Genomic DNA, 72,089 nt, shown 5'->3' with positions numbered 1-72,089 from the left:
GAGTCTTCATTATCTTTTCAATATTTTTTCCACTAAAAGCCAATTGTTGTCGTGGTATAACTAGAGAAAAGGTGGCCTCCATCCTGATTCACAATTGCCACCCATCCTTATAAATGAAAGCCAAACCAACATTCACAAGATTGAATACCAATTCAACCCCTTTCTCATCAATTAAATGCCACTATCTGCCATAAATGGCTTTCTGAAATGGCAGCAATCCACCTCACCTCACCTCAAGCTCCAAATTATGAAAATATTTGAACGCACCTTCTGTACCATCATCAAAACTCACTTCCCATTTGGACAGTCTATCCACCACCTCATTCCCATCTCTCCCCATGTGCCCAATTTCGTAAGCTTCAAAGGTTGCTAAAATTTGTTGGCAATGATAATACTTTTTTTAATTCCATGCATTAATATCTCCTTTCTTTAATGCATTTATTATTATCCAAGGTCCCTTCTAGGTATATTTTTTAAAAGCCCAATTTTTTCCCCATTTTCAAAGCTTTAATCGCCATCAAGGGCTCAAATTTGTTAGTTGTGCCCTTGGAAGCTTCAATGCTCCAAAGGCAATAATATTACCCTCCCAATCTTTCGTCACAAATCCTACCCCTAACGGTTTGGGATTGCCTTTTGAAACCCCATCAAAATTTAGTTTATGCCATCCCTCCTTTTATTTAGACCATTCTAGTGCCTTTGCCTGATCACAATCCGAATTAACCCAAATAAGCCCATTAACAGACAAGATATTATTATTTAAATATGTTAAAGTCTTACAATTAATTGTTTGTTTGGGAGCCTTGAGAAATCGCAAAGGGGGGGGCGGCTATTATTCTAGAAGCTTTTGCACGTCATGAATGAAATATTAACCATATGAAAGAGTATTACTTTGGGCGCTAAGGAAATAATACTTTATATGACTTCTACAGGAATCAATTTAATTGATTCATGTGGAAAATGTTCTAATATTTGAGCCCAACTTTTTAGAGAGAAGTTGAACTAATATGGTGAACGATTTATAGCTAATATTTGGAGTCATTGGAATAAACGTACTTCTTTTCCTAAGCCACACCATACATACTAGAGGTCATGAAAAAAATTATTCTAGTTGGGCGTGATTTTTTTATTTTCCTCCAGTGGCAAACTCTACCAATATGGATAGCTAAGGTCATGGCGTGAAGTACTCTTGGTGACAAAGCTCTTTGTATGGCGTGCTTTCTAGATTGCGTGGAGTAAAGTTTTTATTGTGGTGTGGATTCCCTGCATGGCAAGACTCATTGTTGGAATGTATTCAAATTCGATTGGTATGTGGGTGCAAGTTTTTAGCGTGAGATTTTCTTCTTGGTGTGGGTCCTATTTTCAATGGTTTGAGCTTGTGCTCCTAATGCATGAGGCTCTATCTTGCCTGAGAATAATGTCTAGCATGAAGCATAAAAGGGAATTATGATATCATATAGATAGGGATAAAAGTCGGTTAATGATATTAAGGTGCACAATTTTTATATATTTAGTATGCAATAATGTTACTCATTGTAATTTCCTGAACTACATGTAATAAGTGAAAGCAGTTGCATATCAAATTAGCTCTTAACATTTCTATTTCAGATCTAATAGGACTGAGTTCAAGGTATAAATACTACAACACAAGAAAATCACTATGGCTCAAAACTCTAGTTTGTATCCCTAAGATTTCTTGCTAACATTGGTTCCATTGCAAGGACCTAGTTAGGTTTTATTGAGGTTTATCGAGATTTTTTTCAAATTCAAAATCTTACACTGAATGAAAGGAGAAAGAAGATGGAGAAACTATGAAAATTTGTAAAATTCTCCTCTTGACACCTACCTTGTGAGAGGGGGTTAGGCCCGAAGGGGATGGGAATTTGAAAGGGGGAAGAGGTCTAAAAGAAACCCATGAAGGGATGTGACCAATAAGAAAAGTTGTCGGATAATACCATGGGAGATCTTGTGGAAGGCATGTTTCTTGGTTGATCCTTTGAAGTATGCACAAGTTCACTATGGGTTCTTTATTATTCAAACATGGTATCAGAGCTATGGCCTTATAAAGCCCCTTCTCGTATTGGTGAATTGAGTTGTTGCTAGAATAGAGATTTTTGTTTTTGCCTTTTGAAGTAGGGTGCTCACATCAATGACCAAGGTTTAATCCCCCTAGATTTAAAGTTCCCCCACTCTTTTTTAATTCGCCTCCATATAGGCGACTTTTTCCACAAAGTATATCTTGGGCATTACAAAGTTAGAATTTTTAAATCCATATATTGTTGGAAAGTTGGTTTCCTCAACTTCGTAGTGGTGTAGGCTAATCCATCCAATTTCTTTGTTTATCAATATTTATTATAGCTTGAAGTCAACCATTTTATTTAGAATCCTTAACTCAGAAATTTTTGCCACAATCCCAAATTTTGTCATTCTCGCAGTGTTAGAAAGGTATTGAGGAGCTTTATCATTTTGTCCATGCACTTTTTCCAAATTCAACCCTAGGTACTATCTATTGAGTTTTTTCAATTTGTGGCATTTGCTTGATAGCTTGGTCACCTTGATATTTGAAGAGGTATTATTTGTGAGGGGGTTTCATGTTTTGCCAATAAAGTGTAATTCAATGCATTGCAGAAATAATAGACATGACAGAATATAAAGAAACTCAGATCTTCATTGATTCATAATAATGTCAGTACAATGACAATGACCATACTAACTCCGTCCCCATGACCAAGGACTCGCTAATATATAAAGGTGACCGGTCAGTTACCCGGTGTCAACTGTTGACAACCGACAGGTTAACTGCCGTCATTAACTCTAATTACATTAAATGTCTTATTGCTTAATTACCCAACAACATCATCCCCCCCAAAAAGAAATGTCGTCTCCGGACGACAGACAACAAAATGGGAATGATATGCCTACAACGAACCCCACAAAATAACAACTACACACAGACTACTGAGGGGGTAAGGGAGGCGTCCCTGATGGTGGAGGGGCTGGGGCTACTATTGCCAACTGCTCCCAAAGTTGTACCGCCTGGTCGGTCCGGTATTGGAGGTCCTGCTCTGCAACTGCCGCTCCTAGGAACTCCTCACTCGAAACACTGCCTCCATCAATTCCTGATGCTTCACCTCCAACTCGGCTGTCAGGGTAGCAACTCTCGATTCTGCTGAGGCTCTCTCATTTGACTACACTGCCAACTCTGCCCTCACGACACTCAATTCTCCTCTCACGGTGGCAAGGATCTCATATGTACTCCTAGCATGGGTGTGTTGCTGCTCTAACTCTGTCTCCAATGCAGGGATGCGAGTGGCGAACTCCTTCTGAGCCCTATCCACCCTGAGCTGAGTCTCTCGAAGCTCGAGATACCTATCTCGTACAACCTGCTCAATCTGTCTAACCATAGACTGTGTCTGACTCCCTCCGGCCACCTCCTGGCTTTGCCACTCTACTCGCATCTCTGGAAGATCAAGCGTCGGCCATCCATGCTGCTCAAAACAATGTTGAAATGCCATTGCTACTCAAGATGTAGCAAACGCAAGGAGCCTCCGCAAAGTGAGTTGTCCGATAGACTCCTCTACTGTCGAGGCAACCAGTAACTAAACTTCCTCCTCCATCCTAGCTAAGAACTGCACCATGGCAGTAGGTCTCCCCTCTCCAATCCGTCCAACCTGATGTTGTTGTTGCTGCGGTGATACCGCCCCCTCCTCCACCAACGGTGTCTTTCTATCGCCTTGCTTTCTAGTGCCACTGTCCAAGTCGATAACACCTGGAGGTGAAGGAATACAAGGGTAGGAAGGTGTGGGTGGTGCCTGCCTGCGTGGGGATGAAGGTAGAGCCGCATATCTGTCTAGCCATGAATCGACATCGTCCCCGGCCAACCTCTCCTCGACTGTCCTCTAGGCCTCCTTTGTCCTAGGTTCCGTCAGGATGACGGGCATGCGTACTGGTGCACTCGATGGTGTCGTCATCTTGGCTGTGACTGGCGATGGCTGGACTGGTGGAGGCCGAGGATGCATCTGACCAAACCCAAGTATGGGGATGGTAGAGATGGTACCCACTGTGACTCCAGATGATGCCAATGGTCCTCCCTCTCCTCTGACGGTCAGGAATGTTGGAGTAAATACCACCTGGCCGGTCCTACCAACTCCCCCTCCAGGCATTCCACGATGCCCCCTCGATACACTTGCCAACGATACTGTCTGAGTGGTGGGGGTCTCCTGCGGCGGTACTGGTTGCTCGGTCTGTGAAAGCCTGAAGGTGCTATCTTCCTCTGAATCATCCAACCCCTCACTTTCCTCCTCACTAGTGCTATGTCATCCTAAATCTGTGTCACTGGCCGACACCACTACGTGGACCGGTCTCCTCTTCCTGCTAGTCTGTCCCTCGGCGGTAGTCAAAATATCCAGCTCTGACCAATAAAATATAGCTAGCTTAAGGGAGTCGATGCTATCCCGTGGCTGCCATCCTCTACGGTGTGGTGGCACCTGTACCCGCACGGAATCTAAAAATAATCCAATAGCATGATGTGACATATAAAATACTTTATGTTTCAACATCATACAGTCGTGGGCTCTGTCTGTCAGTAGACTGGCCCAATCATACACCGTGCCCTTTCTGAGTCTTGTCATCAATGCGATCATAGGTACTGCCGCGTCCGACGCTCTGCTGGCGCCAGTCAGCCTGCTTTGTACTACGTCAAGTAAACATTGCCAGATGCCAGATTTTAAAAATGTCTTCCTCAGACCTCTTCCCTTCAGATCCAGGATGCGACTCCATTCTTCTGTAGTCAAGTTGTCCCTACACATTTCTTTTAATAGTTGGGTTCTTCTTTCCTCGGACAACTTTGTTACCTTTTTGTCAATCTTTTTACCCTTGTCAGGAATGCCAAATACTCTCTCAAAATCATCAAAGTTAAATGAAACAATGATGTCAGTGTGCTGGAAATTGAATGACAATGTGCGAAGTTCAAGATCGTATGTTTTAATCATTTGTCGTAGGCAGAGTTCGAATTCCTTAATATTAAAAATGGGCATCTGAATAGCATCATGGACCTTAGCTTTTGTTAATTCAATTTTTACATCAATATCTGACGGGCTCGTGGCATTTTCCCACCATTGCCTGCACACCGTTCCAGCCAAACCCTCAAATAGAATTGTATCTACGGTGACCTGCGTAACTCTTCCCTTTCCTGCATCCTGTGCAATTACTTTGCCCTTGTCTTGGTCGCCCATTGCTACAACAGGTTTCTTTCTGGCTTCCTTCTTGGTTTGCTCTTCTCTTTCCTGCAATTTCTTCCTCCAGTCTAGCTTTTTCAATCCCCTAGGTTCAGTTACCATTAATCAAAATAAAATAAAAATTCCTTGTCTAGGGTTCGATTTGTAACTGTTTCGAGTCTTAATTGTCTTTCGTTTTGTAAGGATTTGCCTTGCTAATGTGGTACGGCTGATTTGATTGTACGACTATCACCCGACAATTTTCTATCTGGCAAGTAGCTGATTTGTCCGTATGAACGTCTTTATAACCTGACAATTTTCTAACTTGGCAATTTCGTGAGTATTCATGCCATATAAAACACTTAATGACAAAAAAAAAAATAACTTTAACTTTTTTCTGTATGTCCCTTTTTTCTTCTTTTCTTTTTTTCTTTTTTCTTTTTTTTTTTTTAAAACTCAATTATGTACGACCGTACGACCTTTTCCGTACAATCGTACGGAATTTTAAAAAATTACTCACTTTTGTATGACCGTACGGCCTTTTCCGTACGACCGTACGGATTTTTAAAATTTTATTTTTAAAAAACTCAATTCCGTACGATCGTACGGATTTATTTTTTTATTTTATTTTATTTTTCCTACGGCACCGTACGGACCTACCGTACGGTCATTTCCATACGACCGCACTTACCTGTCCGTCTGGGCGGACCTCATCTCTTGCCTCCGTTGGTGATAGATTTTCAACTTGGAGCCATTTACAGCATCAGGCACCTCCATCCCATCCATCGTCCACAGCTTGATGGCTCTGTTTGCGCCAACTTCGCGAATCTTAAAGGGACCTAGCCATTTTACCCTGAACTTACCTGGCTTAATTTCATTTCGACCATTAAACGTCAATACCAATTGCCCCGGGGTGAACTGCATCCTTCTTAAATGTTCGTCGTGCCAGGCTTTCCGTCGTTGTTGAGCTGTCTCTGTCGCCCACTGTGCCATCATCCATCTTTCATCCAACTTATTCAGGGCGTATAGTCTCTCCCGGAGGCTTTCAATGTCGCCTAACCTATTGTCAATGGCAATTCTAAGACTTGGCACCATGAATTCCACTGGCACCACAGCCTCCTGGCCGTACATTAATTGGAATGGTGTCTGCCCAGTGGTTACCTTGTAAGTTGTCCGATACACCCAAAGTACCGACGGTAAACGCTCCTCCCAGTCTTCCTTCTCAACCCCGCAGGACTTATAAATTACTGACACCATGATTTTGTTGGTCACCTTAACCTGGCCATTTGCCCGAGGATAGTACGGACTTGATAGAGAATGGAAAATTTTGAATTTGGTTGTCAATAGCTAGATAATGTGGTTTACGAAGTGCCATCCTCTATCACTTCTCAATTGTATAGGTATTCCGTACCGAGTGATAATCTATTCATAAATGAATCTCGTCGTACTAATGGCGGAGTTGTCTGCCAAGGCCCTCGCTTCGACCCATTTGGTCAAGTATTCGGTCGCCACGACAATGTATCTACATCGTCGAGCCCGGCTTGGTTTCAACGGACCAATGAACTCTAACCCCCATCTTTCGAACAGCTCTGGAGCATTCGACGGGTTGAGTGGCATAAAATCCCTCTTTAACGGTCGTCCAGCACATTGACATGTATCACAACTTGTCACCCATTCTCTGGCGTCATTATGCATTGTCGGCCATCATAAGCCTGCTAGTAAGACTTTCCTTGCCGTCATGTCCGGTCTCATGTGTCCTCCTGCGACCCCTTCATGTGCTTCTCTCAGGACTCTTGGGATTTCCTCTTCCAAGACGCATCGTCGTAGGATCTGGTCAAGTCCCATCTTGTAGAGAAGGCCATTTATAAGTTGGAACGTTCTTCTTCTTAGTACAAGTTTTCATCTTTCACCTGACGACATTTCCTTAGGAAATTTTGAAGTTGACAGGTATTCGCCCACACTCATGTACCAGGCAGGGAGGATGGCAATACAGAAGAGATGGGTGTCCGGAAAATCCTCGTTAACACCTTCGGCCGGCTCTCCAGACTTGATCCGTGATAGCTGGTCGGCAATGACATGGCTCATTCTAGGTCTGACAATAATGTTGAATGTAAATTCTTGTAACAGCAACAACCATCGACTAATCCGCCCCTAGATGATTGGCTTGTTCACTAGGTACATCAACGCCTGGTGATCCACATAAAATGTGAATGGTGTCGCCAATAGGTAATGTCGGAATTTCTGGACGGAGTATACCATCCCGAGGGCTTCTCTCTCCGTCGTGCTGTAATTCTTCTCTGCTTTTGACAAGAGTCAGCTTGCAAAATACACTGGGTGGTCCAGCCCGTGGCTGCCAACCTGCGCCAGTGTGGCCTCTATGGCAAAGTTGGATGCGTTGACATGTACATGGAACTCTTTGTCCCAGTCTGGATATGTCAGGATTGGCGCACCTACCAACCGTGACTTTAACTCCTGGAAAGCCTCTTCTTGGGCCGTCCCCCAGATGTACGGCTCCCCCCTTCGTGTTAGCATATCAAGTGGGTATGATACTTGGGCAAAGTTCTTAATAAACCGCCTATAATACCCAATGTCTCCAAGAAATGACTTGACGCCAGTGACATTGTCGGGCGCCTCCATCTCCACAATGGCCCGTACCTTGTCAGGGTCAGTATTCAGTCTGGCCTTGAAGACGATGTGCCCTAGTAACTTGCCTTGAGGCACCATAAATCTGCATTTCTTGGGATTTAGGACGAGGGGGGCTCGTCGGCATCTTTCCATGCATTTGCCAAGTGCAGCGAGATGTGCCTCTTTCGTGCTGTAAATGGACCAGTCGTCCAAGAATGCTTTGAAGTTTCCTACAAACATTTTGTTGGAAATATGGAGGATTATCTGTTGGAAGGTAGTTGGCGTGTTGCACAACCCGAATGGCATCCGGTTGTATGCATAGACGCCATCTTCTATGACAAAGGTGGTCTTCAATTTGTCCTCCTCTGCAATGGAAATTTGATTATATCCGGAGAATCCATCCATAAATGAATAAATTTCATGGCCCACTACTTCCTCGAGGATGGTGTCTGTGAATGGTATGGGAAATGGATCTTTAATTGTGACAGCATTCAAACACCTGAAGTCTACAAAGATTCTTATCTGATCGGCCTCCTTTTTCAAGGATATCACAATGGGTGATACCCATTCGCTGGTCTGGACCTTGAAGATGATTCCTGCTTCGAGCATGCGGTCAATTTCGTCATTTACCCTAGGGGCATAATTTTTGTTCATCCTGTATGGCCGCTTCCGTACAGGCACGGCTCCGGGAACCAGAGGGATCTGATGTACACAAAGTTCTTGTGGTACCCCTTTGAGGTCTTTATACGTCCAGGCGAACACATCCTTGTACTCTGTGAAAATTTTGAACGCCGCCGTCTTCAAGATCGGATTCCAGTCGTCGCCGACCAGAATATTTTTCTGTTCTGAAGTTTCTCCAAGATTTGTAATTTTAAGTGCGGATTCCTCGTACCTTATGGGCTTACTCTTGTCGAACTGGTGCGCTAGTGCATCATCCACAGGGGCATCCCCTTCCTTGTATTGTTCGTACTCTGGCGGGAACTCGTTCTCGTCAGGTTCTTCTTCGATCTCCAGCACATTGCACCCGTACAATAATTCATAGTCTTCCATTTGCCAATGGAAGAGCCTTCTCAAAGAATTTGTCTCGTCCTCAGAACAGGCTTGAATTCTTAAGATGCCTTCGTCATCTGGTTCCCTACCATCCTTTTCTTCGTTCATACTGTCATCCTCGTCGGACTCTGACTCTGATGCCAACTCTTCACTAACCAGTTGGGTTTTGAGGTCAATGATATATCTTCTGCCAACCTTTTCCATGGACAAGGTGTTCTTTTTCCAATTGTGGTTTGCTTTTGCCGCCACCAGCCAGCCTCTGCCAAGGATGGCATCATATCCCTTCTTCTTCAATGGGATGACCACAAAGTTCAAGATGAACAGCTGTGTTCCGATCGTTACTGGCTGCGCCATGAGTGTGCCAAGCAGCTTGATGTCGTGTTGGTATGCTCCCAATAAATTAAAGGTGGATGGCCAGAGAGTAGGTTTGCCCAATTTTTTCCATGTTTCCTCTGGCAAGACATTTACTCCCGACCTGCCGTCGACAATGGTGTCGGTCAAGATGGTGCCCAGTATACCGATTTCCACCACTGCTGGGTGTCTACCATTGTTGATCGTCAGGGCTAATGGGTCTGCCGCCGTCTCGCCAAGGTTGTCCCTTCCATGTGTTGGTCAGCCGACTGGGGTTATCAGTACGGATTGTAGAAGTGTCATCCGCAAGTGTGCCATACTTTCCAGGAGATCCTTCATTTTGACGAGTATCTCGACCTATAGCAGTTGGTTTATAATATTTGTTTCTGCTTCAGAGCGAGAAGTACCTGCAAGCCTGTGTGCGTCCTTATTCGTCGACATCTCCTTCTCTAGTTTCGCTCGTGCCTCCAGTGCCTTTCGTTTTTCTGTATGAGGATCTAGGTAAGTGGCTGCTTTTGTCTTGGATCTTGTTATGGCAAGCACATCCTTCGTTTCTACATTCAACAAATTCACTCCAGATTTCGAACAGTTGCCATCGTCATGGTCCCCCGGACCGCACCACTTGCAAAGTTTTTGTGGCACTTCCTCCACCATACAATCCCTAGCAAAATGCCCCCATTGGTTGCAAGCCCGACATTGTATCATCGGCCGCCCTTTAGCGTCGTATTGGATTCTGCTTCTATTATTAGTATTATTATTATTGCCTCTTCCTCCTCGCCTTTTGTTCTGATAGCCGCCAGACAACGCGTTGTTGATCGCAGGCTGGGACATGCCAGCTAGCGCAAACGGTTCTGTAAAGAGAACCTGTTGGTTACGAGTCCTCATATTGTACGGACACTCCTTGGTAAGGTGTCCCGCAATCTGACAAATATCACAAAATGCTTTCTTCGGACAAGACCCCTTGGTGTGTCCGTCGCTGCGGCAGTCTGTGCACCATAAATCCCCTTCGTCGGCTTTGCTTGTGCTTCCTTTGGTCGCCTTCATCTCTCTCATCATTCACTCCATATCTTTTTGAAGAGCCCGTACCTTTCGATTAGACTCGTCATCACTGCTACTGCTTTTGTCAGAAGAGGAATCGTCGTCTGACAAGGATTTCTTTTTCTTTTTCTTGGACGTCTTCTGCTCGCTTTCTAAATCCATTGCCCTATTATAGGCGTCGATATATGAAGAGGGAGGTACGATCTTCATTTTCCGTCTAAGAGACGTCTTCAGACCTTCCATGAACCACCGTTTTTTCAGTCCGTCTACGAGCTGGTTCTCCATTTTTCCTAGCAGCTCTTTGAGCCGTCGACTGTAGGTTCGAACCATCTCGTTCTTCCTCTGTTTCGTGTCGTAAATTTCGGTTACGATCTCATTATCATCTCTTAGGAGATGAAACTCCGCTTGAAATTCCTTCTTCAAGTCAGGCCATGTGCTAATTTTAGCCTTCTCCGTATCGGAGAACCAGTCGATGGCCACGCCCCTTAGGGTTGCGGGAAACTGTGTTACCCACTCGTCTGGATCGGTAACACCATTCGTTCCCCAAATTGTTTCACAAGTGCGACAGTGGCGGACAGGGTCTTCTTTCCTGTCCCCATGGAACTTTGGAAGTTTTTGTTTTTGCGTCATGCCTTGTCTTTTTACTACTGGTGGTTGTTGTCCTATTCCGGATGGGTTAGATCCTGTAAGAGGTGCTTGACCGCCGTGCCCCAGTGTCCCTCCGACACTCCTGGCAGCTCCGGTGTCTTCTCCCTCCCTTGCCTCCTCCCCACTTCGTGGAGTTTTCCTAGCTTCTAGTGTGTGTGACAAGTCCCTCAAGTCCCTCAACTGAGTTTTAGTACACTCTATCCTACGGCGGGTTTCCACAAGTAACTCCTCCCGACTCCGTGGGTGGTCGTCGGCCTCACCGTCCCCTTCGAAGCGTTCCTCCTCCCTTTGCTTATACCTCTGTCGCCTTTCCGCTTGTTGTTCAAGGATCAAGGCGCGTTGGGCTACTGCACATTCATCTATATACTCTTGCTTATTTTTGTCTTTATTCAATGTATTGGGCATTAATTCCCGTACGGCTTTATATATAACAACGACATATAAAAAGTAGAACACTTTTATTCATTCATCCTGTGGGATACAAGTCTATGTCAACAATATGACATAATTATTATAATGAGTGTTCTTTATTCCACCCCGTACGGATCAAGGTTCAAGTGTCCCGTCGCATGCCATCCTGTTGCGCTTCCCAATGACGGTTGTTTTCTTCATACTATAGGAGGATTTGTTGTCGTTGTTTTGAAGAGAGGGAAGTATAGCCAATAAAGTGATGACATCATTACCCATCTTAGAGGGAATCATTTGCTATCGTATTTGTATAATCTTGCTCCCCTACTTGGCATGCCTTGTTGGAAATTTATTTGGAAATGCAATAGGGATCATGTGTTAAGAGTTATTCTTATGCATGTTGATGGTGACATTTTGGAGTCTATTGTTGATTTTGAGTGTCCTCATGCTATGTGGACTCACATTTGGGAGTTATATGGAGATCCTGATATTTATTCATTCCCAGATGATCCTATTTTAGATTACAATGTGCCTCTTCATTCTATAGATAAGATACCCCACGATTGTGATACTTTGGAGTCTTTTGACACTATTAAATTTTGCAACACAAAAGTTTGCTACACAAGCCTACAAGATCAAACAGCAAACTAGAACCCATTCCACAAACGAGAGTAGCAATAAATAATGTCATATTCATTCAAAGCAAAGATTACATAATGAATGCTATAATGTATAAAGGCATTCTTTATAGAAAGCAAAAAGATGCCTAAGCTAAATTTAGGAGAATCAAAGTAAAAGCATGAAGAGCTAAATAAAGCGAAACTAAAGAACCACTAAGTGAACTTAAGCAAAAAAGCATAACTAATAGTTAAAAATGCTCTAAAAGACACTTCAATTGAGGTTGCTTCAGAGGTTCCTAATTCTCCTTCAAAGACACTTGATCCATCTTCACTTTCATTGACTTCTTATCCAGATTCATTTGAGACTTACATCATTCGTAATCAACAAGAATATTATTGTCTTTCAAATTTGTGTGGACACATTTCAACAATATTTGTATTCAAAACTTGTTCGTCAATTTCCACATAGTTCTAGTTTGTCACCTTCCTTTTTTATTTGGCATGTACCTTATTGGACTATGGAATCATTATCTCACTTGGACAAGGACACACATGAGTATTTTTTAGAGATACCATCTTCATTCTTCCTGCTTCTATATTTCATAGCATATCTTGAATGGGAATGACGCATGCATCTATAGATGGTTTTGTTTCTTCCAAAGGGAAGATAAGTTGTTTGCAAGCATTGGATCATGTTTTGTCTTCACACACTTACCATTCTTAAAAGTGATTATTCATTATGAGGGGACTACATAGTCACTGTCTTTCTCTCCTATGGGTAGTTATTGATTGGATTAGATTGTAATGGATGTAGTTCTTGGGTGTTATTGATGTTGAGACCTCCATACATCATTTTATCTTTCACTTGTACACGAATTGCATTATCTCTTTTTTGGAGAGGATTTTTATCCCATAGAGTTTTCTCCTTTTCTCTATTTCTGAGATATTTGTTGAGTGATTAGTTGTGCATGGGTGCCTAACATGGCCTAGTTGTTGGGACCCATTTATTGCATTCATCATATTAGTCTTGCATCATTTGCCTAATAATTTCACTCCCCAAGTTTCACTTAAGGGGGGTGTTGGTGTGAATGAGGTTATATCCTAACTAATTCATAGTTAGAACCTATTCACATATCAATTTTACTTAGGCTTACATGAACTAATTTTCATATCATAAAGTTACTTCATGTAACTTGTCATTTAATGTTATTCATAGGATTATGTTAGTTACCCTAGATTTTGTAGTCTAGGCTCAATCCTTCTTATGAATAGAAACTATTTTTTTGTGAGCATGGCTTCTAGATCCCTATTGGTTACCTCTACCTGCCCATTTGTTTGATGATGGTAGGGTGTTGATTTCTTATATCTTAGCTTGTATTCATTCATGAGTGCTTGAAGTAGTGTAGATTTGAACTAGGGGTTCTGATTTGTCATAATTTCCCTTGGGACCCCTTACTTGGTAAAGATTTATTCATAAATAAATTATGCAACCTTATTGTCTTTAGTATGCTTCATTGTCTTGACTTCAACCCACTTTATCAAGTAATCAATGCAGACTAAGATATGTGCTTTGTTGTTTGAAGGTGGGTTTATTAGTCTAATAAACTCCAATCCCCATTTATCACTAGATCTTCCATGATCCCTTCTGGTTTTACTGTTGAGCTATCAGCTACCTGTAGAACTGTGGGTGTAGGTTTTAAGACTAACAATTACAAGTTTTTCATTTTTTGCTCTAGTCATTATATTAATGGTTGCTTCTAGGTCAATTAGTGTATTTGGTATCAACATTCCATTGATTGTGACATTTATCATAGGGCTACAAAGATTAATATATTCAAGAACAATGACCCTCCTTGACATAATGTTCTTGTCAGTTGTCACACCACATGGAAAATTGTTGGATTCTTTTACCTGTTGCTTGGTTTCTTGAGGCATAATTATTTAATGGTTTTATTTTAGATAGGCACATTCTTAATTTTTTGCAATAATGAAATTTTCACATTGGCATTCTTACGTTGGTCTGGAAAATTAAAGGGTGGTTCAAATTATGGCAGGTTGTGAAAGCGGGGCTTGAAAATGTTATGGATATCCTACATTGGGATTTCCTTATGGCTAGTTGTTCATCCATTGTTGTTGTTGCTCATTTGAATTAGGTATCTTCCAATTAGGATATTAGTTCTAGACTTGAAAATGTTTGAGGAGGATTACTCCAAAATGAGGAACCATAGTTCATCCAACTAGGAGGAGGTTGATTTTTCCATTGATTCAAATTATCATAGGAGTTATTATAGGATAAAGGATCCCAAAGAATGCCTTTTCTCTAGTTCCATGGCTTCCACTGGGCTAGGTAGAAAACTTGTCCATCCTCATCTTCTAAAGCCTTGAATTTTGGTTTATCTTCTATACTTGCAATCCTCTTAAATTTGCAATCTTTTTTCTTATAGCGATAATGAGGGCAATATTTAGTCAAGATAACCTCTGCTTCTCCATGCTTCTTTCTTGCTTGCATTGTACCCAATTGACTATTGCTATGGCTAATGATGTATTGGTTCATATCCCCTCGTTTGTAGTATTCCTTGTATTTCTTAAATAATTTCTTCTCCATTGAGTCCCAATCAGGTATTGCATCTCTTTCCAGACTCATGAACCTTCTCAAGGCAAAATCCTTGAGTGTGGTAGGAAACAACTTTAACCTATGGGCATATGTAGTGTAGTCATAACTACAACATAAGACATCAAATCCAAAAACAAACGGGTTTGGGTATTCAATGATATGCCCATGAAAGTTTGGAAGATTTGAAGGTGGTATGTTTTTAATAGTAGCATTCCTCTCTTGACGTACAATGGGAAAATGGAAAGTTGGTGTTTTATTATATTTGTCATTCTAACGATTAGCTTCTCTCATGTTGGCTCTTGGTGGAGAGTTGTGGGATGAGGAATTATGAGATGAATTGGAACCGGCTCAAGAAGTGGGTGATGATGGAGGAGAATATTACATCGATTGTGTTTCTAACACACTTTCTTGAATGGATAGGCTATTAATATTGGGAAGAAACCTTCCAAAAGGATCCCTCCTTTGCATACAATAAAAAAAATTCCCTTGTTCTAGCGTATCTACATATGGTTAGTAGGAAGTTTTGATGTTTGTTCACATCTAAATGTCCTAAAAACTAAAAGTAATGAATTCTATTCCAAGGAAAGTATGGAAAACTAGGAAACAACCTAGATAACTTCATAACTTGACACCATCCTCAATACTGGTGCCAAAAATGTTGAACCTTTTATTTCCACTTGTGATTGGTGTTAGTCTAATAGCTTTCATAACTTAGGGATAGTTATCCAAACAGATCAACCCTTGGGTTGTAATCTTGAAATGGGATTGCACTGTATGTACATTAAGAAATTACCTAGTTTTTTATCCTATGCTACTAGAAAAGATTGTAGTGAAAGAAAATGTAGGAAAGTAACTACTAAGAATTACTATTACTAATAACGAAATATTGCAAAAAGAGCAAGTACAAAGAAAACAAAGCATAATAAAACAAATAATTATGACAAGAACAACTATGGCTAACACTTATACTATTTTTATGAAAGGAACAATAGTTGCTACAAGATAATGATAATAACCAGAATGCTAGGCTACAATTGTATGAAATCTAATTGTATACGGTGAAATTTGGAAGATTAAAACTATTGCAAAACCATAAAAGATCTAACCACATAAAACCTTATTTCTACAATCAAGAATCCACCATACACCAATGAAGAACTTAAAACATGCAAATCACAACAAAATAGAAAGATTAGACCATTCACATGCTTAGTAGGGTTTGATCTCCATTGATCTTGTTTCATATATTTGCTCTCAGATCTTATGTGTGCACAAAAGCTCAACAAAGAATGGATTGCTTGAAGACTTGATAGATACAATAGAATTAGGATTGAAAGGATAAGAGTGTCCTCTTATATAGAAGACACCTTAGAAAATGGAGGGATAGGATTAAGAGGTAAAAGGATAAATGGTCGGATAGGATTAAAGGGAAGGTAGGGGAAATAATAAAAATATGAAGGGAGTAGTCAAGGATAAAATGAAGAGATAAATGACAAGTGTCATGGAGGGAAAAAACTGATGAATTAATTAAATAAATAAAGATTCATTCAATTAATAAAAGAAGTGGGACCAATTAAACAAATAAAATATTTATTTATTTTATGGAAAGAATAATTTAAATAAATAAAAAATATTTATTTAAATAGGGAAAGGCTAGAAGAGGCTTAGTGAATTAATTAAATAAATAAATAAAATATTTAATTAATAGAAGGCTTACGATAAAATAATTAAATAAATAAAATATTTATTTAATTAGGCTAGAACAATTTTAGGTGTCTACACTAATAATAAATTAAAAGGATGTAATTAAAATACATAAACATAAATTTGAGTTGCATTACTTCAACTAGCCCCCCTAAGCACTCTTCAAAGGATCAACGGAATCAGATAAATAATTCAGCAAATGCATTGTCATTTATATTTAGTAGGAATACATGTCATTTATCATATAGTCATATTCAAAAAAGAGACATTAATAGTACTAACAATATTAATCTTTATATATTCTATTTGAACTTATATATAGCTCGAATCTAATAACTCAAGCTATAAATAACTTGACACTCATTCCCCAGATTAGGAAGATATTGATTAGTAAATAATGAAAACTTAAAGTATCATAGTCTTTATAGGATTGAAAGTCATCAAGATATAAATGTCCACTTCCAACAAAATAGATCATTTAATAAGACTTCCACGGGTAGTTGGTTGTGTCATTGAAGAAGTCGACAAATGAGTGACACTTCTTAACAGCATAAGGTAATTGGGTTGTTTGTTGACTGGTTCAAAGTTTGTTTTGCCTTTGGCTGCAAGAGGTTACACAATATCGATTGCGAGAACAATTTCACCCAATTTGACAAGAACATTGCATAACAAGTTAGCATACAAAACATCTAAATCATAACAATTATCCAATCTCATCACATCACACACCTATTTATAAGCATATATATATATATATGCATGTTAATGTGCTTGTATAAGGTTTTGGTAAGGTAGCGAATCAAGTACGGATAAAATATTTATTTAATTAGGCTAGCACAATTTTAGGTGTCTACACTAATAATAAATTAAAAGGATGTAATTAAAATACATAAACAAAAATTTGAGTTGCATTACTTCAAGTGCCCCTCTTTGGGTAAAGCACTCTTCAAAGGATCAACAAAATCAAATAACTAATTCAGCAAATGCATTGTCATTTATATTTAGTAGGAATACATGCCATTTCTTATAGATTCATATTCAAAAAAGAGACGTTAATAGTAATAACAACGTTAACCTTTATCGATTCTATTTGGACTCATATATAGCCCTAATCTAATAAGTCAAGCTATAAATAACTTAACACTCATTCCCCAGGAAGATATTGATTAGTAAATTAAAAAAAACTTAAATCATCATAGAATATTTATAGGATTGAAAGTCATAACCATATCAAGATATAAATGTTCACTAATAGGACTCAAACTCGTAACCATATCAAGATTTAAATGTCCACTTCCAACAAAATAGATCATTTAATAACAATTCCACGGGTAGTTGGTTGTGTCATTGAAGAAGTCAACAAATGAGTGACACTCTTTAATAGCATAAGGTAATCAGATTGTTTGTTGACTAGTTCAAAGTTCGTTCTGCATTTGGCTACAAGAGGTTACACAATATCGATTGCAAGAACAATTTCACCGAATTTGACAAGAACATTGCATAACAAGTTAGCATGCAAAACATCCAAATAATAACAATTATCCAATCTCATCACATCAAACACTTGATTATAAGCATATATATATATATATATATATATATATATATATATATATATATATATATATATATATATATATATATATATATATATATATATATTAATGTGCATGTATAAGGTTTCGGTAAGGTAGTGAGTCAAGTATGGATAAAGTCAGAGGCATATAAGACATAACAACTTAACTAAAGTTTGATGAAAAGCTTATGAAACTAGAAAAAATATAGGCCTATTAGTGACCACGTCTAGATAGAGAAGTTAAAAATAAGCCTGTCAGGCTTGAGAGATTTCAATAGATGAAATTGTGGCAAGTAGCCTGCGCCACCTTAAGCCTCTGCAAGCCATAAAGAACATTGAGTGGACACAAACAAGCTTAAATCACAAAGATGGGGAGCTTAGGTATATATAGAGAAAAAATACTTTCTTGCAACTTGTTGGTTAATAGATTTGTCTTTTCTTTAATATTTATATATTTTAAAATAATGACTTATGCATACCCTTCATGAAAAAGCAAATGAACCAACAATTGGGTGAACCGAGTTTCGGTTTACCCTCTGCATAAGAGTGCAACTCCTCGTAAGATTTTCAATGAATTTTTATGCAAATAACTCATAAAGTAACACACTTTTCACCAGAAAGCGAGAAAGGCTTTCACATTCATTTGTCAACACAAAAGAACGCTACAAGATGATTATCAATAAATGTAAAGCTCACAAACTTTACTCCTGCACATATCCATTCAATATAAAAACTTATTCCACCAAGAATACTCAATGTAGCATAAATGTTGATCGATACTCGCTCATGCCTCACAGGACAAGGGGGATCTAAATCATTTAAACAACAATGTAGCACTTTTTTTTTTTTTTAAAGATCAATGAATTCACAGACTTAGATAGAACTAATAATGAAATAAAATATTTTGCACATAAGCATACATTTCAATAGAGATTGCTCTATCTTTCAAACACATAGATTTGAAGATCGTATCAAAATATCATTCCATTCATGCACTACAAATGTCTACATTGAAATTCAAAGAAAATTAAGTATGTTTTTCAAATCAAAGTTCTTCGGACCTAAAACACAGCTTGCTTAATTACATTTATAGCCCCTAGGCCAACAGTTCGTTTGAAAATAACTATAAACTCTACCCTAGAGTTAAAAGAAATTGTTTGTTTTAAACTGAATAAAACTTAAATGAGCAACAGCCACAGACAAGATGACAGCACTTTCATAAACCGGTCATGACTCCATAGTGGAAGAAGTGGTTGCTGATTTGTCATGTTTTGTTGCGGCACCACGCAAATTTCACCACTCTAGATGCATTATTGAGAAATTCAGGATAACCTGATAGTGCGGGAGTCCCATGTGTAGAATCTTTTGCTTCCAAACTTCTTTGTCCATGTTCACTTGCATAACTTTCATTTTATGCGCTTCCAAGTGATCGAAGCAAACTGCTAACATGGATTTCATCCTTGCCACTTTGGAAAAGTCATCTGTAGTTAGAGACTTCGTCTACTTTACTCGCTACACTCTTTCTTTAAAGGTTTTGACCATCTCCGTCGTTGGTTCAATTGTCTATCCATCCTCCTTCAAGAGTTGAATGTCGATGCATTTTAGATCTTTATGCATCGTATCAATTAGTTATTTCAATCATTTTAGTAGCTTGACAGATACTTCATGACCCTGTTTAATGATAGAATTTCTCCATTCAACATTCTTCCTTGAAACATACAGCACGTTGTCATCCAGGTTTTCCACTAGCTTCTCAATTAGGAATTTCATAACGCCAAATTTTTGCACATCATTCATCTGCGCCAAGACTGCTACCCATTTAGTTCTTTCTTTTTCCCATGCGGTAGCTTCCAGTTCCAGCTCTTTGCTTACAGTTATGGCGTTATCATATACCTTAATCAAGCTAGCAATATAGTTTGTGCCCTCCTGCACTATAGAATCAAGCCACTCATCAAAAACTTTGGCTATCATGCAGCTTCTCTAGACTTGATCTAACAATTTCTGATTCACTGGTGATTTGGGGTCAAAGGACAATGTCATATGTGTCAGGGGTTGAGGACTCAGATGATGTATGGCGTTAATATACTCTGCCATCTGAGTTATAACTTGTTTCAACACTCGTTTGTCCTTCTCATCTTTCCAAGTCTTGGATATCATTCTCTTTGTAGAGGATTCTAAATGTTTGGCATCTACAGCCCTTGAAGCAACTCCCAGGTCGATCTTCTCCACAGTAAAATCATTCTCAGTGGCTTTTTCTGGATCTCTATCTGAGATGGGCTTAGCTACTTCCGCTACCCAATGACCTGTTTCATCATCAATTTCCATCATTGCTTGTGTTTTGAGCTTCTTGGGTTTAGATATTTTCCCAAGGCACTTGCTTACCATATCCTCCATGGGAATTGCAATAGGGACAATGTTGCATTTCTTTCCAATCGAAGCTCCAAGTCATCGAGAAGTGTTGGAAGTTTCTTTAGGCGACAAAGGTGTCTGAGCATCAGGTGGATTGACAACAGTCATAGTGCTCATCGGATTTGGCTTTTCTTCAGGTTCTTAGCCTACATATGTATCCTGCACTGAAGGGTTGTTTAACACTCGTTGATCCATGATCACTTAGGTTTCTTCGCCTGGATCCAAGTCCACAACAATTTGATTTGCCACTGGTTCTCTATTCTTCTTTTTGCTCCTTGAGCGATTAACTCGAACTGCTGAAGAACTCAGTGGGGACCTCTTTGATCTTTTAGTCTGAACTTCTCCAATAATAGGCCTTGTGTCACCTCCAACATCAACAATTTTGTTAGAGGAGGAATTGGGAATCTATGTTGTAGCAAGTGGACCAACTGTTAATTCATGAGGAGTGACAATCGACTCCTTTCTAAATTTTCGATCTCTTAACCACTTCTTCGTCCTTCGTATGACATTGAAGGATTTGGCTTGAATATTTTCCTCTTCTCTTCTATCCCAATCAATTTCAAGAATAGGCTGCCCTTGAACCCTTTCATTAAATTCAAGATCCAAAACATCTTCCCCTTCCTCTTCTTGTACTCCAGACACATTAATGGACAACCTGTTGCAAAGTAAATCATGACCACAATCTCCTCCTTACTTGAATCTCATCACAGCAATTTTCCAAGTAATCTTCTAATTAAGGTTCATGGGAAAAATGGTCATCAACATTTAGATGCTCTACAACATATCCCTTGCTATCGAATTTTTGTCTAGCAATGTAGGGCTGCAAATTCATTTTCTTGAACTCTAATTCAGGGTTCAAGGCATCAAATACAAATTTACAACTGTAGTAACCAAGTTCAATCGGGAAGACAACCCCAAATTTACCCTTTATCCCTAACCTTTTGTCAATGTGGGCTAACTGTCTGCAAACCTCAATAAACACATAATTGTCAAAGGCATACTTGGGCAATTTGAATGGTTCACCTTCGAAGCCCCCCACTCTAATCTAATCAAACCTGGGAAACTGGATAAAGTAGCTTCCATATATACTAACCAGCTCCATGGCCTCGGCTGACATTCTTTTATTTATGTCTCTCTGTAATTCAAAGGCAAGCCTTCCTGCAAAGACATCATTCCACCTTGTGAAATAATTTGCATGCCTTTGTTGTTGCGGGTAAGGGTAATAATCTTAAACCTTCATGACGTCTACCAAAGGCTCATTATGCAACCCCGGCCATTCTTTGGTACAAGCCAATATATAAAATAAATATGAGGACATGTAATAACTAGACATTCCAACAAAGTTGCTCAAACCCTCATGGAGTCTTTCGACAATAACCTGCGCCCAATCAAGGTATTTCTCACTAGCTAACAACACCTGAATATAGAAGTACAGCCAATCCTCCCAATAGAAAGAGTGTGAGTTCCCTTTGAGTCTGTTTAAGAATATTACAATGTCTCGCACCTCTGTGATGAAATGCTCTTTAGTAAGAGGCTTGGGTAACCAAGACCCCCTTTTCTGAACCTTCAGAAGCCAACTCCTTGCAATGACGCTTCTATATGTGCTTTTCTTCTCAGAGAAAAACGCATATGAGGTTCCAACTGACCCGTCTTCGTACGGCTCCTTATGAGGGATTCCCATTGCAGCCATCACCATCTCTCTGTTAAATTCCACTAACAGTTCGCCACTGCTGGTCCTAATGCACCTGCTATCAGCATCATATCTATTCATACATGCTATTACTAGATCTGGACAAAGAGCGGCAATTGGGAAAGCAACACTTTCAATCAAGCCACTTCTAACTATTCTCTCCATCATCGAATCTGCCCCAAGGTTTTTAGCTCTTTCTAAGAAATCTCTTAAGTCAACTTGGGCCAAAGAGGTGTCACTCAACTCTGGAAGTATACTAACTAGGCATGATGTACGACCAAGTTTTGGAAGAGTCGGCCTCATAATGGCCGCTTTACATTTATCAAACAGTTCCTAAACAAGACAAAATTCTATTCCAAAACAAAAGAATTTTCCTTCACTGACTAACTTTCTAAGCTAGTAACACAGCGGAGGGAAATTATCAAAACTCACTTGTTACCACCATGAAATTTGTGAAACCCTCGGAAGTATGAAGTTGAAATTACCTTCGACGTCTTTTGCTCCTCCAACAATAACAGCTACTACTTTCACAATTTTGAGAATTCACATGTTAAGAAGCAGAAAAACTGAGTAACCTCTACACACGCCTCATAATGATCCATTTGAACGTGTGAGATAACCAATGATTTGATGGGAACCTAACAACTTTCTTAATTACACATCAACTCCACACAAACGGTTTACGTTTTCATGATTTCTTTCCAAATTTAGAAATTTAAATTATAAGATGCCGAGAATATTCCTTTTGCCGCACCACCTTTAGTGTTATTAATGTCGTCGGGGCCAAACTTGGAATGAACCTTTGAACTTTGAACCAACTCGCAAGGAGTTCAATGGTTCAAGTTCAATCTGGAGAAAAACAAAAAAACTCTCAACTTGCGGCTCAACACAACACCGGGAACGAGTGAAGACCCTAAACAAACATAAAGGAAGACTTTGAACCTTGAACCTTGAACCGATTTAGAAATGGTTCAAAGTTCAAGTTCAAGACCGACTTAACACATTCACACTCGCTCGCTTAACAACATTACAAAGCCGCGACCCGTGCAAGGGGACCGATTGAACCTTGAACCTTGAACCAATATGCAGGTTCAACCGAAAGATTCAATGGGGCAAAAAAGGTGAAACATAAAGGAACAAAAGGTGCATGACTAAAGACGGATCAAACCAAATGAGGGAAACAAAATTAAAGACACATTATTTTGTTCAAAACAAATAATGGGGTAACACAACTAATGTGGAATAAATCACTAATGCCCTATCACTTCTCGCTGTACGCAAAGGAAGAGTGAATTAGTGCAGGACCGCTTATAGACGCCTCTACGTGTATGGGAAACCCTAAAGATGCATAAACTCAGATAAAAAATAAATCACTCATGCATAGTAGCTGGTAATCTACTCTAAGGAAGATCAAGAGCCAACAATGAATGGGGATGAGCTCATGGAGATGAGGATGAGACAACAAAGAAGCAACCCGTCTCATACAAAATACCTTAACTACCAATCAAGCCAAAAGTTGGGTCTTAGTGGCAATTTACCGCAAGACAAAGTTTGGCAATGCACCCTCATGCCAAAAAGAGCCTGATCCATGGGCCTGTATGGGAAAAGAATTGAGGTGGTCAAGGAAACTGCCTGTAACTAGTTTACCCCCTCTATGCGGCTTTAAAAAATGATGCAATAATCTATCAGATCTTCGGATGGAACCTATTGACCGTGCCTTAGAAGAGAAAAAATAAAGAAGTAATAGTTGGCTTCTCTACTAAATCGACACAAATGAATCTGCAAAAAATTACTGCATGAACTTCTAGCAAATCAAAACTCTAGACCTCACAGGATAACTCATGGCCAAACAAATAACTCATGCACTAAGGGAGGGAAACAATAATCGGTTGCATATAGAACAATATATAAATAATCGGTGTAATGTCCCAGAGACTTTAGGAAAGAAGTCTCTTGCATAGATCATCACTACTAATCATTGAGATTCCTCCAAAAGAATCTACCAGAGATGCTAATCCACAGCCAAGCAATCACAATTCCCAACCTGAGCAAGAGCACATTGTCACTCAAGACTCACCATTCCTAGGAGGCTAAAAACCAAGATGGTGAGTTTTTGCAAGTCGGCTGGCAAGTTAATAGCGAGTACTTGTTGAGTTTGTGAGACAAACTGGTGATGCACAAGAATGACATGAGAAAAACGCTAGAAAATACAATTTTCACACTCAAGTAACCCCCAACTTTTCTGTACAGAAATCACGAAAATGGCATGCACTATGAACGTCTATGTGGTCTCAAAGGCCTTAATTTCTTAAAAGGGCACTACCCCTCAACCCCATTGGGAGCACTACCCAAATTCTCCTGCAAGGGACGTTGCCCCCCAACCCCAACGGGGATGCTAGCTCCAAATCCCCATAACGAGCATTCCTCCTCAACTCCACCAATACTGTTACCCACAAATCCCTATCAAACACATTTGATACATTTTATACCTATATTTTTGCATTAAAATTATATTATTTTAAGAAATTTAAGTATTTTTTTAAGTTACTGGGTTTTTTGCCTAGCTTTGCAGTCAAAAAAATTGGTCTGCTGAGTCAAAGTATGAAAACTATTCTAAAGATTTAAACAAAAAAAATAACAACCAAACTGAACCCAGCACATCCATTATTCATGTGGTTAGTTAAGCAGGGTAATCAAACTGAGAGGGCACACATTATTGGCTTTAATTATCGAGCCAGCTCACTGAGACAAAAATGTTCATTCTTTGACAGACATTTATTTTGAACAGTAAAAAATATTGAGATCGCTATTTACTGAAAACTCCATACTTGAGAAACCACATATCGACACAAAACTGAACGAACAATAAGACTTGATTTGGTAAAAAAGGTAGAATAGCCGATCGGAAGACTTTTACATTGAATATTTACAATTAAAAATAAATAAATAAATCTGCAGACCAAAGCATTGGACATATGAATAGAAATGGCTTAATCTTTTATTTTGATTGATCACAGTATCAAATTAATAACATATAATGGATGCAAAAGCAATCTGACTGCAAGCATGAACTAATAAGCAAATAGTTTGATATCAATATAAACATCGGAACACTAGGACGTCAGCATAATTTAGAACAATGCCTGCCTTGATCAATTCCTAAGGTATTTCCCTAATTTTCATTATAGCCTTCTTTGACATGCTGTAGTCCTCTGTTAAAGGCTACCTGCATGCTCAACTGAAAAAGGTATTCAGTTATTCAGGCCCTATAACGTGAAATGATATTTTCAACTAGTTCTTTAGCAACTTTAAGTGTTTGTCCAGCATCTTGGTCCCCCTGCAAAGACACTTGTGCCTCTTCTATGTGAATATTTATGTCTTTTAAAGTGTATAGTGAGCTCTCATTTAGAACAATATCAAGGTCACATTCTTGGGCCATCTGAAACCCTAATAATTTTCCACATGAGAAGTGAAGCAAACTCAGAACCCTGCTGTAAACCTTACTTTTCAAAGCAAATGCTGCCTGTGACAAGAAAATTTTCATAATTGCACGCAAAACCCTAACATCTCCCTTTTGGAGCAAATCAATCACTGTTTTCATGAAGTCAAGAGCAACGCAATTGAGTTTGTCTTTAGTTCTGGCTTCTTCATCCTCATTAGAAGTCCCTCCTGTAGCATCAGCTTCTGATTGATGGCATTCTTGAGAGTTTATGACATTGGCAGGGCAAAGTCCCAAATTTGCAAGTGTTACAGTCCAAGCACAACACAATTGTTTGCCTTCTTCAACCAACTCATCAAATCCCTGTTTTGACCTTTCACTCTCCAAATTTACATCATTGTAAAGAGCATTTGCAGCAGATACAGCAATAAGAAGATCTGGCATCCATGGTTTTAGTACAGCTAGAATAGATCCTGCAAACTTAGATCCAATCACAGACTCACTCAAAGTAATCAGATCAAAAAGACTATTTGCAAGACGAGATGCTTCAGAAGCTAAATCATTGGAGTTCTTCAGCCATAAATATAGCATTTTTGCAGCATAAGTAGCAGAGCTCTTTACACAAACCAAGATGTATTTCCAATCATTTCCCATGCACTTTTGACCCCCAGATTGTTCCTCAATTTGCAGTTTCATGTACTCGAAAAATGCTGATGCAAAACTTAAGCATCTAGCCTGTACAGAGACCTGTACCACAAGACTTAGGTAACTGCTGTCCACAATTGACTTTAGAATTGTTGCAGATACCCTGGCAACTAGATTAATCATGCTTCCTTCACTGATACCTGTTTTCCCAGTAGCACCTATGCAAAAAGGATAAAATAGTGATGGCTAAAACTGGCCTCCAAAATAAAATTAGATGGTTATGATTTCATGTGCCTAAACTCTCTCACCACATGAGATATCAAGGATGAAAAATCCAAAAAGAAGAACAGAAAGGAGCTTTAACTAAGTTTGAACCTGCATCTTTAGTATTTGAAATTTCTGCCAAGGATTCTGTTTTGCTTGACTTAAGGTGCTGAACCTTGACACATTTCCTTTTGCCCTGAACTGTTGATGTTGAATCTTTATATGATCCGTCACTATCAAGCTCAATAAAAAGTTGCTCAACCCAACTAAGAAGTTCTTGGAGTGTATCATCAAGTCCATTTTGCTGCCAGAAATGAAATTTAAAATTTTCCATGAAAAAAGTTATCAACTCTTAAAAAGAATAAGTGACCAGAACATGAAAGAACTTAGGGTATTTTTTTTAAAATAGTTGACTAGAACATGAAAAATATTAAGGTATTGTAAGATGTGTATTTCGACACTTATAATGTGGTTAAAAGTTAAAAACAAAATAAAAAATTATCTGGCCTCATAACATTTTAAAAGTAACATCCTTTTGCAATGTAGGCATTTGTGTCCAAAACGCTTATTGAAATGAAAGCAATGTATTTTTCTTTGTTGTGAACTCTAAAAATCATATTCAAATATCTAATATCATGATTTTTTGGCCATCATTCCAAGCAGCCCACTAGGTAAAGCCAGAAGATAGCTTTGATATAATATATTTAATATTTTATAAGCAGAAAAAGAGAAAAAATACAAAATAAAAGGAACTAATAACAATTTATGGCGACCACAGTTTGATTTGCAAAAAAAAATTTGTCAAGACATAATTTAGGCAGTAAACCATACACAGTTATATAAACCCAAAATACTCCATGAGACAGAATATTCAACTCAGACTATACAAAAGAAACATGAGCATGACCTTGAAAATATCATTAATTTCCAAAAAACTGTTCTGTGCAAGTGCTGATATCCACACCCAAGATTATCATCCATTGGCTGAAAATAAATCAATTTAAAGCTAAAGGGTCTTGTAGAATTCTAAATCATAATACTAAGCATACGAAAAGAAAGGTGTTTAATGTTTCGCTCATAATCCTCTTACAGCAAGAATAACTCACAACCGATCAAAAAAAGGAAATCTCACAACAGTGTTTTGAATTATTGTTTATTCAGAAAATGCCATGTTTGAAAAACCTTCTATCAAACATAAAGCCATTGTCCATGCCTGATTGAATTGTCTGTAATCTTTGCTTGGCCTACAAAGTCATGTAGATCTTAAGCATGTGCATCACTGACTGCACAATTTTTGTTGGCATACGACTTGGTGCTTCAAAAATATAAAATGGACTGATTGGAACTTGAATTTAGCAAATGTCTCATACTATTTAGATAGCTGAGGCTTAAGATGCCAACACTGGTACAAGAACAGATACAAGTTTTGTTTGAGTACGCTGGTATAGCAAATTTTATTCCTTCCATATGGGATTGGCTGTATATATACAAAAACATGAAATATAGAATTTTTTTAACGATTTAAAGTTTTTACTATGCAGTTAAAAACATAGTTAGCTTATCAATTAGAGGCTACTTTGATGACATACACAAGTATACAATGATCAAATGAGTACAAAAGCCAATTTGAGTTCAAGGATACAACATTTTGAAATGTGTAAATGTTTTAAGAATTTTAGGTGTAGAAAACTCATGGCTTATGAAATCTATGGCATTAAGAATAAAATTAACATGACAAAGGCGCAAACTATGGTAGAGAGGAGCTTATATCACTCTGCCCATCATCACAAGCTCTATGTGCAGTCTTGCACTCGTATCTTCAACAAGTTTGAAAATGCTACTACAGCCATAGGAGCATTACTTAGGATAGGGATAGACTCGAGAAACCAAAAGTATATATGTAATTCAACTATTTGAAAAAGGCCTGTTCATGGGCTTTTAGATCCTCTTGCTCTCTCTTATTTCTTTTTAGGACCCCTCTCTCTCCCCTTAAGACCTCTCTCTCTCTCTCTCTCTCTCTCTCTCTCTCTCTCTCTCTCTCTCCTTTAAATCCCCGAGCTGATTCAAAAAAGAAGACAGTGAGAGGTGATAAAAGGGTGGGAATTAAATGGCAGAAACTAGAGGAAGGTTGGGTTAAAGTGAACTTTGATGGGGCGTCAAGGGCAATCCGGGACCTTCTAGAGCTGGTTTTGTCACTCGGGATTGGCAAGGTGATATCTTGGCTATAGGGGCAAGGAGACTATTAGATGGCATGAAGTATGAAGTGGAGGGGCAGGCAGCATTGTGGGGTGTGAGGATGGTGCAACGTTTGTCGATTCCTTGTCTACATTTGGAAGGCAATTCACAAATAATAGCAAATGCTATTATGAAAGGCGAGGTTGCTTACTAGAAAATCAACAAGTATATTCTATTGATAAAATTTGAATTAGAAACCTTCCAATCATTTTGAATTTCACATGTGCTAAGGGAAGGTACTGATATAGCCGATGTTCTTTCTAAAACAGCTACATCACTGCAAGAGGTGGGCAGTGAAGGAGTATGGGAGGATTTTAGAGGTGTTGAGTTGGAAGCCGTGTGATTTGTACACCATCGAAGGAGAGCGCTTTAATGTTTCTTTATTGCAAAAGTGACAGGAGGTGTCTGTGTTGTTATTTAATAGCAAGTGTGGGCGGCGGGCTTTATTCCCTAGGTTGATGTGCAGAGCAAGCGAAAGGGACAACGATAGAAGGCAATGTTTTTGAAATATTCATAGCACTAGTATGGAGACTAATTTTTCACTCCACTCAACGAAACAACAAATTGCCTTTTTTGGCAAAATATCAAAGAAAAGACTTGGGGGTTTGTTTAAGTTTGACGGCCCCATTTTTCAGCAAATATTGGATATGTTGCTCGGTGAAGATTACATAAGGTCGGAATTTCGTTATAGAACAAACGTGGACACATCTCCATGGTGGTTGTGTGGGGTTTGGTGCTCGACACAAAGGAGGAAGTGATGTGGGTGGTGCGAGCTTGTGTCCCCAACCACTAAACTTGTGGGATGACTTCTATTCTTGCGAGAGTGGAAGTGGGTAGAGAATTGCGACGGCAATGTGGGGAAATCTTGATGCAACATGGAGACGATGTGAAATTTAGACCGTTCATCCTTTGGAACAACGGAGTAGACTGGGCTGCTCGGACGGAAGAGGCATGTGTGGGCTGGAAGGCTTTGAAGGACTTTGTCCGTGAAAAGGAAGTGGAGCAACGAATAGCTAGGGAGGCGAAGAAGGATGCTGAAAAGAAAATGAAATTTGCTCCTGAAGAATTCAAGGTTAATGGTTTGAGTAAAAAGAAGAAAAAAATGTGAATTTGTATTTGTTTATGTTCATCCTGTGGACTTAGAGATTTAGGGCCTAATTTTCTGAATGGATTTTGTATAGGGTAATGGTGGCAGTTTCACCACATTTTGGTGGTGTTTATAGGTTACTAGGAGCAGGCAGGTGTTTAAAATTTATGACTAGAATGTAGTTTGCGCAATAAGGCGCCTTTTGGCTTGAGGAGTATAGGTAGTTGAAGTGGTGGGCTGTGTTCAGAGATTTGATACAGGGGATATTCCCTGATTTTTCTCTCTTTTATTAATCATATTAATAAAATATACTCTTAATTACTGATTAAAAAAAATATTTCAAAAAAGTCAAAGAACAAAAAATAACTAGCAGGGTCAAAGGGTAGTGCTCCTTGAAAAGGGTTCTAGGAGCAGCATGTGCTATATTTCATAAATTTATCATTTATAACCAAGCTCAAAGAGTTCTCCAAACCCTTCAAGTTTTGGCATATCATCGTTAAATAGCCAACATTTACTATGAATACAAATTTACTAGAAACACATGTATTATCACAAAAGAGAATATTTTAGGTTGTCAATCATGTTTCAGGGTTGAGATGCCTTTTTTTCCTTTCAAATGCAGATTTTGACAGTTATTAAAATATTTTCCAACTTATTCTTAGAACACCTTATTACTCCACTACAGCTTATGACAATGACATTTGTCAGAGCTATTGGATTTCCACAATCCATTCAAATATGTATACAAGTTTTGGATTTGATTGTGTAAAAAGTTTTTAATCATCAAAATTTTGAATCACACTCCATGATTCATCATCAGGATGCCAGAGAGCTCAAGGAGTTGTAAGATGGATAGATGCAAACCAAAGCTTACTATAAAGAAGGGGTGCACGAGTACCAAGGAAAAAACAAAAGGCCAATAAATAATAAATAATAAATAAAGACCAAGATAATGCCCTACTTACTAAAAGAAACCTAACAAATAGAACAAAATAAAGGAAGATGAAAATAAAGAACAACAAAACAACAAAAAAGAAGAAGAAACTAAATCCACTAATTACTAATAAAAATATTTAAAATATAAATATAATTTAATTATATCTATATAGGGATATATATGAAAATAAATAAATATATATATATAAAATAAAAGGCGATAAAAACATCTAATAAAAGAAACTAAAAATGTAAAACACAAACAAATAAATAAAAAAATAACCTAAACAACATAAAAGGATAGTAAAAAGAGGGCCTGGAAGAAAGGTGGCAAAGAGGAGAGGGGGGGCCTAGAGGAGAACCTAAACGAGAGGACAAAGAGAGGAGGAGGCCAAGAGGAGAAGGAGGAGGGCAAAAGGGTGGCCACACCTAAGGGACCAAGAAGGGAGAGGTTAGAACGAGGAGCGATGGAGGTTTTAAGGATAGATAATAATGGGTGCCAAGAGAAACTCAAGCTCCAACCTTCATCACGATTGAGGTTGGTAGGGTTATTATTGATCTCAATTTGCCTCCTTGAGTTTCCTTTTAAAGAAGTTGTCCTCCTTAAACACAATTTGAGTGTCTTCTAGACAAATGTGGTGCTTAGTGGAAGAGGAATGCTCTGCTAAAGCCGATTTGAGAATGCACTCATGCTTGATGTTAGCGCCATGCTCTTTGATTCTAGTGTTAAAAGAGCAAACAACCTTGCAGACTCTAGATTCTAAGAAGACATCTCTAGAGTCTTTAAGAGGGGGGATATGATTTTTCAAGGTAGGCAAGGGTTTGAAGGCACAATGAGGACCTTTTTTGAGCAAAATTTTTGAGATCTTGTGGGAGATGCCTTCAACATAAGGAAGGGAAACAACTGGGAGCACTACAGGTTGAGAAGAGTCGGGTTTGGAGATGGAATCGAAGAGAGATTTGGCTTGGTAGAAGGCTCTGGAAATTTGCTTCTCAGAATAGCCATTCCACTTGAAGACTTGTCGAAGATGGGAAAGCTCCTGGTTTAAGTTATCACGATCACAAATCCGGTGGGCTCTCAGGGACAAGGTTTTCCAGATCCCAAAATTTTGGCTAGGATGGTGGAGAGAAGAGGCATGAAGATAATGGTCATTGTGGGTGGCCTTGCGAAACACACTCCGACCAAGGGAACCATTGGGTTTTTTAAGGATTAAAACATCCAAGAAAGGTAAATGGTTGTCTGATTCTAGCTCTTTGGTAAAGGAGATGCAAGGGGCTAAATTGTTGAGATGAGCATGAAACTCCTCTAGCTTGTCAAGACCATGAGGCCAATAAACATTGGTGTCATCCATGTACCTCTTCCACCACTTAGGTTTGAGGGGAAAAGAATGCAAGGCCACTTCCTCAAATTGTTCCATATACAAGTTAGCTATAACAAGGGATAGTGGGGAACCCATGGCCACACCATCAACCTGTTCATAGATGACGCCTTGGAAGGAGAAAAATGTGGATCTCAAGCATATCTCCATCAAAGAAGCTATCTCAGCACTAACCTTACGCTTGATGATCTCGCTAGAATCAAGAATGGGAACTTTGGTGAAGAGGGAAATAACATCAAAACTAACCAAGATGTCATTACTCTCTAATTTAGTGTCCTTAATGAATTGAACAAAATGGTAGGAATCTTTAATGAAGGATTTTGACTTTCCCACGAGGGCACAATAATTTAGCAAGGAAGGAGGCTAACTTATAAGTCGGAGACCCAATGGTGTCCACAATGGGTCTTAATGGAATGTTAGCTTTGTGAATTTTTGGGACCTTGTAAATACGAGGGGTCAATTCCTTAGAAGGTAAAAGGCGCTTCTTGGTGGCCTCATCAAAATAGGAGCAAGAAATGGCCGATTTGACTTTCTTCAAGATTTTAGAACAAGGGTTGTGGGAAATAATTTTGTAGCTACTAGTGTTCGAGAGGAGGTCAAGCATTTTGGCAATGTAATCTTGTTTGTTCAAGATGACAATAGCATTGCCTTTGTCAGCTTTGGAGATAATAAGGTCGTTATTGCTCACCAACTTTTTAAAGGCAAGGATGTCGGCTTTGGGAATGTTGCGCTTGGGAGGTTTGGAATGCCTAAGAGCAACAACGCAATCTTGTCTGATTTCCTCAACAACAACAAGGGGAGGGTATGAATCGTATTCTCAATTTCGATGAGGAAGTCAATATGAGGGATAGAGCGTGGAGTTAAGGAAAAGTTGAGGCCTCGTTTGAGAAATTGAAAACTAGGGGTCTAAGGTGGCATTAGATAAGTTGACCACTAACTTAGACTTTGAATTCTCAACCGATGCAGGCATGAATGAGCACCTAGGGGTTGGAGGAAGCAAAGAGGGATGGGCAAGATGACCCAAATAAGAAGGGGGACAAGTCAATGAAGGGGTCAGCGAACCTTTGGAAGGAAAATTAGAGCGGAGAGAGGGTTTTGGAATACAGGCTACAGAGGAAAGAGCCACGTGGGGGGAAAGAGAATAATGGAGGGGAGCCGCAGACATTGTAACGTTGGGAAACTAAAGGAAAGGCCCGAGGCAAACATTGCTTGAGGGAGATGCAATCAGAAGCAAAAACGCAAGGAGAACAACAGTCATTAATGCAATGAGCAAATTTCAACGTATGAAGCAAGATCGAAGAAGTCGTACCTGAAGGTGTGGCCCCCCTTTCGCCCTCCTCCTTCTCCTCTTGGCCACCTCCTCTCTTTGTTCTCTCGTTTAGGTTCTCCTCAACCCCCCCCCCCCCCTCCTCTTTACCACCTTTCTTCTAGGCCCTCTTTTTCCTATTCTTTTATGTTGTCCGGGTTAGTTTTTATTTATTTGTTTGTCTTTTACATTTTTAGTTTCTTTTATTAGATTATGTTATCGCCTTTAATTATATATATATATATATATATATGGCTTCTTTTTTCTCTTTGCTTTTATTTTCCTTTTTATATTTATTTTCATATATATCTCTATATATATATATAATTAAATTATAATTTTAATTATATTTTTATTTTTTTTTAAATCATTAGTAATTAGTGGATTTAGTTTCTTCTTCTTCTTTTTTGTTGTTTTGTTGTTCTCTATTTTCATCTTCCTTTATTTTGTTCTATTTGTTAGGTTTCTTTTAGTAAGTAGGGCATTATCTTGGTCTTTATTTATTATTTTTTGTTTTTCCCTTGGTACTCGTGCACCCCTTCTTTATAGTAAGCTTTGGTCTAATCTATCCATCTTACAACTCCTTGAGCTCTCAGGCATCCTAATGATGAATCATGGAGTGTGATTTGAAACGTTGATGATTAAAAATTGTTTACACAATCAAATCCAGAAACTGCAAACTTAAATGACATTTGTTTTAACACTCATTTATTAGTCACCTTATATCTCCAAAACAAAATACACACTCATAATATTAACTCAAAAAATAAATACATCTCCATTTATAAACTTTGCACTTCCAAAAACTAGTACCCTTCCCTAAATTCAACAAATGAAGAATAATCTTAGTGCCTACAAAGGTTGCAAGATGACATAAACTAATCCAAGTCACCACAAATGTACTAAAGTGAACTTGCTGCCTCTTATATTAATCTTCATTGAAGAATTTAAAACACTTTCTAGACTCTATCATCTATAGCAATTGAGAAGTTGGAGAAATTGTTGTTTACAATGGCTAGAAATTTCCCCTACCTCTTTTGATGAACCACCACTAATTAATATAATAAATGTTTCACTCTCCCTTTGACACAAAAAATTTCATATGCATCTTCATACCTTTCACCTCCTTTATCCTTGTACTGAATAGCTTTTAATATCTCAAAGCAAGATAAATCTTTAAAATTTCTTCCTCACAAGCAAATCTCTAGCATGAGCCACATCCAAATCTGAGATGCCATGTACAAATAAACTTGTAGGATTCTTCAAATTTACAAACTACCAAAATAACCTACGTGAATAATTTCTCCAAATCTAATATTATTTTATTTTATAACTTTTAACTTATTACTAAACTGTAAATTAAACTCTATTTGTAAATTGGCATTTCTGTGTTAATTTGTTTATTTATTATATTCTGTAAAACCAAACTAAGATGTAATATTCCAACACAGGCTGAAATCACTAATCAATTTGCCAGATACTTATAACTGGGCAGAGATTTGTGATGGCATAACCAGTCAAGAATGGCACCTGTTTTGCTGTTTTAACACTATTTTAAATGCTGATCAAATTCACTTGGACTTTTCCCTGTTGTTGACTGTTGATGAGGTAAATAGATGGCAAAGCTAGAACATGTATGCACCTGATTTCCTAACACTTACTCTACAACCTTTGAGGCAGATTACTAACCTGTTAGCCATGTTCTGATGTTTGGTGGAAAAAATAAGTGGCAAAGCCACTGCTGGCACGTACAAGCTCAGTTATATTCTCTAAATCTCATGGTTGATTGAATTTCTATGGGTTTAACCCATTCGCATGTATGCTCAGATCTGATATCCTTTACCAATTTGACAAGGGCAGACTTCACTTGATTGTTTGCCACCCTTTCAAGCCTGGGGCAGAGATATTGCTGAGCTAAACCAACCAAAATGTGTGCCTCCCTAATTATACCCTGATTTCATTCCTAGGCACAGGTTACTTCCCTTTCCACCACCTTTTCATAGAAATGTTCATGAGATATTTTACTCTTCTATGTCTTCAGCAGAGAAAACATGTAGCAAAGCCAACTTAGGTGTGTGCCTGCTCCGCCATAGCCAACATTTTATTCTTTGGCATAAACACATATATATTTGCAACTTTCTGATTTTGGCAAAAAAAAAAAAGGCCTTGAATTTTTTGCTGGAATTCTCTTAAACCTTGAACCATTTGTGATCATGTTGGTGGAGAAATGAATTTGTCATCTCTATTGTCACTCTGCCACATAGCCTTTGCAATTCCATGCTTCTTCTAGCATTGTTGTAGTCACACTCAGTCAGGAACCTTATTAGTTTCCATTGGAATAGTGCAACCTCAAACATCTTGCAAGAGTTAGACAAAAAACCAATGAACCACGGGGACACATTCCCCACCCCACCCCCCAAACCCCTGCATTTCGAAAAAGGGGGCCCGGGGACAAGGCGTCCCCCACTGCCATCGGGACGTTTGGAGACGCCAAGGACATTCAAACATCTCAAGGACTCCTAGCAGTTTCCTAGCCGTCTCAAGGATGCCCAAGAGTCTCCCATAGCCCTGTTGTGACGTATTCACACATCTCCCCATTGCAAATGGGGACCCCTACTTTTTGCTTTCTAGGGTTTGTTCTCTAGCTCTTTTAGGGTTTTGTCTGTTAGCCTTTGCAGGATGAGTGTTGTCGAGTGGATCGTTGGATTGCAGGCTTTGCTTGAGCCAAGGTGAGTCCACAGGGCCCCAGAATTAGGGTCTCTTTGAGAGTCTTCCTTAGGGCCTGGTTTTGCTCTTGTTACTAATTGTGTCTTGCTTGGTGAGTGAGTATCATTCTTGAAGGTCCGAGCTAGGTCAAGTTGGTGAGTGATAAAGTCTGGAATGTCATCCTGATCTTTAAATGTCCTAAAATTTGGCTAAGTCTAGAATGTCCTGATCCTGAAATTTGACTAAGTCTGGAAAACTGAAGAATCCTCCAAAAACTAGATTTTGCAATATAACTCCTGGAGGTCTGAAACCACTCTCAAACATCCTGGAGGTATATACGGAATATAACTTAAAGTATAAGTGACATTTCCTTATATCTCACTTATACTTAAATGTTATATTCCATAAAATAATCCTGACGAAGAGGCTAACATGTCAAAATTCGCTCCTGACCCTTCCAAAGGGTCCAGAGCGAATTTCAATTTTCGCTCTTGACCCTTCCAAAGGTTCCAGAGCGAGAATTCACCAAAGACTCAAGATCTCGCCTAAGTCAAAGAGTGGTTGAGCAAGTTTGCAAGGATATGGAAGGAAATGGATCTAGGATGGAGTCTAAGACAAAGTCAAGTCAGTTTGAAGGTGAATCGAGCCTAGAATAGAAATTTCGCTACTGACCCTTCCAAAAGGTCCAGAGCGAAATTCTTGAAAACACTCATTTTCCCCTTTGCTAAAGTCAAGACCAAGATGGAGATGAAAGGAGAGTAGTCTATGTTTGCCTCCCAAAGAAAATTAGAGTTGAAAAAGCAAGAATCAAGGTCAAATCATGATTTTCGTTCCTGACCCTTCCAAAGGGTCCAAAGCGAAAATCCTTTTAGCTCTTATTTCCTTCTTTGTTTTGGCTAGGTGTTGGCATGATGTAGGATAAATTGGTATGTTCTTGCCTTGGGAGGGAGTTGGACACTTTGAAAGATGTAGATTTTAGCCAAAAGGTGAATTTCGCTCCTAACCCTTCCAAAGGGTCCAGAGCGAAATTCATCATAAACCTTTTTTGCTCCCTTGTTTTGGCTTGAAACCTTGCTCCTTTGATGGAAAACGATCTATATTTGCCTCCAAGAGAAAATTGAAGTTTAAAAAATGAACAATCAAGCCTAAATGGTGAATTTCGCTCCTGACCCTTCCAAAGGGTCCAAAGCGAAAATCTTAAAAACCATATTTTCTTCCAAAATTTGAGCAAAGTCAAACCTGGACAAGGGTGAGAGAAGTCATTTGGATTGCCTTAGAATGGATTTTGGTCGCCAAGAATGCAAATTTTGAAGCCAAATGAGAATTTCACTCCTGACCCTTCCAAAGGGTCCAGAGCGAAGTTCTTAAGATCACCCTTTTTTCCTTGCAAATCAAGTCAAGTTTTTGGTTTTTACACCCTGGAGAGGAGTGAGGCAAGGTGTTCTAAGTCTTGGAGGTGATTTGAAGTTGAAAGGATGGCGAAATAGCCCTAAAACAAGATTTTCGCTCCTGACCCTTCCAAAGGGTCTAGAGCGAAAATCTTAAAATCTACCTATTCCTTTCAAACTTTCGCTAAGCTATGCCTAGGCCAAGGTAAAAGATGACCTTGTGATTGCCCTTGAGTTGATGGTTGTTTCCAAAAATGATGATTTTAGGCCAAAGGAGGAAAATTGCTCCTGACCCTTCCAAAGGGTCCAGGGCGAAAATCCTTCAATCACCTATTTTGCCTTGCAAAATCAAGTTAATCTTGGGTTGGATGAAAGAAGAGAAGTATTTCCTTGCCTTGTGAAGTGGATTGAAGTTGAAATGATGAAGAAGTGAACTACAAGCAAAAAATTCGCTCCTGACCCTTCCAAAGGGTCCAGAGCGAAATTCCTAGTATCACCTAAATTGCTCACAATGACGATTCAAGAAATGGATTCCCAGGCCTTGGTGGAGAAAAGACTAGTGTATGTTTGCCTTGGAAGGTATTTTGGAATAAAGACATGATGGAATTTGTCCAAAGGTGCAAAATTCGCTCTTGACCCTTCCAAAGGGTCTAGGGTGAAATTCTCATAGGGCCCGTCCCTGGAAAGACTCTTGAACAAACTTAATTTTGATGTCTTCTTGTTGATGATTTAAGGTAAAATGCTATGTTAAAATGAATTTATTATGTGTCCTTAATCATCTTTTTGTTTGTCTTGCAATTAAAAGGGGACCAGGGCAAGACAAGGACAACCTTCTCCAGTCCGGCATTAACAAGGACGACCTTCTCCAGCCCAGCATCATCAAGGACGGCCTTCTCCGGTCCAACATCATCAGGGATGACCTCTTCCAGTCCAGCATTCGAAGGAAAGGTACACCATCCATCTTGCACATCGAAGACAAAGGAAGTTAAAGCAAGGGTCCGTTGAAGAAGCAGACAGTTTCAAAAGAGTTAATTAAAGCTAGCTTCTCAGCAACATCAAATTGAATATCTACCAAGTTACAAGTGTCAAACAAGGTGGCATCCCAGTCATCACTCCTCCAGTCGGATTGGTCCACCTCAGCGTGTCCAGGTTCAATGTACCTGACTCATCAAAGATGACACAAACTTCGATGTACCTACCCCGGTTCTCCATTGGTCAAATATTCCAGAGAAGACATGTGTCCAAATAATGCAATTATTTCATTGGCCAGAATTGAGTTGGTTGTAACAAACCCTAATTAGGGTTTTCATTGTAAAATCTCGGCCATTGATCTCAAATTGATCTGAGCCATTGAATTGTATTGAGGGCGCTATATAAGCCCTGGCTCCCCATTTGTAAAGGCTAATAGTTAGTCAATAGTTGATAGTAGGTGAATAGTTAGCTAATAGTGAATAGTCAATTGATAGAATAGCAAGATAAGGCAAAGATTGTTGCCAAGATGTTGTTGTAAAAGACTTGTAAAACTTCATTGAAGAAATGGTGAAATCTATGGGTCGATTCAACAATTTGCATGGTCTTTATACTTCTCAAATTTGATTTCATGTTATTAGATGAGTGGAAGAAATGTGTTTGATTGATGGTGAAATTTGTATATCCATACTACTAGCAGTTTGTTGATTGCAGACTTGCCTTGTGTAGTCAACTGGAATCATTCAGCTTAAGCTTAACTTCAATTGTCGCTTCTTCATTGATATGCATCGGCCTGATGGTGTCTATGCCTGTAGCGATGATCTGAACATCATAAAGCTTTCCTCCGAAGATCACACTAACCTTGTGGAGATGGTACTGGGATGTCAAGACAAGACTTAGTTAGAATTTCATCAAAGGTCATTCATTGCTCCTACATTCTTAGTGTCGGAATTAGATCCTTCCCTCGCCCTCATCCTTTTTTCTTTTTTTTCAAAAATCTAGGCTAGTGAAATCTTGTGATTCCAACAAATCAGGCGTTTAGGTCGTCAAGTGTAAGTCCCCTTGTGATTCCAGGAAAATCACATCATACCACAAAGAGCTTATCCACGAGTAGAGAACCTACATACAAGAACCTTGAAGTTACTCTGACTGATCCTTCGGCAAGATCTTCAGCAGTCAGAAACTTTACTCAAGAGAGGATAAGATACCTCTGGGTATTTTATTCTATGTTTGGTCGTGTACAAAATACACATCAACAAGCCCCCACTTAGAAATTCAAACCCTAAGAAAAAATGGTGAAAAATGTGTGCAAATGGCATCCTTGTCTTCAAGACAATCTCATTTTCTGCATTAGATATATACATGAAATATAACATATAAGACATACTGAAATGTGACTTATACTTTAAGTTATATTTCATGTATATATTGGCAGTATGTTTGGGAGTAGTTTTAGACCTAAATTTCAAACTTAGTCAAATTTCAATAATCAGCAACCTCCTATCAGCATTCTCTCACTCTCTTTATCTCCCTTGAACTCTAGGCCTATCTCTCTACCTATTACTCTTCCTCTATCCCCTCTCCCGACATCTCTCTATCTCACTCTCTTCTCTCTCCCCCAAGATCTAGACCTATCTCTACATCTCTCTCTCTCTTACCCAGACCCCTACCAAGAGTGCTAGCCTCAACCTCGTTTTAGTGTTGCCTCCAAACCTCCATCAAACTATAATTCTAATCAAGCAATAAGCCAATGATGAATCATGATCATAAATCATATTTTTGATATAATAGAAATCTCCAATTTGACAATTTCATTTGTCAAATTTTATTTAGTATTCAAGAAATCTTAGTATTTACTATTTAGTATTTGTAATTTTCCAATTTTACTAATTTGCCAAAGTTTCATTTGAAATATGATTCTTACACATCTTTTCATAACTAATTTTTCAAGTTCTATATGCATATCAACGTGTCCCCCATCATCGTCGTCCCCAAACCTAGGCCCTTTGTCCCCACGTCCCCAACCAGTGTGGACCACTACAAAAAACAAGACCATGACAAGATGACTCTACAACCTAACAAGGGAACACTGCAACTAAGACTGAGTTACGTGTAAAGGATGATTGACAAACAACAAAATGAGCAAAAAGCAATACAAAATTGAGTTTCATATGGGTAGCAAAATAATGAACTGTCTTTTTTTCCATCTTTTGGGATTCATTGATGCAAAAGTCCCCCAGATAATTCCTCCTTTGACAACAAAAATGATGTGAGCATAATATTTCAGCCTCATTATTTATGCAGGAGGTGTCATTCTGCAGCTAATAGGAGTCAAGATGTTGGTCCCCTTGGAGGTGTTAGTATCAGATACATTGGCATTGTTACAATGAAAAAGTTCTATGTTATGTTGATTTTAAGTAATCAGATTAGCAATGTAGAATGAAAATCAGAATGCTAAGTAAATCATGCACATAACACACATGTATCCTGGGAAAACCTCCCTCTTGGAGGAAAAACCCAGCAACCAAAAGATCTAGATTAGGCAGTAACCAATTGAGTTTACAATGAGCTTCAACACATGAAGGTGTCAATAAATATGCACAAAACCCTAGGGCAGATAGCAATTATAAACTTATATGCAATACAACTGTTGCTGTGACAACAGGAGGAAGGCAGATTGAGATTGTTGTCTATAAGGTTGATCTGCTGACCCTCAGATGATGTTCGCTGCCTCCTTCAGACCAGTTCGCAGTACTTCAAGGGAGTTCGTTGTTCCTTGACAAGGTTCGCTGTCCTCTAAATGCAGTTCGCTAACCTCTGATTATAATTTGCTGATCACCAAGGTAGTTCATTGATAGGATAGATTTGCTGAGGGGTGATGACTTAGATCGCTTTCTTTCCTTCCAAGTTCGCTGACTAGATTCACATAAGGCTAACGGCACTTGATGGAGATGATGCATTATTTTTGAAGTGTGAAATGAATCTTGTTTATATACAAGATTCATGTTCAAGTTTTCCAAGTCGGCTTTAACAAAACTGCCGCTATTTTACATATTGCCCTTTTGGCGCCCAATTTGGGGCCTACATAAATTGCAAGTTATATCACGTTTCATTTTGGGCCCAGCCCTATTAGACATGCAATTGCTTAACCTTATTACAATTTAATATTTTAATTGCCACAAGGCAACATTAAAATATAATCCAAACTAGCTATCCATTTCAACAATGTAGACATCTAAAATGTAAGCTAAGCCAAGTAAGTCATCAATAGTAGTGTTCCTTTCTGCTCTTTGGATGTAATCAAACTGTAATGTCCCCATTTTAGCCAATTAACAGATGATGCGTCGTTAGCCTATTTTGCCTTGATCCAGAGGGCTAACCAGGACTTTACAAGGATCAGTGAGGGATTTGGCCTAGGCAATTTCAGTTCCAAGCCAATCGGTTGTGTTTTGACAGGATTTCCAGATATTTACTATTTAGAGTATGCCAGCAATGGCTTAGTGGCCGGAAATATTTGAAGCATTTTATAATGCCAGTATTTATGGTGATCATTATTTGTCATCAGGTTTGCAAATTTAATGAGCCATTAATTAATTGAGCAATTAAATTGAAGTTTCTAAAGTTAAATTTAAATATTTAACTTTATTTATTAATTAATGTTGGAACTAATGTTTAAAGGGAAAAATTAAAAGTTCCCTTTCAATGAGGAGACATAAGGGGATATTATTATAATTTTATTATAACATTCTTTTATCCCACATTTATAGTGTATTGGGAAATGTGCCCAAATGGAGTTATAAGTAATAGCTTTAAATGCTGATTGAGTTATCATGGAAATGGTTTTTCTTGGAGGAGTTTTCTTGGAGATTATCTCTGGAAATTTTTCAGGCATTTGAGGAAGTAATCCCTCATATGTGACATTTCCTACGCCTATGAGAGACCAAGTATGGGAAATTAAAAACAAATTAGCATTGAAATGGATCGATGGATGTGGATATTTACAATTAAGACTGTGAATGCTCAGTTTTGGGGGAAATCGCAATTCATGTGACAGGCAGTCACTGTAGTTTACAGCGCTGAAGTATATCGCAGATTTTAATGGTATAAATCTGAGTTGGGAAATCAAACTGTGGAATTACAAATCAGTATTCTGTGTTTGGGCAGGTTGTACGAACTTCACCAGTCTTATGACTGTCTCAAATCATTAGCTGGGCACGAACTTGTGGAGGAATGAGAGTAGGAGTGTATTTGGCATGAGTTTTTCAGACCTGCAGCAACTGAGAATCATATTGGGCAGCGATTTGGGAAAGTTGTCTTCAACGCAGGGTTGGGCATTGCTTCAGCAGCTGTACAAGAGGCGCTGTAATGTTAGACTAAACGTTTTCACAGCTACTTCGGTAACAGCAGCCAAGGGTATGAATAGCAAACTTGTGTTAGACATTGTGGTGTTGGTTTTTTATGAATAAATGTGAGTTTGGAACAGATTGTATTGCAAGGAGTAACTTATATTGTTGTGTGTAATCTTTGCTCTTTGATGTGCTTCCCAATTGTTGGTGTACGTTTTATCATATACTGAACATTAGAATAAAATATCCAATGATTGATACTCTACCCTCTCTTGAACAAAATCACTACGTGTGCCAAGATTGCATAGAAAGACCACACGACGACTTCAAGGTCTATATGTGCGAATGGGCGACTTTATGTTGGATAGCTTCCTTGGTTATGTATGCTGAAATACAAGGGGGGCTTACGCTCAACTGATATTGATCACAAGTTAGGACTCAGACGAATAAAACAATGAATGCCCTCTTTTTTTTTTTAGATTTTCAGATTTGGACTTAAAAAAAGGATGAGGGTTTAGAAGTTTTATGCTACTCCTAATGAACTCGAGAGACGGTAAAGATTAGGTGAAACCAATCAACGATACCTTGTTTCACCACACTATGGACAACTAGACAAAGTAGGTGCAATCTTCTAAGGTTGTGCTCAAGATTTCCATACTTATGAATAATACCATCATTTGAACAATATTTACTCAAAGTAGAAGTTAAAGCATCCACATCACAAGCTCAGGCTAACTTTACACATTGAACAAAAATCATTCATCCAAAGAAAGTATGAGCAAAAGTTTCACCAATCTAAACTATCAAATCCTTCATTCATCTAACAACTTTGAAAGCAAAATTTACTCTAAACAAATCTATTCTATTCTATTGTTGAAGAAAGTATGTAACCATGCAACCACTTAATAACAATAAGACTTCAAAGCAAAATCTGCAAAAGAACTTTTTATTATTCAAGTAGCTCTAAGCAACAATTTCATAAACCTCTCCACAACACAATGAAATGAGAGAATGAGAGTTTATATAGAGTTTCTAAAAACAAATGAAAGGCCGAGATCGATCTAAGATCAACGGCTGAGATTAAGACAACACAACCCTAATGAGGGTTTCCCAAAATAAAACCAAAAGCAAGTGCATGGAGAACAAGTGGCACGAGGAGCTATCTTCTAGGAAGGCACATCCTTATCTTCTCGAGCAGCAGAATGTTCAATGAATCTGTAATATCCCTTGCTAATAATATGGTAAAATAGCTGAATTTGAACTTAAAGGATATTGTCAAATAATTAACATATATGCTTCAGACTTAATATTTCAATAGTCAGATCTGCTATAAAGAGATTATAATTGTATTTCAGACCTTACATTAATCATGAAAAATCTTTCTTACAATGATCAATTACACATCTAATGGTTGCCCCCTAAATCTGAAGACAAATACTCAGAAAAAGATGACCAAATGACAATCCAAAATGAGCTAAAACCTGATTTGAAGATGCTGATCTGGAGGATGATGCTGGACGATAATGACTGAGTGTTTGGGTAATTTTTTATGTCCTCTAATCACAAAATCACCCTGCCTGAGGATTGCGGCCCAACCTCAGAACTTGCAGATTAAAACATAAATAAATGTCACCCTTCTAAGCCTCCAAAATATGATCAAAATGATGTCTAAGCCAAGGCGATCTGTTTGGGCTTCTGCCCAAAAACTTCTGACCCTCTAGCTAACAAAAATGAACAAAAACCTGAGAAATAAGAAGTCTGGTCGGTCCTCTGGCAGACCTGCAAAGTATGACTGAACTCTTCCAAAATGCACCTAGAGCACCTTCAATGTGCCCCCCACATTGATCGCCTATCTCCCTAGGTAGAAACAGATGCAAATGCAAGCTTCATAAACCCAAATTGTGGGTCTACTACTGATTGGACTACTGCAGATGTAAAAGTCTGATTATAAATGATTGACAGCAGATAAGTCTTCTTCCAACCACTAAAAATCATCGTTGTTCTTCCCCAAAGACAGGGCTACTATCAAATGATCCTTGATGCTTGAACAAGGTGTAATATGCAAAATCATGGGTGAGGGAGGTCTACTGCACTTGTCTTCAGATCTGATTTCGACTGATTTACTCCTCCAAATCACCTCCACAATGCTTCAAAAGAGATCGCCTAGCCTCCAGATGAAATCGCTGTCCTTCTTAATGAAATTCAATGCCTCTATGGTGATGGGTGAACAAAATCGTGGAGGATGATAATCCGCTTCAGATTGATTTCCTGCTGCAACTTACTCGGATCACTCCAAATAGGATCGCCCTTTCCCTTAGGAGAGATCGCTGTCTTTAAAACATATAAGAGGATGCATTCACCATCATCAATGAGCAAATCGTAGAAGTCTGAAGGTCTGAAACAACCACCACAAAATCTGATATGAAACCTCAATAATCTCAATGTGAAGAACTGAATGTTCCTCACTCTCAATGCAACCCTTCGGAGGATCTTTCACCTCCTCAGGTATGCGGATCGAAGGGAGGTATCGTTCCCTAAGACCAAATCTGCGGACAACCCTTGGCTCCACAACTCAATTCAAGAGATAACAAAACAACTGATGCACATCCCTCAATTTCCCTCTTCTATTTATTCTTTTCATAACCCATCATAAGATTCCTTCTAGAAGAGGGTAGGTACACTTCATTATTTCTTAAGTGACTTTTTAATTATTTTTATTTTATACTTTAGTCACTTTATTAATTTAATAAAATATAAAGTCATCTCACGTATGATTTTAAATAGCTATAATGAGACAACTTATATAATATTGAATTAAATAATTTTTCCCTTATTTCTCCAAAAATCTAACACACAATTCCAAGTCAAAAACGGGGACATTACAGAATCTAGACACAATCAGGTTGACCTCCTCCATTGTGACATGTGGCAGCATATTGACCCTAAATTCCAACCCATCCAATTCATCTGCACACACAGCAAAAGCAATTTCCCATTCTAATTCATGTCTTTGAAAGGCATCTCGAATGGACAAGAGGTTCGATGCCTTAGTCAAATTCTACTTCAGGACTGGTCCAGTGATGGGGAAGAAAACCTTCTAAGTTCTGAGCTTTAGACTTTCCAGCTGCATATCATTTTCTCGGATTGTTTCCTTCTCAAGCACATGTGCAACTACAAGGAAGATCTTATTCTAAATCTCTTTTATCTGCTCCTCAGCTTTGACACCATCAACCTTCACTTTTTCCAAGACTTCGCTTCGTGCAACCAACGTCCAGTGCCAACTGTTGAAATCATATGCAGCCCCTGCTGCGATCACACTTCCATCAACCAGTTCCTGCTTTGAAATTCCTTTCAACACTCTAAGACATGGGATAATTTTGTCTCGAACATCCTGGAGATCAGCCCATGCTTGCGATTCTGGAGAGTAAAGAGGAGGTTTGTCCATATGTCAATGCTAATCCTTCCACAAATGTGGCTGCTTCTTTACTTATGCTTTAAAGCCATCCACTCCTTGGTTTCTCTGGCTGTCACCACTTCTCCAAAATCTTTAACTGTTTCTTGTGAAGAATTCAAAAGCGGAGGAGTTGTTGGATTGGCTTGGTTAAGTGGCTTGGTCAAGTGTTGAATTTATTCCTTCGGGCACTCAACTTCCCTTTTGTATTCTCTTTTCTTTCCTCCCTCCTTGTCTAATATTGCCTTCATGGAAGCAACTGAATTATCTAAGTCCTCAACCTCTTGACCCTTTGTAGTTGGTCCCAAGTTGACAATAGTGATTGCATACTCATGAGGAGCAATATCCTCCTTTGCCTTGTATACTTTTGGTACAGAAATCGGCACTGAATGACAGCCAATTTCATCTGTCTAGATGGTGGAAAACCTCTTGGTTGGCTTCTTTGCAACAACATTTTCTAATCTGGCCAAGAAATCGGCCGTATCATCTTCTTCTTGAACCTCCATTTGTGTCTTCATTTTCAACCTTTCCTTCAACCAATCAAGAATAGTAGGTTGTTCAATGCCTTCCTCTTCCTGATTGCCTTCTTCACATGAGATGTCTTGAACTCCTTGAAGAGCAGAAATCATTCCCTCTTGAAATTCACCGTCCAAAACATTCATTTCACTATCTGACTCCAATATCTTTGTGCCTGTAAGAGACGGAGGCTCTTCATCTTCCTAATGGATTGACTCTACATTTCCCCCATGGACCGAAGAAGGAATCTTTATCTCAGCCAATGACTCATCAATAGTTAATACATTGTTTACATTCCCAAATGCGGCAGGACGAGATGGTTCTAGCCTCTGCTTCTTCTAAGCAGGTCCTTCATTTATAGCTGTCTTGCTCTTTGTCCTTGAAGAGCTTCCAACTTCTTTCTTCTTTTCGTTGGAGTTAGTGCTTTCAATTGGTCTGACACTTTGAGATGCCTCTACATTTGAAGAATATGCTTCTCTTCTATTTCACCCATCAGGTCATAAGTCAAGGTCAAATTCTTTCGTCTCAGCCCATGAACATGTTGATTGACACACCACTTTGAATATTGACAATTGGCCGCATTAAGGTGGCTAAATCTGCGTGCTCTGGTTTTGACCATTTCACAAGTAGAAGAGGTGCATTCTCATCAAAGCGTGGCTAAGTGTATTCTCCATCATCGTCCAACTAGTCAAGCACATGGAAAAGTTCAGTTGTTCTGATCAAGCTTACTAGCAGTCTAGACCATAGTCTTTTTCTAATGTCAAATTCATCAGCAACATTTGCCCAAAAATCTTCCAGGTCTACTCTATGTTTGTACCTTTCCCCATTCACTGATCCAATATGGTTATGAGGATCGTAATTTGCTCTGGACCGGTAAAACATGAATGGGTACCACTGCATTTCAAGCCTGGCACTCTCAGTTGCTTGTGTCGTTGGGCAAGACTCCAGCATATTTCCGAAGAAGAAGGGAAAGGAAATAGCCACCTTTTGCTTTGTTCTTTGGAAGCCTTGATATGTTTCCAACTGTCTAAGGACTTCAAGCAAGACCATCCTGTTAGTAGGATAGATCGGAAGTCAGTAAGGACATCTGATAAAACTTTGAATTCTTATGTATGTGAATTTCGGATACTGAATAAACTAGGATCCATACTTGCTTATCAAACTTTTGACTTCATGATAAAGTCTCTTATGGGTTCCTCCTTGCAATGTCCTTGTGATGTACATCAAGAATGCATCATTTACCCGCTTAAAGTGAGTCTTTTCACTAAGTTGTAGCTGTGGATAACAATCATAGGACTTAAACTCGTTCTCTCCATTGCCTACTATCTCTTTGCAAATTAGTCCAGTATATCTGTAGGTTTTGGCCAACAAGTAGACAATGTAGGAGCTCATGTAAAATGGCTTTGTCCTTTTCAAATTTTTCAATTGTTCATGAAGATTATCACTGATTATTCGTGACCAATTGAACATCTTAACACCTAAAATGATCTCATCAATAAAATAGTACATCCAGGTTTCAAATGGCGCACCCTAAGGGCTGCCCATTACTCTATTCAGCAGTATGATGAATGTCACCATATTCTTCTTTGAAGTTTGTGCACAGCAGCTTCTTTGGAACTTTCTTGAGGGAAGCCTAGGATTTTCTAACCATAACTTGTTGATATTTGTTGCACAAAGCTCAAGCTGGTCCTCATAAGTTTTTGCATGTCTTCTTTGGTTTTATAGGAAGTTCTTTTGTAATCTGGTATTCCAAATGCTTCCTGAATGGCTAACTCTTCAAGATGAGCCAATACTCTTCCATCTGGTGCAATGATTTGTCTTTCTTGTGCATTGTAATGTATAGCACATTCACCCATCAGTTCAGCACATTCCATAACCGATGGAAATCCAGCTGCTTGGACGATGCCATTTCTCATCATCTGGCAAGCAATAGGTGTTGGCAAGAGTCCATCTTGTCCATACATTCTTCTCTTGAAATCTTTGAAGTCCACATGCCCGAGGTTGGTGTTTGTGATGTTTTTCCATTTAGAATTGATCTTTGACTCTAGCTGCAACCCTTTACTGGTGAACTTCATCTGAATTTTCCTTGAAGGTACTCCCTTGGTAGTCATTAACCTACAAAACACATGAAAATTTAACATTATTTTTGAGAAAATTTGAAGATTTTAACTCTGATTTTGCCTGTCAAAAAGCTAATTTTTTGTGAAAATCAGACTAAAAATGGAAGAATTTGGCTAAGTATCCAGTAAATTTCTCGAAAGTAAGTGAATAAGATAGAAGGGTGAAAGCAATCAGTCAAACTCATATTTTCAACCTTCGAAATAGTAGTTTTGACTGAAAATCTGTCCTTAATTCTGAAAATTTTGTCTTAAAGTCAGAAAAAGCACCTTATTCTATGGAAATTTTGTCTTAGAAAATTTTACTTCTTCAAAAAATTCTTCTTTAAAACCAATCTTTCATAACCTCGAGAGAGAGAAAACTTCTTCACAATTGAACTCCAATCTTCAAACTTGATAATGAATTTAAAAGTGACAAGTCAAATTGATATAGAGTTGAGAAGTTCGATTTTTAGAAACTTCAAGTTTTTTGTTTTTTCATTTTTTCGTTTTTTTGATATTCATTGAACTTGGACATCGTTCTATTTCTTCCAAAATGGAAACTCAATCTTCTCCTTCAAGCAAGTTGGCATAGAATCTTTTAGATTCTTCTCTAGAATTCCAAAAAATTTATGTGTTGAACTTTTTCATAAATTTTCTAAGTGTGGGATATTTTTGAAAATTCTTCCAAGTGTTGAAAAAAGAAATATAAAAAATATTCTAAGTGTTGAATTTTATTTTTCCAACCCTTTCAATTGATCCTTTGTTAATGGTGAATTGTATGTGCTTTATGTCAAACTTATCTGTTTCTCTAGCCATTTTCCTCTTCTCCATGGCAAACTTGGTCATATTCATGCTCATTCTACGTAGGCGGACTTCATAGTCTTCAAACCATCCCCTTACATGCCATGGTGGACTTTCATCTTGTTTGGACATTCCCAATTTAGGTAGGGCGGACTTTGTATTTGGCAAGCCAAGTGCTGGTCGGACTTGTTATGCCTAAGATATATGTTTCCCCATTAGTCTCCTTGAGTCGAAATGTGGACCCCTTTTTTTTGGTTTCAACCTCGGAACTCCGAAGTCCCGAGCTCCCCTTTTTTTGGTTTCGACCTCAAAACTCCGGAGTCCCGAGCTCCCCTTTTTTTTGGTTTTACCTCGGAACTCCAGAGTCCCGGAGTCCCGAGGTCCCTTTTTGGTTTTACCTCGGAACTCCGAAGTCCTGGAGTCCCGAGGTCCTTGTTGTTCTGACCTCGGAACTCTGGATTCCCGGAGTCCCGAGGTCTTGTTGTTGTTCCGACCTCGGAACTCCGGAGTCCCGAGGTCTTGGGTCTTTTTTGCCTCGGAACTCCGAAGTCCCGAGGTGGTCTTGTTCTTGTGCTTTCTGTCGACCTCGGAACCTCGGGACCCCAGAGTCCCGAGATCGTGGTTATGGCTTTCGTACGGAAGGGTTCGGGAGGCTATATATAAGAGATGATGGGCTTTTAGAGTTCATTTGTGCATTCAGAGCTTCTCCTCCCTAACCCCTAGTTGCGAACCTCCGAGCTCTCTCTTGGCGTTTTTGGGTCTTCGATTCACCAGGTTGGTGAATTTTCTTCCCCTTGTGATGTTTTTCTAGGTTAGATTTCTTTTTCTCCCCTCGTGATGTTTGTTTAGGTTAGATTTCTTTCTCTTGTGGTTTGTTTTCGCGTTTTGTTTTTGGCATGCCCTCATTTTCCCGACCGCGACCTCCATTACCATCCCCGGAACCCCGGATCCCCGGAGTTCCAGGTGTCCGTTCCATTCCACCCCGAAGCCTTGGATCCCTGGAGTTCCGAGTGTCCGTTCCATTCCACCCCGGAACTCCGAAACTCCAGATCCCCAAGGGTCCGGGTGTTCATTCCATTCCATCCCCGGAACCCCGGATCCCCAGAGTTCCGAGAGGTTTTTGTATAGACCTAACATCGGAACCCCAGATCTCCGGAGTTCCAAGCCTTCTCCCCTTGTGCCTAACCCGAGACCCCGAAGCCCCGAAGTGAATCAAAGTTTGTGCTTAATCTTGGATACTGAAGATTTGTGTTTCACTTGCAGGTTCGAGTGGCTAGATGGACTCATCTTCTAGCAAAAGAGGCAAAGAAATTGATAGACTTCCAGCCACCATGAAATACCAGTATCAGGGACAGGTCTATATTTCGAAGTTAGAAGATCAAATTCGATGGGTCACAGACACCGAAATTGGTCATGTAGAAATTGGAGATATTGAGGCCCAGTTGGATAAACCTAGTCTAGATGCTCTCCACCAAAGAATCAAGAGGTCTGGTCTAGTGGAAGCTACTGTATTCCCACAGTCGCTACAGGCACCAGAATTTATAATGACCATTGCTCCATTCTACAATCCGGAGACTAGAAAGTGCACTGATGTACAAGGAAAAACAATTATTGACTTGTCTCCAGATATGTTGGGGTTCGTCTTTGGAATCCCAACCAAGGAGGAGGCATTTTTATTAACTGAAGAAGAGGCCTTAAAGGCATGGAATGACAAAATATCAGCCAATAAGAGGCACATGAATGCCAACTGGCTAGAAGAGGAAAGAAAGACAGGGCTTAAGGCGACAGAGATCCTGAGGGCAGATTTCAAGGAACCCCAAAAGGACCTGATCATTATGCTCAGTGTTGATGTGTATTTTGTACATTATCAAACACAGAATAAAATACCCAAGGGTACCTTATCCTCTCTTGAGTAAAGCCTCTGATTGCTGAAGATATCGCGAAAAAGGATCAATCAGGATGACTCCAAGGTTCTTCGTTGTAGGATCTCTACGTGTGGATAAGCTCTTTGTGGTATGATGTGATTTGCTGGAATCACAAGGGGACTTACATTTGATGATTAAACGTCTGATCTGCTTTGAATATTGCTGGAACACAGGCTCTTACTAGCTTTGATTTGAAAAAAGGAAAAAAGATGAGGGCGAGGAAAGAATCTAATCCTAATACGAAGGAATGTAGGAGCAATGATTGATCGTTGATGAAATTCTAACTAAGTCTTGTTTTGACATCCCAGGACCATCTCCACAAGGTTAGTGCGATCTTCGAAGGGAAGCTATATGATGTTCAAATCATCACTGCAGGCATAGACACCATCAGGTTGATGCATATCAATGAAGAAGCGACAATTGAAGTTAAGCTTAAGCTGAATGATTCCAGTTGACTACACAAGGCAAGTCTGCAATCAACAAACTGCTAGTAGTATGGATATACAAATTCCACCATCAATCAAGCACATTTCTTCCACTCATCTAATAACATGAAATCAAATACGAGAAGTATAGAAACCATGCAAATTGTTGAATCGACCCATAAATTTCACCATTTCTTCAATGAAGTTACAAGTCTTTTACAACATCTTGGCAACAATCTTTGCCTTCTCTCTCTACTCTACTCTAATTGCTATTCTCTCTCTATCTTCTAACTGCTTCCAACTATTCCTAACTATTCTAACTATTGCCTCTACAAAATGAAATGCCAGGGCTTATATAGTGCCCTCAATACAATTCGATGGCTAAGATCAATTCGAGATCAATGGCCAAGATTTTACAATGAAAACCCTAATTAGGGTTTGTTACAACCATTACATAACATTTAATGCTTGACCAATGATAAAATTGTATTGCTTGGACACATGTCCTCTCTAGAAAATTCCACCAATGGATAGCTGGGGTAGGTACATCGGAGTTTGTGCCACCTTCCATGAGTTAGGTACATTGAATCTGGACATGCTGAGGTGGACCACACTGACTGGAGGAGTGATGACTAGGACGCCAACTCGTCTGACACTTGTAGCTTGGTAGATATTCAATTTGATGTTGTTGAGAAGCTAGCTTTAATTAATTCATCTGGAACTATCTGCTTCTTCAACGAACCCTTGTTCTAACTTCTTGTGTCCTTGATGTGCAGGATGATTGTTGTACCTCGCCTTGGAATACTGGATTGGAGAAGTCGCCCTTGATGACGTTAGTGCAAAGAATGCCGTCCTTGTCGATGCTAGGCTGGATCGAAGAAGGTCGTCCTTGTCCTTGCTTGATCGTCCTTGATCTGGCTTGATTTTCCTTGAGGAGAGTCTTCCGACTTGTAGATCTTTCGAGCTTGGAGTCGCCATCTTGATACCTACACAACATTTCAAAATTAGTAATATATCTTGAAATCTAAAAATTAAACTTTAAAAGGAAGATTCAAGATTTTAATTAGGAAACTTCATGATAAATCTTGAGTTATCATTTCCTAATTAACCATGTAATACTTAGACTTTTCCAAAAAATGTCTAAAAAATCAAACCTTGAATAAGGGTGTCAAGATGATTTTGCCATACCTCCTCTTGAGAATTAACTCTAAGAAATGATGTAAAAATAGATGAATTTTGCTAGGCAAAGTGTCGATCAAGACTCCCTTTAGCAAAATGCGCCCCCTTTAGTCTTCACAAGCATCAACTCCACCACCTCTAGCCTTCGACACCTTCAAAACATCTGGAATTTATCCTCCAATCTAGCAAGAAATACGCCTCTCCAATAGCCTTCAAGATGAATTTCGCCTTCCTTAGTCTCTCCACACTTAGTAGAAATTCGCTCCACTCCTCTGGATTTCGCTCCTCAAATTGCTCTCCAATTTCGCACTTGAAAGGATGATTGAATGATTTGAATTGTGAAACAACACCTCCAATATATAGAGCGCTCACCTTCTACATCTCTCCATAGGCCGACTTGGTGGAAAAAAATAAACAAAGATTAATAAAAGGAGAAGGCCGACTTAATTAAGCAATAAAAAATGATACCTCAAGCGCTCTTCTTTTTAAATTTTAATTTAATAATAATTAATTTCGAAATGCCTCAATTAATTAAAAAAAACGATTTTCCAAGGCTCAAAATTAATTATTAAATGCTATGCGATTTTCATTAAATGCCAATTTAATTAGAATTTTTTAAAATATTTCGAAGTTTTTTGGCGAACTTGGCATCTAGTGCGATTTGCTAAAATAAGGCAAAAAATAATGAATTTTGATAACTTCGCTCTGGTCCCTTGGAGAGGGACAGGAGCGCCTAGTACAACTTGGGTTGATTCTCTCCTTTGTGGCCTATTCAAGTTATATTCAATGGGCAAAACATACTTCTTTTGACCTCTTCAAATCGCGAAATCACTTAAATCTTGCGAGGATAATGCAAATTAGGAATTCAAGCTCCGATCCTTCAGTGAGGGACAGGAGCGATTTTTGTTCTCAAGGCCAAATCACTACAATTTTCATCTCAAATTTCCTTTGCTAGGGAAGATTTCACCTTACTTCATGCTATGAATATAAAGAAAAGCGCTCTGGTCCTTCAATGAGGGACAAGAGCAAATTTGACCTTCTAGGCAAAAAACTTCATCATTTCATTGTCAAGTCTGGATGCTCTATCATGCTCATTTCGTCCTTCATTGTGTCTTTGATGTTTCAATTTGACCAAACAAGGTCAGGAATGACTCAAATAAGCCTTTTCGCCCTGGACCCTTGGTGAGGGACAGGAGCGCTTTGCCTTGGTCCCTGGGAGAGGGACAGGGGCGAATTTCGCTCTGGATCCTCAATGAAGGACAGGAGCGAAATTTGCCTTTTTGAACTCTCTATCAGGATAATTTTTATGGAATATAACATTTAAGTATAAGTGACATTTCAGACTTAGCCAAATTTCAGGATCAGGACTTCACTCCATATATACTTTCTTCTTTCTTATACTTTAAGTTATATTCCATATATACTTTCAGGATGTTTGAGAGTGGTTTCAGACCTCCAGGAGTTATATTGCAAAATCTAGTTTTTTGAGGTTTTTCAGTTTCCAGACTTAGTCAAATTTCAGGATCAGGACATTCCAGACTTAGCCAAATTTCAGGATCAGGACTTCACTCCAGCAAGACCTGCTATCCTATTGATCTCCCCGACAGCACTCAAAATGCAAAGGCCAGCTAACAAAACCCTAAAAGACCTAGAAAACAAACCCTAAAAAGCAAAAAAAACATGGGTCCCCATTTGCAATGGGGCGATGTGTGAAAACGTCACAACACTCAGCAGGGCCTTTGGTAAGCTGGACTGCAAGCACTTCCATCCCTGGATGTTCCAGTTCATGAGCACCATCTTAATAGGGAAACAATACTTTGACTGGCCACAGATCCTCTGTGATAATATCTGTAAGCAGATGAAAGAGGTGTAGCACACACAAAAATTCTTCTTCACATCATATGGCATCTGGGTAGCTGCCAGAGCTGGAAAATTCCCAGGCCTACAGGTGGAAGGACAATTAGGAGAGAAGGAAGGACAAAAGAAGATATGGGAGTATTATTCCCAACTCACTCTAGCCGATGCCAAGCTGCATTTCAAGAGGGTTAATGATGCCTTTGTTTTCCCAATAATCATCAAATTGACAGGGGATGCAGGATATCGGATTAGCCCAGAGGCTATGGCTATCATCCGGGAGTGGGCATGTTGGTTCATCCAAAACCCACGATCCACTTACATTAGGCTTGGTGGATTCACAGGGAACCCAATGCTGCTGCCTCGTTATTGCAACGATAGGCTGATTCTGCTAGAATATGTAAGGCAGCTTATAGGCCTCCAATCACTGCTGTCATCAAAGCATAAAACAGGAATCGATTTCTCGGTGTCTATTGGGTACTTTGCCTGTTCCAAGATACAAGTGGCAAAGTTGGCGAAACAAGAGCTTCAAGATCTAAACTTGAAGGAATACAATCATGCTAGGGAGTTTTATGATCCCTACAGGAAACTTAAACAAGCTATGCCTAAGGCATATGAGGGGCACAGGCCCAGCTTGGAAGACTTCTGGGCTAACTTACAAGATAGCTTCGAAGTTGTAATGTCCCCTACTAGGATTTGGTCTAATTAAACCATAATTAATCTACTTTCAAGTGCTTACGACTTAAACTAACTTGATCAAGAGTCAAGGCTATCTTAACATGAAAACAAATCTGAGACATTCTTTCTTTAGTCGATCAAGTACTAGATAAATTAATCTTATTCTGATTCATTTATAAATCATTTACATTTATTAAATTACCAGTTTTATGAATTATTATATATTATTATAGAGTCGTTACTAAAAGATACTACATTAATTATATTTATTGTATTAATATTTGTTATTATATCAGTATCCATATTTATAACCCTTATATTATTCCTTATTGTGATTTGAGTATATATATATATATATATATATATAAAATAATGTTACCAATAATTTATATATTTGCTAATAACGTATTATTAACACTGCCACTGCAAAACATTATTAGTTATGAATATATTTAGTGGCTGGGAATGGCAGACAGATCTGATGCGTGTCAGACATGGTCTGCCACTGTCATGAAACTATGTGTTACTATAATACATATTTTAAACTATGTTAATATTATTGTTAAAATTATGTATAAAGACATTATCGAGCTTCATATACTAAGCATGCATATTAAGCACATCAACATGCATACCACTAGGAACAAGGATGTTCTGCCTGTAACTAGATAACAGTTCCTATCTGAATTGATCAATAATAATTTCATTTTAATGAGCACAGATTATATATCTCCATCCCTTCCCGATACACTATCTTCCCTCTCTAAATACCTATTGAATAGTTGCAATGTCAAGAGTAATCTCTTTTCAATGGAATGGTTTTCTCTAACAGCCACGTCCTCCTCTAAATATTATTAGTTAATTTACTTAATATCATTTCCCTTAAACATACTTCTTCGTAAATATTTGTTATAATCTAATCATAACCATAAGTTATTAATTGTTGACTATGTCTTACGTGTCTTAATTGATATTTGTTTGAAAACATAATCCTATTTAAACTTATTTAATTGGAATTTGCTTAATGATATATATATATATATATATATATATATATATATATATATATATATATATATATATATATATATATATATATATATATATATAATGTCGATATCTTCTGGATAATTGCTGGATGATATTGGTGTTGATCGCTGATTTTCAACATTTCTTTGATGACACCTGAGTTGTTAATAATAGGGAGACCATATAGTTCAATTCTTTGTCAGTAATTATTTGATGTGTTTTGTTGTTTGTCTTAGCACTTCCTTAGAGACTATGGATCGATATAGGACAAGAAGGATTGCTAGATCTTTCATACCATCCATCTAGTACTTCTCAAACTTAATGGATGACTAATACTAAATAACACCAATATCGTTTTTGCCACTCATTGCTAGATTAGCACCAAAATATGCATCGCTACCTTCGATATCATAGTTATCTTTTTTTCATATTCATGCTTCCTTTCTGGACATAATCCTTAACATACTGTAGTCTCTTTCCTTACGACTTGTCTCTTCGATAATGGAAGAAATATAGAACATTAAGATGTAATATTATAAGATAAAACTATAAAGTTTAATAATAAATATTAATAAATATATTAATTAAAAAATAATAATATTTAATCATTACAAATAATCTTTGGTTTCATAATTATCATATTAATTACTAATAATCACTTTATTTAAGATATATATATATATATAACGATCAAGGAGGGGATATGACAGTCTTATTATAATATTAATATTATTTTTATATTAATGAATGATTAATATTACTATTAATATTATTAATTACATAATAAATGATAATTTATTATTATGATGAAGAATCACAAAATCTATTATTGATTACATCACCAGGATGTGGGGTTATGACAACCCTCTCACTTTAGAGGAAAATCGTGAAGTCTCATAAATGAGACGATTTTCCCATATTATTAAATGTTAATTAATAAATGTTTTAATTATCGTATTTATTTAATCAAGATAATCCAATGTCCAAAGAGGGGTTATGACAGATCATATTTATTTAATCACAATAATCCAATGTCCAAAGAGGGGTTATGACAGAAGTCAGGGAAAAGAACTATAACAAGTTATCTGTCCCACAGGTGAGAGATTTTGGTATTGAGACTAACCTCCCAAAGGACCTGAGAGATGATGGAGAGTTACTTGATCCAGTCTATAGAGAATCAGGGATAGATAAGAGGCCCCTCTCCCCAATAAAATGGCCTGCAACTGAAGATACAAATATGGAGAAGGTCTGCAAGGCGATCATCAATAGAACTAAACAATGGTTAAGCCAGAGGGTAAGGCCTAGCGTATCAAAAACAAAACAGAAGGAGTCCACCTCAGTGGTACCTCAGTCAAGAGGCCATAAGGAATACGTTCGAAAGACAAAGTTAGCCTCAAGGCAGAATACCTCCACCGACCCAGGTGAGGAAGATAAGCCACAAGAGAGTATTGAGGACTTATTGAAGAAACTCCAGGAAAAGATGAGGGAGTCCGAACTATTGAAGAAGGCTGCAGACCTAGGGGTGACCGATGGGCTGGGCGCGGTGCCACTCGCCAAAGTTCTCCCACCAAGGACGGCTATAGGCCACACCGAAGGAGAGGGTGCCCAGGGACAAGAAGAGAATGTAGAAGCCACTGAGAAGGTACCCACTCAGCCACCTTCCACAGGTACAACAAGTGCTCCAGGCACCACTGCTCCTGCACCACCATTAGTCAATGTATCTACAGGGCAGCCCAAAGTACAAAGCTTCACATCTACTACTGAAGGGGTAAAAGTTAGAAACATTGAGTCTGACTCCGATCAAGAAGAGGAGGATTTTGAGCAACAACGGCCGCTAGAAGGCGAAGGGGGTGAAGCAGAAGACATATTGAATGAAAGGTTGATCCTAACCCCCCAAGATCAAGAAGACCTTCTAAAGGATATAGCAATCAGGCAAGCCGAGACGGAGCCAGGTGATGAAGAAATGACATTCAATGAAGAGGTCAATGGCAAGCTAGGGGAATTACACAGACAACAAGCTCTCCAAGCTAATCTAGCCCGCCAGATTTCCTCACCCCAAGATCCTGGGCAAGAGCGAGCCGAAGTGAGAGATGAAGCAGAAGAGCAAGCACAGGTCCATATCATAACTGCGGATATTGTATCACATGGCTGGAGTTTACCTTCGGAAAGAAAAAGAGGAAAGCGGAACTCCCAGAAGTCACTCTACAACAAGTAATCACTAAGGAACCTCCAAAGGTTAAAAGGCTGAAAACCATCCATCATCTATCAAAAACAAATTCCAGTGAAGTGATTGCAGACGTGGCAGTACCGCATGAAGTCGAAGGATAGGTCTCCCCCAAGTATCAAATATCTCAGGTGAATTTGGGTAAGCAAACCAAGTGGGGAGAGCTAGATACCTTGGAGCTGGCCACAAGTGTTGTCAGAGGGCGCGTGGAAAAAGAGCATACCTCAAATATGGAGCTTAAGGCGCAACTTGGGCAATATAAAAAGCCCCTAATAGAAATGTGTAAACCTCTAGATTCTTGTAGAACGGATGACCTGCCTTCAACCTCATCACTACCAGAGGGAGAGGTAAAGGTGAGACGAGTAGCTGCTGCCACCAAATCTTGGACCCAGGTAAATGCGGCCAAGATTAGATTGTTTCTGCAGAATACAATAGAAATATACCGTAAGGCGGTACAGGCAGGCAGAGCTTTGGCAACATGCTCCACACAATGGGAGCGGAAGGAGAACACCTTTAATAAACAGCTCCGAGTTTTGAAAAAGATACTATGGTTAGGAGAAGAGCTGATAGTAAAAGAAGACCTCTTAGGAGGGGATAGTTGTGAGAATTTACAGTCCTACATATACATTTTGGAGCTAAAAATAGAGATGTATCAACAATATATCAAGGAGATGACTAACATTTGAGACCCTCTCCTCAGGGAGATTTTGTCATATGAGAATTTTGTGACAAATATACTAGGACCTTTTGGCCTCAGAATAGCTGATACCGGAATAATGGATCAGCAGCAAGTTTTGAATCAATAGGATGCGTATGAGGCACAAAACCTAGGACCTGCCGCCCAGTTTGATGTCGCCCTTATGGATAGATACACACGGCTGATTATTCAGTGTCAAGAGGTGGCGGATACGGTGAAGGAGTTAGAGGAACAAGGAGCACATGCAAATGAAGCTTTGAAGAAATATAAATTTAGAATTAAGCATGTAGCCAATCCTCCAGTCCAAGCAGTTGCATGCATAATTGAAAATTATAAGGCTTTTACCAAGAAATAAAAAGATAAGCACACAATTGCTAAAGATAGCAAAGTTTTTTCTTGTATTTTTAAAACTGTTGCTCCTACTCAAGTTCCAGTTTTGAGAAAAATTCTGCATGATTACGAAAACGTGGCTCACCAAGCAGGGTTTTCGTAGTGCTCATGCAATCCCCATTTTGTAGTTGTTAAGTGGAGTATCGAGGCAAAAACTTGCAAGTTAACTGCGACTCCTAGGATCAGTTCTTAATTTAGAGTAGAGATATTTCCTAGATAGTAGGGTGGGAAACTTCTATAAATTGAGAAGTTAGATTCATTTGTAAGGGTCCCAAATTGATGATTTGTAGCCTACTTAGAGATTTTAGAGTATTTTGCAGATTGTTAAGAAGTTTGAGTTATTTTTGTTATACATTCATGGAGATTAATATGAAAAGCAGCTTGTAGATTGCTTGATCTACATTTATATTCTACCAAATTGTTCTGTGTAATCGAGTAAGGTCTATTGTTTTGAGTTAGCAATGTGGTAATCTTTTTGTCTATCATGTTATGAATCATATTGCGCACGTCAGTGGTGTATGAGAATTACTGTGATAGGCCATATTGTTGATGATTTTATGTCCACAGATTTGTGAAATTGATGATTTTTGCAGGTTTTCTAGAGGTCCGTTGTTGAATGCTAACTTGGATAATATTTGATAATTGCTCGAATTGCAGGGAACTAATTGAATAGTTTATTAAGTTGTCATTGTATTGATCTTTATTGTTATTTTCTTGTTTCCCTTACACTTCGCATTTTATTTCCCCAAAGAATCTTAAATCATAAAATACAAAAAAAGAGGAAGTGCAATTATCTGTAACCAGCGAGATTTAGCTCTAACCAGCAAGCCCCTTTACAGGTATAACCACATCAACCATTGAGCTATCCATCACCGTCGAGACCCGACTACAGAGATCTTGGGGTAGTGAGTTCTTCCAAACTCGTTACTTTTCAGGAGAGGTGGTGAGTGTTTGCATAAACTACTTGACTGTTGGTGGGTGTGTCAAAACACACGTCAACAGGACTTTGTGACTTCTTGGACATGTTCAACTTCTCCTCCTTGCCTTGCCATCTTGACCTTCCTCCAAGGCGGACTTGACAACTTTTATGCTATGGCAGACTTGCTTAGTGTCACATCTTCATGTTCTTTGTGCCATCTTGCTTGGGCGGAGTTTGCAACTGATTGGACATGTTCTTCATGCCTAGGCAGACTTGAAGACTCTTTGGACATTTTGAATTTTAACCCCTCTTAGCCTTGGGCAGATTTAACCTCACGTTGGAACTTCTTGGGCGGAGTTGGAGAGTGCTTGGACATTGGCATCTTCTAGCTAGGCGGACTTTGGAGACCCTTTGCCTTCCTTGGTATGGGCAGACTTTGAGGCTTACAAGCCATTTTCCAACCTAGGCGGACTTTGGAGATGATTGGAACATGCTTGCTTGAGGGTGGCGGACTTTGCAGCTATTTAGACATACCTTTTACCTTGCCTAGGGTGAACTTCAAGAGTGTTTGGCCATGCTCCTTACCTTATTGGGCGGACTTGAGGCTTGACAAGCCATGGCAGACTTTAGGCCTTTTGTGTCATGCCAAACCTTAGACAAAATTGATAGCTTCTTTGATAGGGCGGACATCATTATGGTCTGGCCATAGGTTCATATGCCATGTTTGAATTTCTTCCATCTCTACTTGACCTTGAATCGTGTCCTTGACAAAGATACTTGATTGACTTTTTTGTTCAACCATACATGCTTACCTGGAACTTCTGGAACAAAACCCTAGCCTGGAGATTTTACCTTGCTTTTTACACTTGAAGACATAAATTTTCGATTTCGAAGATGGGAACGTTGATGCCATGACCTGAGAGACCCAACCCTAGGTTTACTTTCAAAAAAGCAAAAAAAGCAACAAGCAAGCCAAAAAAGCTACTTCCTAGATTGGTCCCAAAGTGCCAAAAATCAAAAAAGCAAAAAGCAAAATTCCTTAAAAATAGGAAGGTGTCATAATTGACCCTAAGCAATTGAGATCTTTGTCCTTTGGGCCTTCTGAGCACTTTGACGATGTCCAGACACTATTCTGAGCATGAATTCTCTATTTGACTGGGATAATTTCTCAAAAATTCAACTCTAAACTCTCGAAGAATAAAGGCTTATGAAATTGCAGAGCTAAGACAAAACCATAAAAAGCAAACTACTGGGGGTCCCCATTTGCCATGGGGCGATGTGTGAAATAGGTCACAACACCAATTTCATTACATGTTGAATGTTTGCAATCCTCCTAACAAGCTATCACAAGGCTTTAGAGCTAACCTTGTTTACCAAGTGTTTGACGTAATGACAAACAAATCATCTTGAGAACACAATCAATTGGGACAAAGATCTTTATAGTGGCAACCAGTGGGCATGCCAATTGTTTGACAAAAATCCTAAGGCACACGAACATAGAGATAAGGCTAAGACAAGGTGGTTTTTTAATGTGAAGTTTCTTTTGAGATAATGGACACTTTCTTGTTGAAAATTGTGATGATGTTTGGTTTTAAATTCTAAGCATTAAATGACAATAGTTGTATGAGTTCATTGTAAGATATAGTTGTGTGCATACTTTGGCCATAAAACAATAATCTTCAATGAACATAACGAACAGAGTATGCTAGCAAACTGTTTGACAGAATTACTCTGAGTTGAAGTGGACAAAATTACCCAGAAAAGGGGGTATCTTACACAAACATAGAAAAAACAAGATCTCAGCTAATTTATTTCTTCTTTTGTCAAATGGTAGCCACCAATTTCATTTCACACATTGTATCTTGACAGTCCTCCATCAATATTGTTGCCTTATGCTGCACAACTAGTGCAAGAGGAAAAGGATCAATGAATTACCAAATACTTGGATGCTAAAGACATTTGGGCCGTCCAACTCCCTTGCAAATTTGCCAATTTGTTAGCATGGAATTTTGGGACTTGATGTTCTCTGTGATCTAATTCCAATCCAACATAGAGTGACTAGAAGTTGGGCTAACTCATAGGATACCAAATTCAATGTCACCCTTGTAGGTTGTAATACTTTTATATTTTGCTAACCTTTTCTAGAAGGAAAAGCAAAAAGCATATTGAGCTAAATAAGAGAATGGTGTGATCTAGTGGAAAATTTATAAGACTCACAATTAGTCATGGACATGATATAAGCATGAAGAATTCAAATGCTCTTCTCCAGGTTATATTAGCAAGATAGATTGCTATTGTTTTTAGGTTTGGTAGAATTGGGCATTGTATTAGCTAGGTTTGATTTGGATTGGGGTCCATGGCTAGACAGCCCTAGGTTCACCTAAGGTCTGGCCACGCACCCTAGATACTATGTGGGTCCATCTAGGCCATACTTGTTGCAAACCTGTTGAGAAAAATGGACACATTGCCGATGACAATTGAAGTAATAAAATAGCCACACACATAGAGGAACGTGCAAAAGAAGTTGGACAAGGAGCTAAGTGCGCTACAATACCTATAATGCATAGTGTGGGAGATGTTTAAAATGCAGCCAATATGCACCTTTCTCATTTCTCACCACCCCCATGCTGACAAGCTTTGACATTCCTACCTACACATAGGTGTTCATCACATACATTATCATATTCCTCCCCAATGACCACATGACTACATCCCACATCAAGACAAATTACATAATTCTAATTAATATAGACTAATATATTAATATATTTATATTCATTATTCATATATCTATTTGTAATATATATTTATTATAAAGGAGCTAATTTAATAAATAAATATATTTATTAAATAATAAAAAATAATATTAAATACCTTATTATATATAATTATTATTTATCAAATTATAAATTATTTATTTATAATTAATACATTTAAATTTATGTGCTTGTTTAGGAAATCAAATTGAATGGAGATAAGTTTAGGGAAATTATTCAAAAAGTATGGAGGAATGGGGATGGGATTGCTCAGGACGTTGTGGGATCTAGCCAGTGGACTTGATATAATCTGGAATAAAAACATTTTTTGCTGCTCTATGGTGGTTACCAAACGGTATTGTCTCACTGTTAGCTGTAAGGATGCCAGAAACAGTTGCCATGTGCTCATATCAAATGTGTATAGCCCTAATTCTAAATCTGAGTGATTGGCCACATGGGAATAACTGTGATCTTTCAGACATAATCACAGTATGGAGAACTACATTGTTGGTGGCAACTTTAATGCCACTTCGGCTCCTAAAGATAAACAAGGAGGGCCAGTGATCAGCAATTGTGGACCCATAAATTTCAGAAGATGGTGCAATGATCTTGCTTCGATGGACATCAAGCCAAGATCAAGATGGTTTACATGGAACAACAAATGGGTGGGAGCAGACAACGTTCAAAGCAGACTCCATCATTTCTTCCTCAACTCAGAATGGCTTTTGGAGTTGGGGGGTTTTTGTTCGGAGGTTCTTCATTACAAGGGATCCGATCACTAGACCATATCCCTTATTTTAAGCAATCCTAGTAAACTGCAAGGTATCCCTTTCAAGACGGAGTTCTTTTGGTACGAGCACCCTAATTTTGACAAGCTGATTGACAAAGTGGAACACAGAATTGAGAGGCTGCAAGTGATACATTGTGTCAAGTAAGCTAGAGAAAGGCGAGAGTGGAACAAGGAGGCCACAGGCAATCATTTCATCAACAAGAGTAAAGTAGAATCAAAGATAAAAGATTTGGAGAAAGCTATATCCATTTCTGGGTACACACAAGACTACAGGGAGAAGGAAGAAAATCTCTTAGGTGATCTGCATTGTCTATTGAGGATGGAAAAGATTTTTTGGCAGCAAAAGTCTAGAGTGAAATGACTCAATGAGGGAGAAAAAAACACAAGATTCTTCCAATTGTCAACAAAAATTAGGAGGCAACACAACAGTAATTTTGACAATGTCATCCTTAGACATCAAAGCCATTAGAGGTGAAGGTTTGAAATTCTCAGTGATATTTTGGGCTCCCAAGTTAATCTTGAGCAATTTCATTTCCAAAAGAAAAAGCTGCAGATTCATTTCATATAGCATGGGGTGCACATTCCATAAAAGTTATGGTCTGAATATGTCACTCCATACAATATGTTTAACAACAAAATTGAGCTGCTTTAATTAATATGTACATATATGATTGTAATGCAGACATATGCATTGACATGTCGACTCCCATTTAGTTTGGGCTCATTTTGATGAAATGTCAAAGTACAACTACATATCAGCCGATAACCCAATGTTAACATGAGCTCTCCAAATTATTTTGTTAGTCTAGAGTCCTAGACTCATTCTTATAAAGCTAGATACAAGTAAAGAACACATATATATACTAAATCTTATTCACATATATGAATCTAGCTATATGAGTCTAAGCATGTGTGATTCCATCATGACAAGTTACCTCCACCGGCTAAAACCTTTTACTCGACGATACTCTCTCCAACTTGAAAAAGTGTCAACGATTCTTGACACACTTATAAAAACACGTAACACATTATGAGTCATCACCATCATAATCATTCTTAATTATACTTCAAAAGATACTTGACATAATCAAATTGCCTTGCCTGATTGTTTGGCTATTAAACAATTAATATCATAATTCAGTACTTAAACTAGACAAATTAAACAAGATGTGAATATGAGCAATTGAAGATTGGTTGAGTCAGATTTTAGGAACAATTGTATGGACAAAACATTATACTGCTAAATCTATAAATTATGCATGATGGAAACTAAAGAAGCTAATGAAGAAAACAAAACGCACTAATATTCACACCCAAAAGAGTAATATTTGCAGCAATAGCAAAATCAACAGCTTTATTTGTATGAGATGTATGGTGTATAATATGCACAACAGCCTCTGAGAAGAGAGATGAAGCTATTGTGCTCTGATCTTTATAACATTAAGCAATAGATCAACATACAGGTGTTTCTAATGAAAGAGAGAGAGTTACCATTGGACGAAATATTACAGTTTACAACATTATTGAAATATTTAAGTCAGCAGTGCTTGTCATGATGTAGTTAAAAATGGCCAACTTGTTGAAGCCATAACAACTCTTAAGATACACCAGTAGTAATTGAAACTCAAAACCATGAGATCTAAAATGGAGTGTGATCAAAAATGTTGATGCAAAACCTACTACACCGTTATATTCAGAACTCTCTATCAACCATGTGATCTGTTAATGCGAGCAGTTATAAAGGATTTGATTTAGTTATTTCAAAGTTTGGTAACCTCTTTGAACTTTTGTGTCTCCATTTAAAATGTTTTCTGAATCAAAATCAATATGCAACACTTCTAAATGAATGTTCTCAATGTTCAATCAGAACCAAACAAAATGCATTTTCAGGGCCTGTAGAAGAAGGCTTAACCACCTAACAGAAGCTCTCCTTCTTGGCTGGTTTTTGATCTTTAGCTATTCAAACTTATGTGGTCTGAAAATTTGGCAACAAACCCTGACAGACATCAAGCTATGTCTCAAAGCAGGGTGAATAAGTTCTCAAGTGACCTCAACTAATTGAGAATTTACAACTATACACAGGTATCCCCCAAAAATTTATTTCTGAGTTTTGACCTGTGGCACCCTAAAAATTATAACATCCAACCTTTAATAATAAAATTATGTTAAGCTATACATACCTCTTCGTTTATAAATTTGTGCCTCTTATACGGTATCTCAAAGGAAAACTCTGAGGTTTCATGTATTTCTTACACCTTAACAACTGTTTATGGTTCATCTATACTTAGCAGTGCATGGGAAAGGAAGTTCCAGATGTTATCTGCCGTATTTCAGGGAGGACAGATTCTCACCCATGGCCATTATCACCGGATAATAACAGGAATGAATCTGGGCATCTAGAATTCAATCAGCATCTTGCTTCATCCCAGGATCCATTTTGAATATAGGGCGTCTAGTGAGTTGTGTGAACAATTTTGTCTTGTGGACTGTCACTGTTATCAAAAGAATAAATAAAATTTTCTATAGTTTTTCCTACATTATTTTCTGTATCTCTTAGTGAATATATCAGAGACTATAGCCAGAAGTAGCATACCATTATCAGTATCATGACATCTACACAAAACATTATGTTGACTTGCTCTAATTAGAGGAATGCAATGGATAGATCTCACTGGAATCGCATGGTTTTTAATATAATGGTAGGAGATGATGGAAGTAGTACTCACACCAGATGAAGAGTCAGCAGAAATGCCTGAGTCCTTATCCTTCCCGCTAGATGAACTTTTTCCATCTTTGACAGACTTCTGCCAAAGAGCCATGTGTGTAGCAAGTGAAATGTATGCTTGAATAGGTGGCATCACCATGCAAGCAGAAGAGTTGGATTGCTCTTGAGCAAACATTTGAACTAGAATTTTGAGGCCAGAAGCAAGATCTCCCAATTTTGGGGAAGCCAACAAGGCTTTTCGAGTACCCTCTTCGGCAAGTAAGTTCTCTACATGCCATGCTGCTGCCACTGCAATGGTAATGCTACCATTACCAGGTTTCTCAGATAGTCCCTTGCCTTTCATCACACTCAATTTCATAGAGACTTTCCTTGTCCTTTTAGATTTTTTCTGTTTGTCCTGTTTTGATCTATTTATGCCCCTTGTAGCATTGCCAGAACCAAAAATACACAAGGCATTTTGAAGAAATTTTATCAAAGCTTCCACCAGATCATCAAACCCACCCCATGCAAGTATTAATTTATGAGCTGCCCTTACTTCTTCCTGTTTACTTTCATCCTGGAGAATGGCATCAAAGTCCATGAGAAGTTGGTCACAATGCTTAATGAACTCTGATATATCTTTGGGTGGAGTGATTGAGGCAATATGCAGTATAGCTGCCAATTCAGATGGACTACATGCAGAACTTAACATGTGCTTGAAGTTTTGAGCTGAAAATAACTCACAAAGGGCTATTTTGCATGACTGGTTGTTTGCCAAGTTGGAAGCAAGCTTCATAACCGCAACTAAAATGCCTTGTCTTACCTGAGCATCCATATCAGCTGGTGTCATGAACAGGCTAATTAAGGCTTTTACCAGTTCAATTTGAGACTTTACAGTAACCCCTACAGATGGAGCATGTTCACAAAACCTTGCTGCTGCAGACGGAGACCTTTTTACCAGCACAATGAATCGACTGCATGCCTCGGGGACAGATACTTTCAATGGGAAATATGATGGAAGAAGAAGTCTGGTGAGTCGCTGAGCAACTGAACAATGGTCAGTTGCAAGAGATTCCAGTATGGAATCCAGGTTGACAACCTACATTGAATAAGCAATTTAAGATGAAAGCATCAAAAAATATGCACTTGAATCTTTAATAAACAACTATTGAGTGTGAGAACAACTCTGATTGTAATCATTAGATTAATAGATTGTCTCATCGCCAACAGTACATCAATACTAGCAATAGAATCAAAACCATACTTTATGAAACTGTAGTGCTCGAATGTCCTTCAAAGTCAGGAGGAGATCAGCAGCTGCTGTTCTTACAGCCAGGGCAGGATCATCAAGCATTGGGGACAACCTCGGAAGTAGCACTTTCAGCAATTCATGACTTTGCGGGTTATCGAGCAAATATATCATTCCATCAACTACAGCACGCCTGACTGTGCTACTAGACAGGTCATGTGCCATTTCATCAACAACTTTCGTCAGAAGTTTCGCAGTAATTGTAGATGGGACAACTTCCCAGAACAATCGAAGAATTCGACAAGCACCTTCAACAGCAGTCGAGCGTACATCAGGACAGTCATCTAGAAGCAACTTTTCAAGAAGAACAAACTGTTTCTCTAGTAAAGCTTCCTTTTCTTCTTTAGATGCGTTTGGGTCTTCCAGAGGGAACATGTCTACTAGAAGAAGCAATGCATTACGGCGAACATTTGAATTTGCAACCTGAGCGTAAATCACTTATTAGAAACATAAAACAAAGCTATGCAGACTGTCAGTACATGTTGGCTGAAAATTAACTTTGATGTATTTACAAAGGCAACTAGAAGCCATTTAAAAGTTGTCACATTAGCACTGGAAATTATGCAACAGATGACTCCCAAAAAATCACAATAATAAAATATAAAAGGCAAAGATATGAAAACCTGCAAAGCTCTGAACAATATAGGCTCCTGAAGATGGAATAGAAAAGCTTCAACACCCTCCTGAGTGCGGGGCGTGATAAAGGCTTGAAAAAGCTTTCTAATGGACGACGCAAGATTTTTGGAAGAAGCATAAACGGCCCCTTCCAGCAATGACTGCATGAAGTGATGAAGCGAATGTGAAGAGGAAGAGGAAGAGGAGAGCCTCCAGGCCCTTAAGAGAATCTCCCCATATGCCTCAAGAATAGAACGACGACCAAAGGGGATCTGCGCGCGAATGATGGGTAGCAGCTCCTCGGCAAGCTGCGCATTGAGGACCAACAGGAAAGCCACAAAGCGTCTGCCCTCCTCTGCCCTCACATACAAGGGCGCCACCACGCACCGCCTCAGCAGCTGCTTGAGATCCCCGCTACTCTCATGCGTGAAGTCCAGGGACGCCAAACCCTCCCTCATCGAATACACTCTGTGCACATCGATTCTGCGAGCAGCAGAGAGTGACTTGGCCAGCAAGCAGGGCAGCGCCTGCGCCAACAGCGCCTCCCTCCTCGGCCAGGACTCGCGCCACCATTGCTCACACATCCCCGCCACGCACTCCTGCAGTGCACTGTCCTGGTCAAACAACACCAAGTTGCCGTGCAGCTTCTCAAGAGTGGGGAAAAGATCGGCGGGGGAGAAACCATTCTCACGCTGCGTCGTCATGCATAGCTGCGCCAAATGAGCGTAGCTGCGGAGGGCATTCAACGATCCCGTTGACCTCCTGCTGCCCTGCGCTTCCGCCTCCTCTGACAAAAGCCTCTGGTTTCTGGCACTCCTCCTCCTCCGCTTCTTCTCTGGCGATGATCTTGTCAAATTGTCCCTGCCATCTGATGATTTTTCGTTTTCGAAGTCCACAACGGCCTGAGACGTGGACAGCAAGAGAGCGTCGCAGAGCTTGGCTTTGGAAGCCGCGGTAGCCTCGACGCACCATCCCCGCATCACATTTTTAAGTGCAGATTTGTCCACCCTGGATTGATGTTTCTCCACCAAAGCGAGGAATTCTTCCGGAGAGCTCTCCAACGCTCTTGCAAACCTTTCTTCCATTTCTGCTTCTGCTTCCTACCCTGGCAGGGACGATCAATTTTCATCCCCTAAAGACGAATATAATTAGCATTCCTTACAAGTTCTTAGCTTCTTGCCCTTCCAATTCCTCTGATTCAGTTCACGTTTTCCTGCAAACTTGACAACTCGCTTCTGATGGTGAATTTGAATTTTAAAAATTTGGGTTGTCTTTTATACTGGAAGCCTTTCCCTCTTCTTTTATGTACGTTTAAACTTGCAATATTTAAAGTTTATTCAACTTATTTAGGAGAGATCTCATATTTTCTATATATCAAGGAGAAATCAAGTTTTGTTATTTATTGTAATATCAATATTATATTTGCTTGCAATAAGGGTATTAAAGTATATGGTTTTGAATTTGATTTTGATTTTTATATGTAAAAATTTAATTTGTCAATTTAATTTAGAGATAAATTTATTTAAATCATTTGGAATATATCTTACATTTTGTATATGATATCATCATTATATTTACATTGCATGATATCTTTAATCTTTATTCAAATTTATTAGTTTTGGCATTCTAGAGTTCACTAAAGAAAAATCATTACTTACAAAAACCTTCAAATTCACAATCTTGTTTTATATAATTTTCAAAAGTTAAAACTATCAAATCCACATATTGTGCAACCAATTCTCAAGAATATTTATATCACTTAGGCACTCCGAAAATTGACTTCAATAGTATAAAAGATTTTTTTATGATTCTTCTCTAGTCATCTAACATACTTAAAATTTTCTAATGTAGGAGTAAATCAATTGAACACATCTAGCAAAATAGAATCAACAATGAACCAAGAGTTAAGTGCCTTTATCTTTTATTTAATTTATGCAATTATTCTAGTGTGTCGTTCTATAAAATTATTGTGCCAACTCTTATTTGTAAGGTTGATTATTATTGGAGAGAACATGGCGTTGTGCGTGCAGGGGTCTATGGGCTGCCGAGCTAGGGCATCGATGCCCTAGCCCATGGGTGGATGCGTGTGCAGGAGCGTTGGGGGAGGGAAGTGGAGGACGGTGCAGGGCAGGGAGCGCCCGAGGGGTGGGGGGTGAAGCAATGGTCAGCGGGTGGGGGTTTCCTGTGCGTGGGGGTGGGTCTGGTTTTTCTACAAGCCGAGGGTTTCCAGTGGGGCAGGGGGCTTCGACTGGTTATTTCTCTCGATGGTGTTTGGGAGGGGTGAGGTCTTGGGTGTCGTACCTTCTCGTGTGCCCCTTTGGGGGGTGGGCTCATTATTTTTTATTGTTTTTTTGAGATCCAATGTCGGGTAATGGTGGTGAGGCCTCGAAGGCACCTCCCGCCATGGATTTTCGTGCAACGGTGGGCTCAAAGTCACCATCCCTTAGTATGAAGACTTTTAACAATAATCTTTTCTCCTCTGAATCGAGGTCTGGGAGTGCTGGTAGCTCTCGCATTATGAAGATTAATGGTTGTCTGGAGAGATGTAGTGAGAGGCCAAAGCTGGTTATTCCTCTTGAGATGATAGCTGAAGACGTTGAATACTTTTCAAAACACTCGCTATATTGCAAGTTTTTGGGAATGAGGGTTTCTTTGCAGTTTTTGGAAAACTGGGCGCAGAGGACTTGGGCTCCGGAAGGGGAAATGGAGATTATGTTGTTGGCAAACAACTACTTCATGGTTACTTTCAACTACATGGAGGATGGCAATAAGGTTTTTGAAGGAGGCCCATATTTTTACAACCAGGTGAGGTTATTTATCAAACCTTGGCATGTAGGGTTTAACCCTTCGGAGGAGCTCCCGAATAGGGTTCCAATGTGGGTTCGTTTTCCAATGGAATGTTGTCGAGAAGATGTACTACGAATGGTTGTCGCTCTGCTTGGGAAGCCAGTGGGATCTTCAACGCAAACCCTGGGGAGAAAGGTAATGACCTTTGCGTGTATCTGTGTTGAAATTGATCTTAGTAAACCTTTGCCAGATGTTATAGATATGTGTGCAGGCTCTTATTCTTGGGTTCAGCAGT

The 72,089-nt window shown here is 38.9% G+C and overlaps 1 protein-coding gene across 1 annotated transcript; it reads right to left on the bottom strand.

Moving 5' to 3' along the window:
* Positions 1–24,924: 24,924 nt before the first annotated feature.
* On the bottom strand, positions 24,925–70,272 carry LOC131073131 (uncharacterized). The gene is made up of 5 exons (XM_058009517.2): positions 69,016–70,272; positions 68,348–68,815; positions 67,106–68,182; positions 26,406–26,598; positions 24,925–26,248 (listed from the first exon to the last, which is right to left on the bottom strand). The coding sequence occupies exons 1-5, from the start codon at positions 70,090–70,092 to the stop codon at positions 25,206–25,208; spliced, it is 3,858 nt and encodes a 1,285-aa protein (XP_057865500.2). The 5' UTR covers positions 70,093–70,272; the 3' UTR covers positions 24,925–25,205.
* Positions 70,273–72,089: the final 1,817 nt, after the last annotated feature.

Source organism: Cryptomeria japonica, chromosome 5, assembly GCF_030272615.1.
Source record: "Cryptomeria japonica chromosome 5, Sugi_1.0, whole genome shotgun sequence".
Lineage (NCBI taxonomy): Eukaryota > Viridiplantae > Streptophyta > Pinopsida > Cupressales > Cupressaceae > Cryptomeria > Cryptomeria japonica.
This window is presented reverse-complemented; position numbering and strand designations above follow the sequence as displayed.

Coding starts and splice junctions, on each gene's coding strand:
- LOC131073131 (XM_058009517.2), bottom strand. CDS start 70,092: ATGGAAGAAAGGTTTGCAAGAGCGTTGGAGAGCTCTCCGGAAGAATTC. Junction 68,183..68,347: donor GAGCACTACAGTTTCATAAA/GTATGGTTTTGA, acceptor TATTCAATGTAG/GTTGTCAACCTGGATTCCAT. Junction 26,599..67,105: donor CTGCTGACTCTTCATCTGGT/GTGAGTACTACT, acceptor CATTTCTGGCAG/CAAAATGGACTTGATGATAC.